Genomic DNA, 69,829 nt, shown 5'->3' with positions numbered 1-69,829 from the left:
CCATGAATTCTTTGTTTACCTCGAATTCTTTATCGAGCTTTTAAATATTCCCTTTAAAGTTGTTTCAACCGTAATTTACATTGAATTTGCATTGAGTTGTTTTAGTTCCCTTAAATTATACACATTTTACTTCAATGCTTACTTTTAAAAGGATAATTTGTTTCTGGATAATTATACAGCTTAAATTAGTCACTGAATAACTGGATCTTTCGCCTGTTCAATTACCAACTGTTCGTAGTTTTTAGTTGACATTTTAGGGAATCCTGAGCAAAGGAAACTCGAATTCTTTCACACAGCTTTCTTTGTAGGTTTCCTAAATTCACTTGCTTGACAGACATTTAATTTTGAGTTATTTAGTTTAACACATGAACTTTAAAACTGAATTTATCCAGATTTGTTGTCGCTGGTCAGCTGATTTTATTTAGCCTTCTTTCCATTTGTTTTGTGATGTTGTAATAAGTTGATCGGTTAGTAAAAATAGAGCACTGTTATTCGTGTTTTTCGATTTACATTGCGGATTTACTTGACTGTATGATTTACGTTCACGAGCTGAAGATTAAACTGTTGTCCTGTTTCCAGTAGTAGCAGATCCCAGTTACCTTGGAATAGTGACGAGTTCCTTTCGCGCCAAGGCTAACCAAGCGAGTTGCAGAGTTAGTTTTCCCCTTGTTGTTCATACGCCGAAGTCGCTCAAATTCTCTTAACGCTTACTTTCCCGATTTGTGTGCTTGGAAGGGCAAAACCTATCGTCAGAGATCAGTGCTTTATCAATGATCTTCGCGCCAACGACCAAACATGCCATGAGAACCAAGCATATCATAAGAAACAGATTATAGTGATTACAAAATTTTTAATCTTTTCCTTATAGGAACGCTTTAAATGTAGTCAAAAGCGATGTTTTTTTTTCTCATTGTATCATCAGGGGCACCCAACGAGAATATAAGTTCAAAACCACTTAAACATAGCACTGTTAAACGTATTTTAGTATTAAAAGGTAGATATAGGTATATTTTTATCCCGTCCTGAAAAATTTTTCATCTGTTCGGATTTCCTAGCTGAAAGTCTAGCCATCCAAAAAAGGGATCAAAACTTATCTTTTCGAAAACTTCAGCCAGATAAAGGCTCCCGGAAATTCTGGGTGACCTTTTTAGGGTAAAAATCCGTTAAAAATGGGTAATTATACCATTTTTTAGATTTTTCGAAAATCCTAGGAGAGGCAGGCAAGCAAGAAATTTTACAACAAATGTTCCGAAAATTCTAGATCTCAAATCGTCTTCCGAACAGATATTTTCCGAAAATTGACGTTGGGTGCCCCTGTATCATTTTGCAATTGTGATAACTATTTCAAAGCTTCTCCGCGGCTCATAGATATTAACCAAGCATTTTAAACATGATTTTCTTCACCAACAACCATGGTAGACATATAGCCATGATGACTATCTGCCTTTGTCTTTTTGAGCAGCGAGAAAGCCGCTGGCAAACTTCGCACGTCCAAAGTCGCCAATGGAAGCGAATCTAAAGAAAGAAAAGCTGTAATAAATCTTCATGAATTAAATTTCCATTCTCGCCTCAGCTTTGGATATGTTGCTTGTGTGATGCATGGCGGGTCAGAAATGCCTTCAGTTAAGGGGAATAGAGCGACACTATATTGTGTGATTCTAACCTACTCTGGGCCTCAGCTAGTTTCTTAAGCAAATAACTGTTTCGTAGACTACTAATTAGCCCGGCCGTAAGATTTCGCGTAGGCCAAGCACGTTTAGGCGGTCTAATGAAAGATCTGAAGTGGGGGCGTGTGAAGGTTTCCCGCCTTGAAAAACCGATTCTGAAGAATACAATAAAGACTGCTTTGTAATGTAACTGTTTCGTGACTGCTAAATTAACGAAAATAAGTGCATTGTGTGTGTTTTTTGTTAATGCAGTTATTATTACTATACCTTTGCTGCCTTCAGCTGGCCAATATTTGAACGCGTCTTCTGGGATTTCTGTGGTTTCTGTCTGGAAAACAACCTGCATAGAAAGAGAAATGGTACAGGGAGCCGAAAGCGGGAATGTTCGAGCAAGGAAGGATTTCAAAATCTTGAGTGGATGGACTCTCTTGGTGCTATCATGTTACTTAATATTTCGCGCAGAGCTTGAAAATAAAATTGATAGATCTTGTGTTCCCACAGGGAGCCCACACAATCTGTTTGTGTAGCCGATTGTTATTTTATAGTAAATGTACTGAATTTACCGTTTGCTTCACCTATAGCGATATATCGCTAACTATGTATATAAATCAATGATAAATAAACGTTGAATTACCTTACCTGTGGTATATAATCGTCCTTTTACCTCAAAAGCGTTTTTTTGAGCGATTTTGAATAAATTTGAGTTCGCCGTTGACAAAATCGCTCAAAAAACCGCTTTTGAGGTAAAAGGACGACTATATACCACAGGTAAGGTAATTCAACGTTTATTTATCATTGATTTATATACATAGTTAGCGATATATCGCTATAGGTGAACCAAACGGTAAATCCAGTACATTTACTATAAAATAACAATCGGCTACACAAACAGATTTTGTGGGCTCCCTGTGGTGTTCCTATCCGCTTTCCCCACACAGGGAAACGCTTCGACACGACTTACCTCTTCTGACAAAGACATTTTCAATCAGCCAGTCGAAGAAGTGAAACAACTTATTAATAAAATTTCAGCTCCACAATGTTGAGAAGAGAACAATGTCACCACGAAAGGTTCCAAAATGTTTATGACAGCGCAAAGGATTTCCTCCTTTAATATTGTAATCTCCTCAATCTTGAGATTGTCACAAGATATACCACCGCATTTAAAACCTTCTCGATCTCCATAATTCGACACATAATACTAAATAATTGCTAAATATAACACAAACAGCGGTGAAACATGTTGTTATATAAGCGTGACGTTGTCTTATGCTAGTCATATGAAAGTAATGGTGACTCTCATCTAAATTTCTCTTCAGTGAGCTTTTACTTACTTCATCTACTCAGATTATAAGAGGGTTATACAAAGAAATGACAAGATCACCAAAATCGTGAATCAGTCCCTTTCTTACTCACCTGAAAGGCGAACACATCCATTCTTAGCAAACCGAAAGTTGCCTAAATCATTTGATTAAAACACAGGCAGACCACCCTCTGTTAGTGGGGGCCGTTGTTGATTGAAATCTGAGCAACGATCTTTTGTTATTTATAGAAGAAATACATATGAACAATACGGTGACTATAATTTGTTCCAAAATGCAGAATTTAAAGCGAATTTTTCAATAAACGTTTGAAGAAAATGCTAACTGAGCCATGTGTCATTTTTTTTCGCCGTCCCGTGCTGTTTTAAGAGCCAATGTCTGTAATTTTCGAGAATCGGTTGACAGTCGTGAATTTTTGAATTTCTTCATATTTTGCCTAAATAATCTCTATAGTACACTAATTTCAAAAATCACGTTAAAACTTGTAAGAGCTTTTTATTTTTTCAGGAATCATGCAAAGTTTGAAAAACTCTAAATCGGCGCTCTTTCGAGTATGAAATTAGCGAAAATTGAGCATTTTCTTCGCGCTCGTACATAAAAACGGAATAATATCTCTAAATGAAATCAAGTCACAACACAGACACACATTTTTACTTTATAATTCAGCAGTTAACTTTAAATAAACCGTTTAAATGTGACTGTACCGGCCGTAAGAAGAAACATGGTTTCAGCACTTTTCAAAAATGGCAAATTTGACCTAACTTCACCATCGTAAAAACCCAGTTGGTACAAGGAATTTAAATATGAAACACCAACCATATTGAAGCATATCCTCTGCTGTTGTTTGTGTTAAAATATTTCTGGCGGCATTCCAAATGCACACCGTCGAGAGACCAAAACCTGAAGGGTATTTTGACACTAGCAAAGCGCGTGCAACAAGCAAATTTCCACGCTTGGAATATTAATCCTTCGCAAACGTAAGTTACTTCGACATTTAAACCCTAGTCAGAGTTGTAACGGTTTCAGATTATTTTTCGGCGTTTCTGTTCGGTTTAACATGATTCCTTTCAACTGATTTTTGCGATAAACCATATAAATGAAGAGACGAATCACAGTTAGTAGAGGGGAATATTGTCGAAATACTCGCTTACTATAGTTTTAATCGTATTGAAACGTTAAAATCAGAAAAGTTATTTACTTACCTGAATTTAAATGCTAGACGGGGTCACAGTACCGCTAACTAAATTCTGCATCACGGCAGAATCGAAGTTAAGTTTGTATATGTTTTCAATCTGTCAACACGAGGGAAGATGACATTCCGGAAGTGCGTGACGCGTAACGCGCCGGAAAAGAAATTCCCGGTATAAGTGTCTTACGGTGCAAGTCTTTGTTGTATGTTCCTATAACATCTCGCACATATTCAAACTTGGTTTGTGGCACCTGTTGCCCAAGTAATGCTGAATGTATTGCGATCATAGAAAAGATGTCGTGAGTCACTTGGTGCGGGGGGGGGGTACTTTAGGAATTTCTGGGTGGGGATGTGCCGCTGGGACCCTGGAACCCTTAACCTATACTAGAGCTAGTTCAGCTGAATTTTGCTACCCTATACTAGAGTAAACTCCCCAAATCCCCCCTATCCTAGAGTAGCTGTTTCCCTAATCTAGATAAATCTTCAACCAACTGATCAGTTTCCTGAAAAATGATACCCTATTCTAGACCCAAACGCTCTGATTTATATACCCTATCCTAGAGTAAACTGCTTGAAAACCATACCCTTCACAGCGGCACATACCTATATAGCCCATATGTGGCAGTGCCCCCCCCCCCGGGCACTTGGTATGTTCCTGACTTGTTAGTTATGTACATAGGGCAATAACCAAACATCGACCCTACCATGCTAATGATAAAAGTAAGGTTTTCTGCATTTACGTTAGGTGATCTTTGTTTGATCCACAAAACTGGCGCATGAAAATAAGAGTTTTCCCTCACCACCTCTAAATGTTTGGTTCCAGGTAGCGGTGCAACAAATCACGTGGTACCGTTCTAGATCAACCTACTGGCTGCTTATAGAGGGATCCATAAAGGCGCATTGATTGATGGCTCTGTATGGCCTGAACTGAAAATGATATACGCAGATGTTTTCTGAGCGACGAAGGTGCAGCTTTTACACCTCCTCTTTCGTTTCGAAAATAGACGAGCATGGATGCGAGCAAAGCGAGCGCGCGAGAGAGAGCCCCTTGCTCTAATGGTCAATAAATCCCCCGCGGCTTTTATTTTCATACGCGAAATCGACGATCTCCAAGGAGAAAATAGATCGACGATCTCTAATGAAAAAGTAGAGGGTCTGTGAACAGGTTACGAAGGTGCTTGCTTTATTTTAGTGAACTCTTTACAAGAGGTCTCAGGTGATTATGCTAACGTCGTGAAAAGTCTACTTTAGGGAAGGAGGAGGAGATGGGTGGGTTGGTTGGCATTGGGTTCTGCATTAGGATCAACCCTACACATACAACAATTCATGTCTTTATCACTACATTTAGAGCTAGCAGACTTTGTTTGATCCACAAAATTGGCACATGAAAATAAAAGTTTTTCCTCACCACCGCTAAATGTTTGGCCTCCGGGTGGCGGAGAACAAATCACGTTGTACCGTTCCAGAACAGCCTACTGGCCATGCTCGCTGCTCATTTAAAAGGGGTCCGTAAAGGCACATTAATTGATGACTCTGTGTCGCCTGAAGAAAATTATATAAGCAGACGTTTCAGAGCGACGAAGGTGCTCCCTTTACACTTCTTTTTCTTTTCGAAAATGGCCACGGACTTCTCTCCTCGCTCCTCGCCGCTAGGCGGTCGTTTTTACCTGAAAGATACCACCACGAAGGAGTTTTAGCACACAAGTCACTGCAGGTGCAGGCCTAGGAAAAGGGTGGTATTCTCCATCTGAAATTTTAAATCGAAATGAAAGGCTATTTTCAGCCTTTTCTCTCTTTTCTCCGCAACGTATTTGGTTAAAAGATAGTAAGTAAAATGGCTGAGGTATTTTAAAGCATTTCTTCATTTACGCGACGGATTTTGACGTTATGAAAAAGAACTTGTCAGTGAATTGGTTTATATTCTAGCCTGCAAACAAGTGCCGGGGGTGGTGGCGGACAGAGCCAGGTGACTATTCCTTTTTTCAGGCTGGAGCTAGCAGTACGTGCATTCTGGTCTAACCCCATACTTTAAGGGCCTCTGTTCGGGGGGCGAGGGATCAGATAATGTACAATTCGTCAACAGCAGGTTGAGGTCTCGCCAGAAGATGTCCTTGCTGCAGAGGAGCAAAGCAATACTACTTTCAGTAATTTAAACATGTTAAATACTTGTATTTCGCTCATCAAATGTGTCCACTGTCCATTGTCGATTTGTGGTTTTTTCAGGAATGTTCTTTTCCGGAGCATTGGCCAATTTTCTTTTAACAGTTTTACTTGTTTCCATTTCCCTGCTCTACCTTCATGTTGCATATGGCGTACGTGTGTACCTAAATCCCTCAATTTATACTGAGGTGATCGATAAAGAAGTCTATACGCCAAGCAGGGTTAAGATTAGTTTATTACAAGCAAGGGCTCAGAAGGCTAAGTGCAAATAAAAGAAAACTAGTGTGAAAAGTTTTGCAGACTCGGCTTACTCTATTTGTTGTCTTTCTCTATTTGAGTTTCGGCTGGTGACATCCTAAAATCAAGTTCAGTTCCACATGTTTTGGGAATATAAAATATAAAACTAAAAAAAACAGCGTTAATTGTCATTATATTTTTTCTTGTACACTCGTGCGATGATTTATCCTTGTCTGTACAGTTGCGTGACCAGACTCAAATTACACACGGGCTTTCATCACGCATCACAGCGTTTAGTCCGAGGCTAAACGACGGTAGATCTCAGTAAACTGCGGCCACTTGCAGTTGAAACGACTGTGGTAAGTAATTCTTAGAGATCTCAAATCCCATTTAGAGCTAGCAGAGCTAGCACGTCGTTTCTAGCGGCTTTATTTTAGGTGCAGAAACTGGAGGTCAATATTTACACTGAATGAGAACTTAACAGCAGCTGACAGCGTTGTCTTTTTCAGCTACTTGCGTGCAATCAAATGCAGTGTTAATGTACTTAACTCTTTTTTATAACCACCAAATTGAAAGGCGTTTTTCAAAAGATTTTAAGAGCTTCCCGTAATGTGCCCCTTGTAAAAGAAGCTAAGTTAGCAAAAACTTTTGTGTGCCTACACTCACGGCTAGCTTGTTTCAGGGTTCCAACGTGCGAAACTACCCTGCACGTTTCGGTGTCTCAGCGACGCACTTTTGTAATGCCGCCAAAAATTTTTTAACACAAGAAACGGCAAAGGATGTGCTTTAAAATAGTTTTTGTTTCATGTTGAAATTCCATGTATCAATTGTTTTTTTCGATGGTGGAGTTAGGTCAAATTTGCCAGTTTTGAAAAGAGCCGAAATCGTGTTTCTTCTTGCGGCCAACACAGTCACATTTAAACAGCTTATCTAAAGATAATTGCTGAATTATAAAGTACAAGTCTGTGTTTTCCTTGTGACTTGATTTCATTTAGAGATATCATCCCGGTTTTATGTACGAGCGCGAAGAAAATGCTTAATTTTCGCTAATTTCATACTCGAAAGAGCGCCGATTTGGAGTTTTTCAAACTTTGCCCGATTCAGGAAAAAATAAAAACCCGTTAGAAGTTTTAATGTGATTTTTGAAATAAGTGTACTATAGAGATTATGTGGGCAAAATATGAACAAATTCAAAAATTCACGCCTGTCAACCGATTCTCGAAAATTACAGACATTGGCTCTTAAGCGCTATTTTGCGGGATGAATATTTGACCTCGTCGGTTAGAACAGCACCTTAGAAACACGTAGAATACAAGACAGGTTATTGACCATAAACATGCAGTTGTTTTTCTTGATGTTAGAACAAACAATTACAATCTGCGGGGAGTCAATGTATTGATAAAATACACAGGCTGAATAGTACCAAATATAGCCTAAATGATTTTAGCTTAGTTTTACTGCGAAACACTGGAACGCTTTACCAGACAATTTGCATGATATGCTTTAGCTGGGACTGGGGAATAGGCCATTTTACAATTGTGTGCTCAGTGCCCTGGCCTTTGAATAGAAGCCAGGCTGGGTGACCTTGTTTTGTTAACACCCCCCCGGGGGGGGGGGTACTTTCTTATACACGTTCATAAGAGGCTAATGGGGATGTGCCACTGGATAGGGTCCCACTTTCACGACTGGATGGACTATAATGGGGTCGCATTTTTAATAGAGTTACTAGAATAGGGTCGCACATTTTCGGATTTTTGGGGTAAGAAACTTCTTCATATTTACGATTAGCAAACGGATACGAATGTTTGTACTGTAGATGAAAAGTAAAGTGTTCTTCATTCAATTCATTTTAGGATGACCTATTTAAAGGATCGATAAGGTAGACACATAAATAGAAAGTGACTAAGTTGGGATCGCGAAAATTACATATTTGCCCAAAAGTGACTAAGATGGGGTCTATAATTGGCCACAAAATAGACCAAATGGGGTAGGGGCTCTTAGAGGCCAGCGGCACATACCCAGTAAAAAGTAATTCAAGTACCTCCCCCCCCCACCCTCGCCGCCAACCTTCCGGTTACAAATCTTCCTGCTTTTCATTGCAAATCGTGGTATTCTCAAGCTAACAAGCCCGTGAACATGATCATTTACATATGAGAAACAAGAAGGTTTGTAACAAAACAAGGTCACCGCTATCCTTGCTTCTATCCAACTGAGCACACTACTGTAAAATGGCCTATTTGCCGTGCAAGGTTCGTGTTTTAAAGTTTAAGATTTTTAGAATGTTTACAACTTTTGCCATTAAATCATAATTTTTGAGGTTCAGGTATTTTAAATTGTATAATAGCTAAGTCGTAAACTTAGCAATTAGTAATTTAATTTTTTCTGCCTTAATTTTTTGCGTGGGATATCTGTTAGCTAGCCCGGGTAGCTAGCCTTACGGCTAAGCATATTTACCACGTAAAATAAGTGTCTATGTCTATGTCTAACTCAGCCACGAGTCTTTACAGATTTCTCATGATTGTGCCCCGAAAAGAAGCACCTTCCTTTCACTCGTCCTAAGGTCTCCTAAGCCTAATCGCGCCGAAGACCTAGAAAGGAGTATTTGTGAAAATTGGTCAGCGGACTCTGACCATGGAATATATGTCCCCATACATGAAGTACTTACCCATGGAACTGAGGAACTGGAACGAGATAAAAAGAACACCGATCCAGTCCTTTCCGGTCAAAAGCAATATGGCTGCCAAAAGCCTGCACATGGCGATTGACTTCAGAAACATTTTGGACTTGAAAATACCTTGTGCTATTTATTGAGCCAGTCATCATGGTGAAGAGAAAAGAGACAAATACGCACAGGTTCAAGGGATTTTCTGAGCGCATTGCAGGCATCAAGATCGACGTGACCCACAGAATTCAAAGAAGCACTGAAACGCCAGAGGACGCAGACACGTTCTTTGATGAAGCGCTTTTAAAATGGACAGAGTTAAACTGCACGTTACACTATCAAGAATTCTCGTCCAAAATCAAGGAGTACGTGCAAAGTCTTGCTTTGCTTGTTCACCACAAGGAACGAGTCATAGAATTGTTAAAAGAACATTTACAAATTCGTGGAAGCCTCGCTTTAGAACCACTGTTGGATCTTGTTGTGCAGTTAGCCAAGGATTTGCAAGTTGACTTTTATCCTCACTTTGGCAGCTTCTTTGGCATATTTGTGTCTTTACTGAACCACTGTTGGCAAGACGTACATGTGTTAGAATGTATTTTTACAACTCTCAGTTACTTATTCAAGTTTCTCTGGAGACACATGGTGAAAGATATATCGAATGTATTCAGGTAGGTTAAAAGGTTGTTGTGAGGTAAAAATTCATGTATTTTGTGTTTTCGATCCATTATCCCTGGATTAAACACTGTCTAATGTGAAATCTTAGGGGACTGGAAATGTGTACCTAAGAACTGCTGTTATTTTAAGCATGCTTAATTTTGGACACATTCTCTGTCCACTCACTACATGAAAAAACAGAACAAACAAAGTTTAGTCACTTTACATTACATGTACTTGATACAGACTGTTAGGGCATAAAGATGTCTGCATTATAGACATACAAAAGGGATTTATGAGGTTTGGTACCTTGCAAATCAAACAAACAAACAAAAAAAAAAAAGAAAAATAATGAACTGTCTGTGACAGAAATTTTTTAGTTTCAGAGTACAGTGTCACTTTTAATATTTAAGAATCATTTCACAAGTGTCTGCCTGATGAAAGTGTCTCCTAAACACAGGTCTATTTTACAGAAATTATTTTCCAGGTACAGAGGTCTTACATAGCCCACTGGGTTATTTACAATTGTTCACCTTGTATCTGTTATGACCAATATTAAATCCAGGTTAAATTTTTTAACCAAGGTTGATTCTCAATTTGCTTTGTCTCCTCGCCCTTATTATCCACGACTTAGGGTTAGCAGACAAAGGAAATAACCTAAAAATTTTTAACCTGAATTTAATTTTTACCTGTAACATATCCATCAAATTTTCTTTTTAGTTTGTACAGTCCACTGCTCATCAGTGAACAAAAATACTACATCCAGCAATTTGCAGCAGAGAGTTTCTCCTTCCTCATGCGAAAAATGAAAGACCCAAGTGAGCTCTTTGATATTCTTTTCTCTGAACTTGAAACCCAACTGGATTTATGTCAGGGACTTGGCTTCTTGTGCTTTGAAATGATCAAAGGAGTCAAACATCAGTTCCACTCCATGACAGACTCTGTTCTGCCCATTTTGTTCTCGAAACTTGGATGTTATCAAGGAAATTCTAATGAAATGACACGGGGGTTATGCTGGAACTTGGTATGTACAGTTGTATTAGTCTATCATAAGTATTACCTTGTGGCACAAAATTTTTGTCGGAGTTTATTTTTGGGGATTGGCGATTTTTTGTGTTTTGCGGGAACTAATTTTTGTGATTAGGACAGATTGGTTTTTCTTGCTGGGAATTAATTTTTGCAGTTTTCAGTACCCAGTACCCAGCGTTGATAATATTTCCATTTTTATTGAGTATGTGTAATAGAAATACATATTTTCAAACAATAAACCAGTATTTTATTGTATACCATTTTGTTTCTGAATGAAAGAGAGAAGTTGTGATTGAACAGACATGATTTCTTAGTACTGTATTTTTGTGTGGCGAATTTAAGTTAGAGAATATTTACTCTGGAGGAAATTTTTGCAGGAAAAATGTTTGCGTTAATTGTTATTTGCGACACATTCTTCACGAGCAATAATAAGGAATATTGCTGTCTTATTTTTGGTCCATGCTGTAAGTGCAGAAATAGAAGAAGTACATGTATGAAAAATGTCTTATGGAAAATACATTGCTGACAAGCTTGCATCTTGTAGTTTAACCTTTAATGGTGAAGAGGGAGCAAAAATTTGCTTTATAGACAATTTGTTAGAGGAAAATTTGTCAAAGCTTTAGCTCCTGGATCTTCAGCCAGAGAATGGAATTCCACCGATACGTCCTAGTACACAATGTGGCTCCTTTTAGCAAATTTGGTGGTACAGTTGGTGGCAGTTTGCCCTGTGGGTGTAAGTGAATTTATAATATGGTTTCTTAAGAGGTCAGATTTGATTTCAATTACCTTTGTCACCTAGAGTGAGAAGGGAGACAAAAGAAAATCAAGTAAGGTAGTATCCAAGAGTAACCTGACATCAAATTTGACCTGTAACATCCAATATTAATTTTTTTTTAGTTTTTTTTATGCATTCAAGTGAGAGTTGAATCAAATACTTATTTGTTTGTTGTAGTTACAGTCACTGTTAATTTAAGATTATTACATCTAATGTATTATTTAATCCTTTATTTCTGTTGTAAAAGGTTTTTGAGTCTCTTGTTCACATGCTGGAGAGAGCAGCTAAGCATACTGTCAAGGAGCATTGTCAAGTCATTGAAAGGACTTTAGTTCAAGAACTAGAAAGGTTATTTACACTCTTCAACGAGAAACAGTTCAGTGACAATGAAGAAGATTCTCTAAAGAGTCAGATGTCTCTTGTGTTAAGGTTGACTGATAAATGGATTTCTTGGAAATCTGGCTGTCTTATTTCTGACCCAATCAAGATATTCAATGTAAGTATGATATCATACTAGGGCCTGGAAGAAAAAACAAACAAACCAACCTGAATTCCAGCACTGGAATTGTAATCCAGAGGCCCCAAACACTAGCTGGATTTGTTGTTGGTAGTCCCAAGTTCAACTCCTCGGTCACACTTGTAAACCTAGCCAACTGGTTTGCCTCCAGCCAGTTGGGCACAATGTAAACTACTGGTTTACCAGTACTTGTGTTACCCCTAGATGATAGTGTATAATAGTGCCTAGTTGTTTTCAGGGTTGAAGGCATGTTACTCTTTCTTGCACGGCACCTAATGTGCTTTGAAGAGGAGAGACTGTTGGGTGGGTTAAGTAGACACCACTTTAGGCCACAAACTAAATCTTTAAATATAGTGATTTTATAGTACTTTTGGTGGTTTTTATCCAGGACTGTCACTAAGGGCCATGGACTGAGTATTTCCCCTAGCTACCATTGGCGTGACCCCTATTTATCATCATAGGAAACAAAAACAAAAAAAATGCAAAGGAACTACTAAGCTGGTCAATTCAGTGTCAGGATGTTTAACCGGAAGGTCAATTTGCCCAAGGACAATTTGCTTGACCTGAACTTGATTCACCAGATGTGTTTGTTGTTTTTCAAGCCTGAAAAAAGGGATAAGCGTTGAGACAGGGACTGCATATATGGAATCTAAGCTTACTAACATCTCCGATAAGAGTGTTTACTGTGTTGTACAGTGTTGCATGTCATTGGGCAGATTGACTTCCACACAAAATGGCTGCAATTCAGACAATTTCCCTCCTACATCTGTACTAATTGCATATACTCAGAAACTTGACATCTTGTTAGCAACAGCTCTGACTGCCGTTCTTCTCATTGTGTTTTTGCAGGTTGTACAGATGTTCTTTGGTAGTGATTTCAATTCAGATCCCATGACAGCCCCACTGCTTCAACTTACATCAACTCTTGTGCTTGGATCATTCACTGAAATCTCAAGAGACCGCCACCAGAAACTTATAATATCAACAGTCTTCGCCACAGTCAATGATATTAAATATATTTTTACATTCTGCAGACATCTTTTACAATGGGTGCACTTCCAGAAAGAGGTTTTACCTTTATTGTTAAACTGTTGCCAATCAGAGCTTCTAAAAACCTCCTGTGACATTCAGGAAGTTGGTCTTATGTTGACGGAAGTCATCGTTAGCCCCTCTACAGCTAATACTAGCGTCCTTGATTTGGAAGGATCAAAGGGCTTGCTTTTCTTTCCCAAGTGTGGCACTAAGAAAGGCGGGCAGATTCTAAAAGCTTTCCTTGATAATCTGGAAGTAGATGAAGATGTATTGGTGGAAAAGGAGAGGCTTTCCTTGATATGGGTCTGTCTTGTGTGTATCCCCTGTATCAGGTGGGTGGTACTTGTAACAATGATACAGTGTATTGTTCTTTTGTTTATGAGGTGAGGATAGATTGATGTAAGGGGGGAGAGATACATGTAGACAGCAATAGAAATTTTATAATTAACATGAAAAACGAAAAGAAACTTGCCTTAATTTACACTTAAACTTTCCTTAATTGTTCTTATTGTTTATGAGGTGAGGATAGATTGATGTTAGGGGGGAGAGATACATGTGGACAGCAATAGAAATTTTATAATTAACATGAGGAATGAAAAGAAACTTGCCTTAATTTATGCCGTTTTAATCAGACAAAATTTTAGGAGTACACTTATATTAGGAGCAAGGGTAGTACAATCAGAGCTGTGATCAAGGGCCACAATCTGTAACACCTGTTACGGCTGAGCTCACTTGATGTTACAGGTGATCAAAGTGAAAAGCTAATGGTGGCACTATAAATTTTTGTGGAATGTTACGGGTGAATCTTCATTTGCCACGGCTGCTTTAAAAAGTTAATGACAGCCCTGGCAGTGGTGAGAGCACTCGCCTCCTACCATTGTGGCCTGGGTTCAAATCCAGGCGTCAATGCCATCTGTGGGTTGAGTTTGATGTTGGTTCTCTCCCTTGCTACAAGAAGTTTTTCCCCAGCTTCTCCAGTTTTCCCCTCTTCTCAATAACAAACACTTCAAATTAATTCGAATTCGATCTAAAACGCATGGAAACGTTTAAATGAGCACTTTAAGTGCAAGAACTCCTAAGTGCTTCGTAGGTAAACAAATTACAGTATGACTTATATTTTTTCTGACAACGTAGCTGTATTCAGACTGGACCAGGGGGTGAAGGGGTGGCAATGTAGTGAGAGCACTTGCATCCTATCAGTGTATCACAGACGACACCATAATTTATGTGGGTTTACGTTCTGTTGTTGATTCTCGTCCTTGTTCCAAGATGTTTTTCTCCGAGTATTACGTTTTTTCATTTGGAGGAAATGGAACGCACAGGTGCACTTAATAAGTTTCTAGGATGTTTCGTAGACAAATAATTGAAGTTGTATTATGGGTAAAGAAAATTCATTTACGTTCTGACATTCACAGCATTAGATGGTAACGGTTATAACTGTGACTCAGTGACGTTGGTTCCTTTCTTCTGTTGCCTTCGTTTTCGTCGGCTTTGCCTCTTTAAACCATGTGAAAAGGGGCACAGAACTGACCTTCTTTGTCAAAGCAAAAGGGATGCATCTCAAGCCGAAAAGCCCTTTAGTACAGTGTATAAGAGGAGGGGGAATTAATCATTTTTCTCCTATAGAAGATTGAGGGGCTGTTGTTAGAGGAGGGGCCCATTTAAAGGGGCTACATGTATGTCACGAAGATTATTAGAGACCTTTAGATTCAAGGACGAGAACGACTACAAGTACGAGATTTGACGTGAAGTTTTTTCGCGTATTCTCAAAATATAGACTCCCCGGAAAGCTTCATTTTGCTATTTTTCACTAGAAAAGTTAGCACTGTTACCTTTAGTGAAAGAGGTTGCACCCTCTCCTGATCGCAAAATAGGTACTTTAAGATCCAACGACGCGGACGACAACGAGAACGTCATAAAAACAATTCTCTATTTTCGAATTCCCCATAATACACTCTGTTTGCCCCCCAAATTTTGCATAAACCATTGTTTTTAAATGCTCCTGGGAGTATTGCATTTTCCCAAGAGCATTTTAAGACAATAAGTTATGCAAAATTTGGGGGGCAAACAGAGTGTATTATGGGGAATTCGAAAATAGTCAATTGGTTCAAGTAGCAAAACAACAACTTCGCACGTGCATCACACTTTTTTGTACATTTATTTCCCGTTTTTGCACGACTACGACGTGAAAATGTCTAATTTCGCGTTTTATGGAGGACGTAAACAAGCAACGACGAAATTTTATTTCTCTTTCCGAGCTTGAATTTGGTCCCTTAAAATTCAGTTTCAGGAGGGTTCGCCTACAATTGACAAAGTAAGTGGGTAGGAATAATCGCTATAAAGACGGAAATAACGCAAATTCAGCTTTTAAGGTGACTCGACCCAGTTTTTTCTTTTTTTTTTGGGGGGGGGGGGGGGGGGTTAACATCCAGTTTTTTTGGGGGGGTACCATCCTACTTTGAAGCTCTCTGGTATCCCCACCTTTACTTTTATCGTAAGTCTAACACATAGAATGGATAACATATAGATCAATCTACAATATAACATAAAATTTTTGGCGATCGGAGTAAATGTCACGTGGTTATAATGCCACGCTCCTTTGAGGTCTGAGTCGAAAATCTGCTGTTGCCGGCATTTTTTCGTGAAAATCTCTCGGCTACACATAGTGCGCATTAGTGCCTTGCGCTGAACAGAGTTTCACCAAAATCGCAAAGACCCAATTCGAGAAATTCAGCGGTTTCCAAATTTAGGTCATAATTTATGCGAAAATGATAAGCAAACTTTACACGGATTATATCTAATAAAGTATGAGATTGATCTCTGTATTTTGGGCATCCTTATAACAGATCTGTCCTTGCAAGTCAGCAAAACAATTTAGGGCCTTGTAAATGCGCGCGATTTCGAGCAAAGCAAACATTTAGAAATTATAGTTTTCGCTATTTGTTGACGATAAAATGACAAGAAAAAAAAGACAAGCGCTGTTAGCATTTACACTTTACAAGTAAAAAGTCTTTTCCCTTTAATTTACAGACCACTGGACACTGCTCAATGTTGCAGTCAGTTCATCAGATTAATCCAGAACCTCTGTAAACACCTTTTATCAGCAAATATTGCTGGAGACCATTCAGTTTACCTGACTGTGCTGAGTCAGGCTATTCAGTCGTACAGTTTGATTGTGCCCAGCGCAGAAGAGCTCACCAAACATCTAGACTACAGCTTCGTTTTGTCATTGATCAAGTAAGTTAAATTTCCCCTTAGTGTTAGGCTGTGTCCACACGTATCCGGATATTTTTGAATCCGAAACTTTTTCTTTCCGGATTCAACAATTTCCACTTTGTGAGTCACTTTGTCACTCATTGTGAGTTCGTAAAATACCCATCGCGGTGGTAGAAACGCCGTGAATTGAAATATCTGAAATGCACCATATTTTTCCAAACTTCAATCCCGTGTAGTTTTCTTGTCTTATTGTTTTACAGATCCTGGCCTAGCAATGCTCACATTCTTCAAGCCTGTGTCAAACTAATGACAGTGGCACGAGCTCATGGAATCCAGAGCTTTTTAGCCGCGGAAAACCTGCAGGGGATCTATCCTTACGTTAGCCACAATCTGTGCTCCGCAAGCCATACCACACGTCTTCTTACTCTGAAGATGCTGAATTGTTTTGATCATCCGAACAAAGGCGTATCGGACGACAAGGTAAATACTGACCTAACTGTGTTACACAACGCTTTTTACTAAATAATTTTGATCTATATAAAAATCCCAAGCTTGCGGCAACCACAAGCTCATTTTAGAGTTTATAAGTAGTAGTGACTATAAGGCAACACTTAAGATCTGAAACGCGACATTTTTTTGCAGCGAAGGGACAATTCATGACACCCTCCGTATAATTTATACCGAAATGTTTTTTTGGCTCCTCATTTATTTCAGTATTCTAATTCGCATTTCATGTACGTTGCAAGTGAAAATCTTTCAAATTATGTACATTACTGAACAATAAATGAACTTTTTGCCACCTCTTTATTTTATTTCATTCATATTTGCATAATAATTTCTTTTTCAGGCTCTGGCAAAAGAGAATTCAGCCTCAGTATTTCAGCTATGCCTCGCAGCTGAAGAAATTCCCGCTCGCTTAGAAACTTATAGGGACCGGTTAGTGTGTCTGCAGAAACTCCGCTTCTCCACCCAGTTTTACGACTCTCTGCCAGCGTACTGCCGAGAAGCCGCACTTCTTTATCTGTCTGGCATGCTGTATGTTAACTTTAGTCCTCTGTGGGATCCTGTCATTGAAATAATCGCGAGTTTTTCGCAAAGTTCCAATGTGAAACACTTTTGGAAAACCTTAAACAAGCTTTTGAATGAAGCAGCAGAAAGTGCAGGTAAATGAATGAGTCAGTCTGGCCCCAGTTGTTCAAAAGGAGGATAACATTATTTACTAGATAAATCTCTATCCAGTAAATGACGCATTTGGCTACTCTAATGCTTATTCGCTTGGTAGTGATTTATCCGGTGGATAGCGCTATTCGACGTTTGAACAACGGGGACCTAATCTCTTGCTTGTTTGTACAAGGATTGTAACAATATTCTTAAGAATACCTCAAAGATAAATATAGTAAGCAGCGTTTAAATTCAGTTAATTCGGGTTGGAAGGCTAGATAATACAATTTTAAGTAGGCGGAGCAAAGTGCGCTGGCTTTTGAATTGAAACTGTATGACAATTTTATACACATGTACATGTACTTTGTGATTTTCACAGTAAATGTATTTTTATCGTTACTTTTACTCTTGTGACCTTGTCACTCGTGTTTCTGAGGTGAAAATGCCATTGGAAGCAAAAGTTTTGAAATCTATGTAAGCTGTAGCCTGCGAACAGCAGACGCACTCCCGGTCGTCGCTTCTCTCCCTGCCTCCTATTTTTCGGAGGGAGAGAAGCGACGACCGGAAATGCGTCTGCTGTTCGCAGGCTATGTAAGCTGCCGGCTAAAACTTGTTCACTTTTTTGTAATTCTCAGAAAAAGAACTCAGTGAAGAAATGGATACAGGTTCCTGCAAACAATCATTGATTGAAATAAATGGGCCTTTGGGCAGCAAACTAGTTGGGAGTCTTGATGAAATATTTGACAGGCATAACGTTTCTTCTCTTGGTTCACGACAAGACAACAGAGCAGATCACACTAACTACCGATATCTATTGTGGAAAGCACTGGCGTCCTTTCCGGGAGTTGCCGAACAGAAATCACGGGACTTAGTGCCTTTGTTCCTTAGGTTTGTAAGGTAAGACAAGTTCCTTTTTCTCGGTGCCTTCAAAATACATGATGCTACATTTGCTCGACGTTACTTCTATGCCATTTGCACTATTTTTGTTTTACCCAAACTCAAAAAAGAAGGCTTTTATACTCTGTAAATAATCACGGGGAAAACGTGGAATTTGAATTAATCGATTTGAATTACTAAATACATTGTTACAAGATCGTAGCTCCTGTTTTTTAACAGCTTTACGCGACACAAATATTCACAGCGTACACACTGTATGTTGTAAAGAACTTTTCATTTGGCAATTTTTTCTGAAGAGTGCCGCACACTTTGCAATGCGTTACGAAACTAAGTTAGTAATAAAATGCCAAGTCGGATCTTACATTGATCAGATCACCAAGATTAAATACTGACAAGTATAATTTAAGCTTTCTTTATCGTTTCTATCGTTTCTCCTTGCTTGGTCATAGCAAAGGCCGGTTTGATGGTCCTGTGTTGTGACAAAAATGCTTTTCAAATCCTTAACTTCAGTGGTAAATCTTATATCCCGTTTCTTATCTGATACATAACAAAAAAAACCAGTTTCACTGGTAGTGGTGAATTCTCTTTGAAGTTTACCTATACTTTTTTGTTTTGTCACAGTAATGAATACTTTGTAGCAATGGAAAACGTAGCGCCTTCACAAGACATTCTCATCAAAAAACGTGCTGAATCCCATGGGACAACAACTATAGATACATCCGACCAATCAGAGTCTAAAGAAATTGACACAGACAGCTCTGTTGTCGAACAAGAAACCAATGCTCATAAAAAGAGACACAAATCAGCTACAAAGTCCCTCTGCATTCACCTGGCACTTTTTGCGGCATTTAAAAATCCGAAAGCACTGTATAAAGAATCAGAAGTGAGACAGCTTTTCTTGAGATTTCTAGCTCACAGAGAGGGAGAAGTTCAGAAGCTTGCTGTTAAATGTCTAATGACTTACAAGTTTGGTTATCTGGAGCCGTATAAGGAGAATATCGAGCGTCTGTTGGACGATGAGAACTTTCGGGATGAGTTGGCGCATTTTTCAGTTGACGAAGAAAGTGGTTTTGTAGACACAAGTCATCGGGAGGGACTTATGCCTGTCCTTATAAGGTCAGTGATGACACGTGATATTTTGTTACAGGTCGCATCGGGTGGCCTTTCACTTTTCCGGCCATGTACTTTTGTTTTTGGAAAGCTAACGTTGGTAGCAATCATATCTTTTGGTCATTTGAAATGGCGGGGTGTTTAAAATTCATGAGAATTTATATACTTTGGCAACAAAAATGGGTCTTTTCTTACTGGAAATCTTTCAGTCCAATTTTGATGAAAAGGGTTGTTGCATGCTTGGCAGTTGGCACTGAACGAATGTCTTATATTTCATTTTCTCATGTTCGATGTAAGTGCTGAAGTAAGATGTTCGAATGGGTCGTTATCATCGTAAACCTTCTCTTGACATTTCAAATAATCGTTCCGTGTTAATAAAATTCATCACTTCTATCTTTATCAGGTTATTGTACGGCAAAATGCAGAGGTGGACTGGGACCGGCACTGGTGGAAAGGCTGGCATTGGAGTGAGGCGAGCGGTTGTGCTGAGGTTCCTGGCCTCCTGTCCCCAGCGAGAAATACAAATCTTTATGGATCTGATTTTGGCGCCATTTAAACACCTGTGCACAGGTACGTGTCTCGAATGCGGTAAAATCCGCCTCATGATTATCCTTTTTCCAGCTTTCAAACCTGTATTATAAAATTCCTTGTTGCTGGGTAGTTTTCTTCGTTTTGTTGAATTTATTTTTTATTTGTTTAAAGGACAGCAGCCTCTTTATCTTGTTCATTGTATATGCCGTAGCTCAATTTTTTACGTAGTTCAAATGTTATTTCCCCGTGTTTTTGGGTATGGTAATATCATGATGAAGACTTTAAAAAGAAGGAAAGTAAGATTTATAATAAACGAAGGATGAAATTGAACCTCAACATGTACATTTTTCCTGTGTTTATATTTTTTGCTATATGTGCTGTACATAATATGTATTTTGCATGGCAATTGTATTTTTACTAATTTCAGTTTTTTTTTTCTGACATCTTGGATCAGATACTTGTGAGGTCTGCAAGTTTGTAAGCTTTTGGTCAAAAAGGTAAAGAAATTTGGCTCCCAAAAATAGTTGGTAATCGTTAATCATATTTTTTGCTTGCCTACTTACTCAACAGCGGACAACCCAGGCCTGATCACCACCACCACAGATCTCTCAAATGCTGTTCCCGTAAAGAAGCAGCTTGGTTTCCTGGGAATGGTGTCACAAATCCTGAACAAGATAGGGATCATTGCCGTCGCCTTTTATCCTTCAATCCTGCAGATCATCCTCTCGCTGTTATCAACATGCGTGCTGGCTCTGAATCAGCGACAAAAGGTACGATGATCGGCTAGTCTGATTGAGATGATTGTGAAAGGGGATATGTCTCGAGGATATTTCTCTATCAGGTCAATTTCTTTGGTAAAACTACCCACCTACCCCTCCCCTAAGCCAACATGACCACTTGCTTCTCACTTAGAGCAAAATGTTTGCTTATGGGAGGGGTAGGTTGGCAGTTATTACTTAGTGCCTTGACCCATTCACAAAATGCACCTGTTACGAAGTTACGAAGAAGATGTCAAAGAAATGTGTGCTGGCTCTGAATCAGCGCGAAAAGGTACGCTGATCGGCTAGTCCGATTAAGATGAGTGTGAAAGGAGATCTTGTCTCAAGGATATTGCTGTTTCAGGTCAATTTTTTTGGTAAAGTCATGTTACTTCTCACTTAGGGCAAAATGTTGGGTTAGGGGAGGGGTAGGTGGGCATTTTCTCGGAAAGGTATAATGACTCGTTATCTCACTTCTTTTACCCTTTCACAAAATACATCTGCTACGAAGTTACGAAGAGGATATCAAAGAAATCCTATCAGGGAGCACTAACTATGGTAATATTGTTTTCGTGATTTCGCAAGTGCGTTAACCCTTGCCATCCGTCGAAACAGACGACATGAAACATGAAACAGGGCACTGATAGAAAAGTACACGTTATTAACACTTTCAAAACACCTTAAAACAAAACAAAGGCAATTAATCCTCGTGGGGCACTCGTTTATGAAAGTGCAGGGTGTCCGTAAAGCAAGGTTTGACTGTTATCACTCGTTTTTTCTTATTTGAGCGAGGTGTAGTGGAAGGTATTACCTAATGAAGTAATTACAGTTTTTACTGTAGTGGTGATAGGGTAAAAATGGCTTCTGTGTTCATTTTTAATAAAGTCGTAGTGGTAAATTATATTTGATGTTGTTGCTGTTCCAGATCCAGCCGTCTTTAATCTCTCAGCTGAAGACGGTTCGTCAGTTGGCCATATCTCGCATGATGGAGTTCTTTGAACAGATGACGGATTATGATTTTAAGCCTATTTGTGAAGCCGTTTTCTCGTCAGCTGTGTGGCCTCAGGTGAACTGCACCTCATCTTACCATCTAAGGATGTTTGGCGAAATTATCTGGGGTCAACTTAATAAAACGTTTACAAGTGTAATTTACAAGTGTAGCTATTGTTTTTGGAATCTAAAACAATAGCTTCACTTGTAAATTACACTTGTAAAAGTTTTATTAGATTGACCCTTGAAGCGCCGTGAACATTAATAACATGAAACCCCGCCATACGATCTTCTTGTTATAGCGACCACTTTTTTACCGGCCGAAACAAAGCATAGGACCAAGTTTCCACGGCCAAACGTTGGTCGTATCAAGGTGATTAGCCTGAGAAGACAACCGACTTTTAGCGACGCCATCACTTGTTTCCCGCAAAATGACGTCTGAGAAACGAGCCCAGAAATTCCGTACTATGACGTGTTTCCAATCTGGGTAGTGTGCTTCTGATTGGTTGAAGCAATAGTGCACGCGTGTGAACCAGCGTCATTCTGGCGGGAAAACGTGATAGCCGTCGTCATTCTACAACTGGTTTTGGCAAGAATGTCTTGGCGGGAACAAGGTATCAAATATAAGAAGTTTTATCTATTTATGTCTATTGTTTTTCTCTTTTCAGGTGGAGAAGCTTACTCAGGAGAGTATTCAACATCCCACGCCACTACTCAAGCTTCTGTTTACCTGGACAAAGAATTCCCGTTATTTTCCATTGCTTTCCAGGAAGCCAGTTGGTAATCCAAACGTGTCAATCATGTCCTGTATATTTCTATGTTTGCGAGTTCCATCAGTGTCAGCAGATGTGGTTGCCATGGTGATGGAAATGACAGACAATCTATTGTCTGGGGATAGGGAAGAAAGTGATTTGATGGAGTGTGGTTCCATGTTAACGTAAGTCATCACTTAAAATTTCAGTTTTTCCCACTGAGGCTCTGGTAAGGGGACATAGGACAGATGCTCTTCTAAGCCAGAAGTTTGGCCAGCCTCACGCATCCTTACTCTAACTCTAAATACAGGGTCAAACAGCACCTCACTGAACGGCTCACACAATTGGCTGTGAAAACAATAGGATAACCACACAAACAATAACCCTAACCCTCAACACAAAAGGCAATATTGTTTTAGACGACCACTTAAGGGCCTGTTTACATGGAGGTGGGGGACCCCAGGTAGGTGATGTAACCCGCTTAGGTGGGGTAACCCGCCTGTCCATTTAATCTCTCATTTTACTTAGATCACATTTACATGATAGGTGGGGTGACCCGCCTAGGAGGGTAGCCCGGTCTGCCAGACCGGGTAACCCTCTCAGCCGGGGTCAAATTTTGCCATGTAAACGTTTCAAGGTGGGGTAACCCGCCTAGCAGGGGTCGGATTCGGAATACATCAAATTCGAGCAAAATTCATTTTGGCGGTGGCTTTGCATCATTAGTAAAGGTAGGAATAGAAAGCCACAGCACTGAAGGTTGCAGCAAGAGCAGCACGTGAGTGTAAAAGAGCATTAATCGCCAAAACACGAGGTTTGCCAGCATTTTTCTTGTTTACGTACTTAGCGACCATTCAATAATCTTGAAAATGTGCACCCCGGGGTGGCGGGGTTGTAGGATTACATGTAAAGGAGGGTTATTTTTTTACCCCACCTAAGCAGGTTACCTCATCTATCTGGGGTCCCCCACTTCCATGTAAACAGGCCCTAAATTAGAGGTTCTTGTGAGGCACTGGACTACTCTAAAGACTACTCTAAATACAGACTCATTCCTGATCTCCAGGGCTCCTTAACTTTTAACCAATGTTGCCGCGGACTTGCGAAAACTGTTTTTGTTATTGACTTGGGTAAAACTCGCTACGAGACAAAAAAAACACTCAAAGGGTTTTTCCGTTGGGTACCTCAGAAGATCCATGAACCAGTGAAGTACGCGATTCATAAGAAAGCGTGCCGTGATTACAATGCATAGCCAAATGACTTCAATTATTATCTAACTTATAAAAACAGCTATTTTAAGAGGAGATAGCGGAAGACTGATTTTTCTTCTTTCATCTCTCTTATCCTTGATTTAGTCTTGCATTTATTCCATGTTCACTTTTTATATTGCAGAATTTTCTCGAATTACAACGAAGAAGACAGACCTAGTTACGGAACTCTGATAGTTCTTCCACACATGTCGGATATCCTTGAATACCTCAGCCGTTCTGTCAAGCAGGCTATAGAGAATTCACGAAAGAACAAAGGAAAGGTCATTTTACCTCAGCGAGAGCTTTCAGTTTTGTCAAAAATCAGTCCATTTGTTAAAGACGCCGAGCAGTCTTCCACTCTCATTAATGTACTGTTGCCTTTCGTTAATTCGTCTCAAAAGGAGGAGACTGCGAACAATATTCTATCTACTATTAAGGGTCTGTTACCTAATGTTGATGCGCCGAGAGAATTTGCCACATCTTTGTCGAAGCTTTTCTCGCAGTTGACATCGCGCAGTACCAGGCAGTCTCTGTGTGATGTTTTTTTGGAGCTTTCAAATGTGGATTCTAGTTTTTCTCCTAAGACGTGCGAACTTCTATCTCAAGTGAACGCGTGGAACCGCAAACGTTTAGATGAACCTGATTATGACACTCGATTGGCAGGCTTTACGAATGCTAAGGTTCTTATCCAACAAAGTGCACTCAAGACAGACGAGATTTTGCCTTTGCTACACAACTGTATTCACTTCGTTTTATGCAGCGATGACCTGTCTATCAGAGATAGTGCTGGAAGTTGTATGAGTTGCATAGTGCGATATGTTGTTCAGCAGAGTGACGAAAAGGACGAGCCATTTCATGTTCTCATCATGAAGTGTCTTCTTCCGGCCTGTAAGAAAGCACTGTCTTCTAAAAAGGAGGTAAGCTGTTGAAACTTTGGGGATTTCGTGAAAAGTTATAATAATAATAATTACTTTGATCTGTTTGAGATGTGGAAATAGGCTAAGTCGTTTAAAACTAATTGGTATCGACTATAACATTTCGCTTCATAAACTATCATAATTTTGAAGAAAAAACAAAATCAAGACTAAAGCGTGAAAAAAATTGAATCAGCACTAATCCGTACAAGGCTATTGAGGTTTTTCGTTATCTATGAAATAATTTATTTGAAAGAAAGAGCTTGTAGAACAAAAGGTATTGTGAGTATTAAAAAGCAAGAAATACTTTGGAAGTCTACAACAGGTTTCTCAAGTGGTACGAATTCTAAGTACTTTGACTCCCAAAAAATTTCTCCTTCAGTCTAGACTACATTTCCTGGGTATGAGTTAAATGTTGTTGTGTCTTGTTACTTTGCTCAACACAATTTTGGTCAATTTTTACTCGTAGATTGCCAGAAATGAATTTCTAGGTGTCCTCTCCACGATGGCTCGTGAGTTTCAACATGATTCCTTGTCAGACTTGAAGGTTCTCTTGGACGAAGACCCCGAGAAAGACTTTTTTGAGAACATCAAGCACATTCAGGTGAGGACATGATTATTTTTTCTGACAAACCCAAATTGTTATTTTCGCACATAGTGACAGCCTTTGCTATGGTAAGAATTTCCCTTCAAAACCCTAGAGAGATGTCACATGAAAATAATGTGCATAATAATGTGCAGACCGAATCTTCTACATACATACAGCATGTACGTGTGAAGGTTGAATCCTTATGAACCTTGGTTAACTAGCCTCGTTTGAGTACTTGTGGCTTTTTTTGAGTTGATTTAAAATTTATGAAGTTAGTTTTGTTTGATTTGTTTTCAAATCAGCTCCATCGCCGCATTCGTGCACTTCGTCGCCTGCAGTCCCATTGTCAGCAGCAGAGCCTTAGAACCACAACGCTTACTGCCTTCTTGCTGCCATTGGTGACACATTGTTTATTTGATCACACGGCTGCTAAAGAGCACAACCTTGTCACTGAGGCTGTAACCACTATTGGAACAATATCGGCAAGCCTCCCCTGGTCTAAGTACTGCTCATTGTTGAGACACTATTTAAAACTATTGCCTGTGGAGAGGACTTTTCAAAAGATCATCGTTAGGTAGGAAGTTTGTTGCAAATTCACTTACAACATCATTTTGTCTGTTGTTTGCCAAAACAGATGGTTTTTCAGCTAAAGACTTACGTTTCTGGGATAACATTATTATAGTTTAGAGTGTAACCAGAAGTAAAAGATGTTGGGCGATTCCTACACTAATAAGCGCCAAGTTAGGTTGTTTCAGTCCCCCTTATTCCGTAAGCAAGTTACATCGGTACATTTGAATCAAGGTGGCTGCCCATAGTCACCGCTGAAAAATAGAGATCCGTAAACAGCCTAATGCTGCGCAAACAGGACAATTTTCTTTTAATCATTGGGCAGTGTTCGCGGGCCACGTTTGTTACATAAGGCTTAAAAACTGTTTTCTGTTGCCAGATAGCTTTATGAGAAAATCTTCTAACACTGCAATAGGTAGCCTGCACCACAGACGAAACTAAACTACTGGTTAAATCCGTCTGCGAAACAACACCAAAATCCCTTTTCTGGGCCCTTACTGTGTAGCATGATTAGAGTCCCGCTATGGTTGGCTTTTTAAAAAATCTATTGTTCAAGTGGCCAATCAGGTTGAGGGGAAGTTCGAAACGCACTACCGATAATTCTTTAAGTCCGTTGGGGCCCATAAAAAGGATCTCGTTGCTAGTTGGCAGACGTTATTGGCTGGGGTTAGATTACGCTTGCCGCCAGGCAGCTGATTAGCTAAAGCCACTTTGCTTAAGTTTTGACCGTCACATCACGGGTCAGTTACGTAAAACCAAACCTCAGAGGACACCACCTGAAGTCAAAATCAGTTTTAAGGAAGAACTGTAATCAATACTTCCAAGAGAAAGTAATGGACGGAGAGGGAATATTAGGGCGTCGACCGGGATGTGTGAATTTCACTTAAGTTGTTTTTAGAGGTCTTAATTAACTGAGGGAAGTCAAATTCCTGAGGCGTCCTCACATTTAAATCCATTGTTTAAAACGTCACCCTTCAAGTGCACGCGCGACTGCCTCAAAGCAAACAACGCAGACTATTGTAATACGAGTTTGACTAATAGTCGCGGGTCGCGGGTCGCGGGTCCAAAGTCGCGGTCGCGGGTCCAATGTCGCGGTCGCGGGTCCAAAGTCGCGGTCGCGGGTCCAAAGTCGCGGTCGCGGGTCCATTGTCGCGGTCGCGGGTTCAATGTCGCGGTAGGGGAAAATGATTTGGGGTTCGAGGTAACAGCCGAGTGAAAACTACTGATATGAATACAATATATAGGGAAAAAATCTTTTTTATGCACGATACTCTATGGTAGCCAATTTACCGGTTACGGATGTCAGAGTCAACAAAATAATGTCTTAAGAAAAGACCTAAAAGAAAAAGCTGGCCGACTTCTGTGTTCACCGCAAGTTTATTTTGTTTTTCTTTCTATCGGGCCCAGTTATGTGTAAATTCAGCTTTGAATATACTTATGCATAACAGTATCTGATAAAAAAGTTACCATAAGTTACCATTGCTTTCTTCTTGTCGATGAATTGCTCACAAATGCTTAGGGGTTCATTTACTGAAAAATATGCGATACACTTCATAGACTACAGATTATAAACGTTACAACAACTTAAAGCCTTTTTTTAAAAAAAGGCGAACTTGGGCTCAAAAAGCTACGAGTCTGTCGGTAGAAGAAACGAGAACTCTTATATTTAACAAATGTTTTCGGCAAAACTGAAAGAAAATGTAAATAGGCGCATGAACTTCATTCAAGCGGTATTCAAGGCATGAATTTAATATGGAAACAAGTAATAATCCACAGAAAGGAGTCTGTTCCGCGAAGCAAGATTTTCGCTTAATGCTTTTCTTTTTACATCTGAGACGGCAACCCAGAGTGTTCAATATAACTTCTTGTTCTCTTCACCTAAATGACAACCAGGACAACCTGACAATAGGAAGCCATTCAAAGTGCGTCTCAGTCAAATCTTGAAAACATGCATCGTAAATAACTAAGTGAGTAAGTAGGTGAGGAAATAATAACGCCCGATATCATGAACCTAAAAAAGAAAGTAAACCAGTCACTGAAAACGGTAAGTTATCAACTCCACCAGAGCTAAGAAAAGACAATAAATTAGGTAAGTAATTCCAGATTCCAGGTACTGGATTCAAGTCTTTGTCAGTAGAACCAAGAGACTATGGGCGCGATCCATTCAACCAAAATTCCAACCGGTCCGACCGGGAAAAGTGGTCCACCTCAAAAGGTGGACCCGTTTTTTCGAAAATTTTCCGGTTGGACCGAACTGATCCATTGAGTTTTGGACCGAAATTTCCGGAAATTTTGGTTGAATGGATCGCGCCCTGTGATCTATTCTCTCTTGGTAGAACTTGGATTCCGTATTTCAATCGTTAGTGGGAACAAACTCCTATCTGTGGACAAGAGAGGATAAAGCTCGAGCTTTATTCCCTCTTTCTGTGGATTATTACTTGTTTCTATATTAAATTCATGCTTTGAATACCCACTTGAATGTACTTTACTGGCACTTCAAGCCCAACGTCTCTCCTCCTCTTTCCAGTTACTTGTGCAAAGAGTGTATTTTGGGAGTTTGCGACCAGGAAGTTTTTCAACAAGCGTTTTCTTTTTTTTTGACGAAAATATTTGTTAAAATTGAAACAGTTCTCGTTTCTTCTACCGACAGACTAGTAGCTTTTCGAGCCCGAGTTAGCCTTTTTTAAAAAAGGTTTTAAGTCGTTGTAACGTTTATAATTTATAGTCTATGAAGTGTATCGCACATTTTTCAGTGAATGCACCCCTAAGAATTTGTGAGCAATTCATAGACAAGAAGAAAACAATGGTAACTCATGGTAACATTTTTATCAGATACTGTTATGCATAAGTACATTCAAAGCTGAATTTATACATAACTGGGCCCGATAGAAAGAAAACAAAATGAACTTGCGGTGAACACAAAAGTCGGCCAGCTTTTTCTTTTAGGTCTTTTCTTGAGACATTATTTTGTTGACTCTAACATCCGTAACCTGTAAATTGGCTACCGTAGAGTATCATGCATAAAAACGATTTTTTGCCTTTTATATTTTTTTCATATCACTCTTTTTCACTCAAGTACCTCGAACTCCAAATCATTTTCCCCTGCCGCGACATTGGACCCGCGACCGCGACTTTGGACCCGCGACCGCGACTTTGGACCCGCGACCGCGACATTGGACCCGCGACCGCGACTTTGGACCCGCGACCCGCGACCCGCGACTATTAGTCAAACTCTTGTAATGGCGACTGTTGAATACTCTTTTGACAACACTGAATAGACGTTGGAGGACTTCTCCGGAAACAAACTTCTGATTAATTTCAAACGTTTAATTGTTCTAAAAATAGCTTTGGTGAAATTCACACATCCCAAGGAATAGATGGGCCTGTCCCTTTCTGTACGATTATTCTCTCTTGATCCTGCCTATCAAATTTTTTGGATCAATTTGGGTTCCTGGTAAACTGGACCCTGGCCTTGGTACGGGATCAGTACTGATCAACAATTAAGATGTAGTAACTTGATTTTTGTTTTTCTTTTGTAGAGTTGTTGTGATTATTCTCAGCAATTTTCACTTTGACCTGAGCGCTGTTCCCAAGCAAACAGAAAACCTGCCAGGTACGTAACGGTAACGTATTTTCACTTTACCAAACAACTGCGGAGCTTCTTAGAGGCCTTTCTCAAGTTTTTCTCAGCTTAAAAGATATGCTTTGGTCTTAACAGGTGGCGAAAAGAGAGTTGAAAACCCTATTAATACTCAAAAAGAAGATGAAAAACAACATGATCGGGATGATGATACTGATGAGGTTAAAGACGACGACAATGACGATGATGTCGATGAAACGAACCCAGCTGTTAATGGTAACGTTTCTAAAGAGGAGCTTGCAGTACGTATCTACAACACCATCACCTCAACTATCCTGCCTCAGTTACAAAAATGCGTCACTAAAAAGGTGAGTTTGTACTATGAACCAAGCGAGGAAGCTATTTGTTAATATTGTTGTTGTTTTCTTGTTATTTATTATGTCTTGGAGATATGTCCAGGGTTAAACTCTTTAACGAAATTTACAAAAATCACAAAATTTTGCAGGAGTGCTTCGAAAATTGTGAAGATAACGAAAATAACGAAATTTTTTACTACCGAAAAGACTGTAACGTTTTTTACTTAGCGCTCAGTAAGTCAATCAGTCATTCTGTCAGTCAGAGTCAGTCAGTCAGTCAGTCAGAGTCAGTCAGTCAATCATTCAGTCAGTCGGTCAATCATTTAGTCAGTCAGAGTCAGTCAGTCAGTCAGAGTCAGTCAGTCAGTCAATCATTCAGTCAGTCAGAGTCAGTCAGTCAGTCAATCATTCAGTCAGTCAGTCAGTCAGTCAGTCAGTCAATCATTTAGTCAGTCAGAGTAAGTCAGTCAGTCAATCATTTAGTCAGTCAGAGTCAGTCAGTCAGTCAATCATTTAGTCAGTCAGTCAGTCAGAGTCAGTCAGTCAATCAATCATTCAGTCAGTCAGAGTCAGTCAGTCAATTAGTAAGTCATTAACGTAGTTACATGATATTTATCATAGTTTAGGCATCTAGTTGATATGTCTGGTCTAAACTTGTTGTGTTTGTTATTTTGTAGAGCAAATCGGATGACTTTCACCGCTTGAGCCAACAAAAAGCCGAAGACGAGGAGGAAGTGTTGCGTGTGCCCATTATTCTTGCTATAATCAAGCTTCTTCAAGCACTGCCGGAACATGCGCTACACTCACATTTACCGGGGTAAAAAGGATTGTTTGTTTAATGTTTGTTTTCACTTGCTTGTTTCTCGTTTCTAGCAAACGCTAGCAATAACCCTTCCAAAAATGTAAAACACTTGTCTTGAAAAAAGCGAAAGTCATTTTGGACGTTTATAGTCCTCTAGAAAATGTAAGTAAAAATTTTTGAAAAATTGGCAGGTTTTATCTTGTGCCCCCTAAATAATGACATCAATGAAATACAAGGTGAGCTTTCGCGCAAAAAACATGATGTCCTCACACGTGAAAAGATCACTGTTGCTATGGGTACATGAAGAATCACCGCTTTCGCAGCAAACAATATTATAGTGAAATGGTTTGGTATTTCATTAATGTTTTTTAAATAAATATTTCACTCGTTCGCTGCACTCACTCGAAGAGAAATTTCGTATCCTCGCGCGGCCATGTAATATCCTCTACTGTTGTTGTTGTTTGTTTGTTTGTTTTTGTTGTTGTTTACTGCCTGTTGATATAAGTGTAACATTAATTACCTGCCCAGCGTTTTTATCTAAATATTCCTAGTTGTTACTGAGCACCTTTAGTGGTGTTTTTTTTCTTAATTTCTCTGTAGCCTTCTTTTGCGTATCTGTCACACCCTAAGGAGCAGAGCCCGAGAGGTGCGCGATGTAGCACGCGATACCCTGGCAAAAATAACCGTTTCTCTCGGAAGTCGGTACCTCTTGTTCGTACTGAAGGAACTAAGAAGCTCACTTACAAGAGGATATCAGGTGAATAGTAATTACAGTAAACTGCCCCCTTTCGCTGCCAGTTTATTGTACGAACGAAAATACAAATACGAATATCTGAACGACAGCTACGACAGAGACAACGTTAAAAGAGCAACGGGTTTAATGAGCAAAACATCGCCAGACTCTACACGTGCCTTTCTTTGCCGTCAGTGCACGACTTCAGGGGAGGAAAACTTATCGTCGATCGATTATGTCTGTGTAGGCCCTCCTAGGTCCTGTTTGTTGGCTGAATCATATTATTAACAGTGCGCATACAAGTGAAATGTTATTTGTTTTTTTATGCACCTTCCTAATTCGCGCAAGCGACTAATTTTGATCTATCTTCAGCTTCATGTCCTTAGTTACACATTGCATACATTATTAGACAAAATGAGTGAAAGCCTCTTGCCAGGGGACCTGGATTCAAGTCTGCAGGGATTGGTGGAGGTGAGTTGCTTGTTTATTTTTTTCCTTTTTATGAATTTCTTCGCCGTCGCTTGTGTGTCCTCGCTATGTGGTAGATAAATTTCCGTAAAGCCTCATCATTGACAAGGTCGATAGCTTCCTGATGTTCGGCCGCGAAATGCAATGTTTGCACTCAGGTTAGATTCTGTTCACACTTAGAAAGTTATGCATATGAAAGATAAGCCCCATTGGGCCTCTTCAATCACGTTATCCCGAACGAACATTTTTCTTTATCGCGTTATCCCGCCTGTTTTTAACGGCTAATCGCGATCACGAACATACGCGTTAAAAGGTGCCTTACTTAGATTTGTTACTAAGATATAAAAACGTTGTACGCTTACGTAATCACGTGACAGGGTCAAGCTGAATGTGGGCAACTTTTTTTGAGTCTATTATATGTGGGATTTTTCAAAAATGCAGCTCACTTTTCTCGCCGGACATTCAAACTTCTTTAAAGCAACAATTTCTGAATCATGATCCGTAGGATCCCTGTTCGTATGCAGTTTACAAACCGAATCTTTTCTAGCCTGTTCCAGGCTCTCAGATAGTAGGGATGACACGTAAGTGAAAGGCGCGAGAAAATATGAGCGCGTGATCTGGGAAAAGGGTGCCTAGTTTCCTTCCGTATCATTTTCGTGTTCGCGCTTTCTCAATTTCGCGGACCTGACTATCTGGGAGCCTGGAACACGCTAAATCATTTCCCATCGCAGTTCTAAAAAGCTTTATTCCAGATCCCACCAATTAAACTTTTCTAAATTACCCCGCTTGTGAAACCTTCGTATTTGAACCTGTTATTATTGGAAAAAATTTACTTTTACTTTTCCCATGATAACGCTGAAAATCCAATGCGGCCAATGAAAGTCTTTCATTTTTGCTGTCCTTCGACAGTCCTTCTACGTACAGTTGAAATATCCTGAGGCTTAATTTTATTGTTCGAAGACAGCGTCTTCATGCACCGCCTGTAGAGTGAGCGCCAAATCTCACGGAAACTACAGCGGTAATTTTTTATATAAAGAAGGTAGATACAAGGATTTATTGCACTGGTGCTTTGATTAAGAAAGAGAGCTGGCAAAGCTAAGTTACATACTTTGGGTCCAAAGCGAAGAAGTAGAAGAGGCAAAAAGAAGTGCAAGCACCAACCCAGAGTTAAAACAAACATGATTGTAAGCAACATCCTCATCACTTTGCGAGTTCTCCTTGTACGATCTTTGTATCTTTGTTGTTTGCTTGTTAAATTCTCGCCAACTGATTTTCGTTTCTTGAGTAAAAGCATCACAATGCCGAAAAGGATGAGAATACAGGTCAAAGGGATTGAGTAAAAGGTCGCAAATGCATACTTCAAGTAAAAATAAAACGCCAGCTCGGAGTCGAATTGGAGGAAACAGTATGTTTGTCCGTCTTCTCCAAGGATAAACCTTTGGTCGTTGAATATTGGTGATCGGAGAGCTATGGCGACAATCCATACGAAGAAAATAGAAACGTACGCTACACGGTTGGTGATAAAACGTTTTAAGGGAAATAGGACGGCGATGAGACGGTCCACTGCTATGAGTAGAAGAGTCAGTACAAACACGAAAGAGGAAAGCTCTTTGGTAAATGGGAAGGCCTTGCAGAGGATGTAACCGAATTCTCCGCGTATTGCCCAGTCTGTGCCCAGAATAGCCCTAGATATAAGGCGCGGCGAATTAAACACAGTAATGATAATGTCTGCCATACTCATGTTAACCACGAGCAAATTAATGGCTGCTCTTCGCAGTCGACGATGCTGGCAAACCACGGTAACAATATGGGCGTTCCCGATCAAAGCTATCAGTATTACAATGGCACAAAACAACATACTCATCACTTGTATTGCTACAGAGGATTCTTGAGGACAAAACTGATCCACGAAATTCGTTGTTTCATTTGACAAGCGCATTGCTCATGAGAGCCAAAACAAGCGGTATCGCCTTACTACTTGTATCCAGTGTTGATGCTCTCGTTCGAAACCGCAGAAATCACTTTTAACTTCTCGTCAAGTTTTTGTCATTAAACGATACACAAGAAAGAACTGAAAAGAGTGCTTAGGAAAAAAAACACGCGGTCTTGGATGTAGTATTGTAATGTAATGTAATCGTTTGTATTACAGGTGCATGTCTAACTGCTACTGCAATTTACATGTTCAAGTTGCTTGAATATTTTCATCTTTCTATTTTAATTTTGATTGGAGTTGCGATCTTACCCCATGAGAGGTAGTTAGTACATGGCGACCGTTATTTGGTGTTACGATATTGTCTTACACGGTTGGAGACTTATTAGTTTTTGAACAAAGCAATAAAACAGTGACCGCAATTACAGGCTACACATGATCGATCTGAGACACTCTACCTAATACCCTTTACCCACGCGATGATTTGTTGGCACTGTTTTGTTTTTTTTTTCTTTCTTTTTTTCCTTTTATTTCCAATTTATTTTTTTATTATTATGTGTTATTTTTTTATTACTTTCTGTATTTTATGTACGATATTTAAAACTATCGTTTTCGCACCTTATGGGCGCCTTTTAATTTAAGTATGCTCTCGGTAAAGAGCCCTTCAGGAAAATAATTTTCGGTAGAATTCTATGTTCAATACTTTACGAGATATATACTTTTCCTGTTTTTCGGAAAGTTGTAATAGGTTATGAACCGGTTTTCTACTTCTCTACAAGAAGAAGGTTGTTGTAATTTTTGGTCCCTTTGGGGATAAGAGGCTTCCTTTTTCTGAAACAGTAACTTTTGATCAAATAACCACTTTAATGACAAGAACCTCGTTTTCCTCATAAAAGACAGACTGGAGGACGCCTTCTGCATCAGAATTAATATAATTTGTCTGAGTAATACTTAGTAATTATTAGATGCTGCTGAGTATATGAATAATTGTGAAAATCGCGGAGGATGCAAGGTTGACCTCGGTAGAAGACATCGTCCGAAATCTGCATAATTTTTCATAAAATGTGAATTCCGAATGCAGTTATTGTCAGACTTTATTACTCATTCAAAATATTTCCCGCCCCGAAACAGGTTTACCTTTATAAAATGTTCTCGTCTTCAAAACTTTTGTCTGTTAGATGTTCGTGTGACACAAATGTTCGTTCGTCTTGTGCGTCGTTGGCGTTTTTGTGAGAGGCAAAAATTAGCTGTTAAGCTACAGTGAAGGTTACCAAAAAGCTGGTTTATTCATCGCAAAAAGATACATCCAGTCGGTGAATTTTATTAATCGTGCCTTAAAAAGCCAAAAACAGAAATAAAAGAATAGCATTGTTTTGAATTTGGTTTCGGCAAATGAGTTGGTAAGGGTGCTTTGATCACCGTAAGGGGATTTCTCAATGCCCTTACGGTGATCACAATATTCCTCATCAACTCAGTTGATGTCATGAACCCAAACGAGGGAGGAGCGTTGCGTGACGACTCAAAGAATGACTGTGTAGCCGACTAAAAATAACGCAGTACCACTGAGCCCTTCATTCATCTGTTGCTGTCTCCTCCGCAGAGGCTCACGCAGCGCTGGGTATCCCTATAAAAATAGCAATAATCGAAAAAATAGAAAGCGCGCGGGGGACGATGGGAAGAGGGAAAAGGCGTTCCCCGCGCGCGCGCGTTCTTTTTCTTTCTCCCCAGCCCCCCCCCCCCCCTCCCACAACACAAAAAGAGGCCTCAGTAACGCAGATATCCTTAGTCCTTTTTTTTCAGCCCCCTAATTTGCCGTTTGTTTTCTCGACACGCGGTAGCTGCTCTTAAAACTTTAGCGTACGTTGTAAAGGCCAGCTTACTTTGTTACAGTCCTTAAAAAGCTTCTTATTTGGATAAATGGGCTTCTTAGAAAAGTATCCATTGTCCTATTAGAAATTCAGTGATAATGAGCAAGGAAACAACTATGAATCGAGGCGTGAGGCTTTAGCATCAATGTTTAATTTAAAAGCAGTTAAAGTGACCCAAGAATTCACCTCCTTTGGTTATGTTTGGATTAAACATAGCAGTTTTTAGTTTTCTAAAAGTGTTTTGGGCAGATAATTTTTCTTTTTCAAGACTTATTACAAAATACTCCATTGTATTACAATTTACGACAGCTCTGCTCAGTGCAATTTGCGACAACGTGTTATTACAATTTACGTCAGCCTGGTTATTACACTTCTCGACAACTGTTTTTACATTTTACGACAGGTATTACAATTTACGACATTATTACAATCCACGACTGCCTAGTTCTCATGAGCACGGAATCATAAGTTTCCCTCCCCAATGCGAAAAATCTTCGCGAGGTTTGTTGGTTAATAATGGCCTCCCACGCAGACGTTCTTAGGGGTTCGTCACGCGTTCCTGCCCCACAAATCAGGAACGCGTGACGAACTCCTAAGAACGTCTGCGTAGGATGGTCCCCAGTTTCCTCTCACGCCGGGGTCGGGATTGATTCGTGGTAGAGCCATGTTCAACACTATCTCGAACGCGCTCGTGCAATGGCCTACCGTTGTGCAATCTGCCATCTGGTCACCCTCTGATCTAACAAGTCCAATAAACAGCACCACAAATTATGCTTCTAAATAGCTTTTATTTTAAGTTGCACTTTTGTATTGCATTCACAATAAACAAGGCAGGCAGATCCATTAACAAACTTCAAGGAACATACTATTAACTCGTGTTCTCACTAGTATTGATGGTACAGCATATGGCCGGAAGGTACACGGTTTCGAATGATCCTCCTAAATCTTATTATTTCAGAACTTCGCCTTACTGGGATAATGTATCTTGATGAAAGATTTTAAACAACATGATTGTACCATTTTAAGAATGGGTTGTACTCATGGATGTTTTTATTGAAAAGACTTTATTTTTGGATGTACTGGCAGTTCGCTGGAAATCCAGCGTGGCGAACGTCAGACTGGCATTGATGCGCTTCTGTCGTCCGTTTAAAGCAGCTGAGGGATCCTCAGGTTCGACTCTCGTGTTAGCATTGACGCACCGGTTGTAAAGCGGGTGTAATATCTGGCGAAAACCCCGGCGGTAGTTTTCGATAAAAATCAGGTAAATACAGGGATTTATTGCACTGTTGACGTGACCAAGGAAGAGGGCTGGGAAGGCTAGCGTGCACACCCTGGTTCGAAAACGAAAAAACAGAATTGGAAAAAAGAAGTACAAACACCAACACACTGCAAAATTGAACACGATAACAAACAACATATTCATCACTTTGCGGGTTCGTTTCAAACGATTGTTGAATTTGCGTCGAGTGTTTGTGAAAACTTCGCCAATTGGCTTTCTGTTCTTGAGGGAGACCAGGACGGCGCCGTACAGGACAACAGTGAAGAACAAAGGGATGACATAAAACATTACAAAAGCGAATCTTACGTAAAAGTTGTTTGCCATTTCGGAGTCAAATTCCAGAGCACAGTGGGTTTTCTCCTCTTCATCAATGATGAACCGAAGGCCATGGAACATTGGCGCTCGAGCAGCAAAGGCGGAAAGCCACACGAAGGCGATTGCAGCGTACGCAACGCGGTTTGTGAAGACGCGTTTAAATGGGAACAAGACAGCGAAGAAACGGTCCACAGCTATGAGTATAAGGGTCAGTACTGACACTGAAGCGGAGAGCTCTTGGGCAAACGGTACTATCTTGCAGGATATGGCGCCAAGATTTCCGTCAACTCCCCAGTTCATTCCTAAGAACGTCCTTGCGATCATTCGCGGCATGTAGAACACGGTGATGAGAATATCTGCGGCGCTCATGTTGACCACAAAAAAATTCACAGGGGTTCGCATTCGGCGGTTCTTGTAGACTACGGCAATAATGAGTGTGTTGCCGATCAAAGACACAAGTATTAAGATAACATACGCAAAGACCTTAATCGTTTGGACTGCTACGGTGGAATTTGGACGGCAAAACTGGTCAGCGATTCTTGTTTCGTTTGATGTGTTCATATTGGTCTTTTTCTCTGTTCTAGAGTCAAAGAGCGGAAGTGCCAGTGTTTTCTTTACCTGACCGACTTTAGGAAAACACTTGCCAACAGGAACTTTCCTTGTTGCTTGTATTACGTCCACTGTACACAGCTTTCAAAAGTCTTTAATATTAGGATGTACTTTGTGAACGATTCTTTTGACGGAATATTACTCGTTAATTTACCTTCACTTCAAATTTTTCTTTTGAAGTCTTCGAAGGTTGCTTGTATGTGACGCTTTAACACAGCATAATCATTAACACGGACGGAACCTGACACTGTATTCTCTGCTAGAAACAAGTTTCCTGTACGAGAAAAAAGTTGTTGCCGTTTTGCAGCCCAGCCTAGCCTTTTGGTTTAGCAGTTTAGGTCGGAGAAAATTTGATGTATAAAAACGACTGAAGCACAACGTGCTGCTTTAACCAGTTGCTAGTCCGTCTTCCCTCAGTATTACCGCGGTTTTAGCAGTTTGTGAGGTGGAAGATGTCGCTGATAGTCACTGATATTTACTTTATGTGACGTTTTTGAATAAGCACTTAAAGGTGGGCAAACTACCTGCAGGCAAAGAAAAAGTTGCTGCTGTTTTCTGTTGTAACTCAGTGTACCCCAGTTTTATGTCGGCCTGAAGCGTTTTGTGTAGAAAGCTGAAAGCTGTACAAGAACAGTGGCGTACTGTTTGCCGCCCCAGTCTTAAGATTGACAGACGGATGTCGCAGATGGAAAATTCCGTCAAGAGGAATGGCGTGTAAAAACATCGATGATCATCAAACGAGAGGCTGGTGAAAACAAGTCAACTGGAAACGTAGACTTGCCCAAAAGTGGACTTATACGAGCGACGAAATCAAGAGAAGCTTTCTCACCGGAGCAAGGACCAACCAAAGCGGAGTTTTTGAAAGTCTACTTCAAACGCAGCTGTTGGCTTTATCATATTACTTTAAGTATCGCAACATATACATCTGAGGCTTCCTAGTTCAAACCAGCCAATTTTTTTCATAACCTTCTTTTGCGTTTCCTTTTCGAAAAAACGACGCTTATTTCTTCATAGAAATAAAATAACCTTTCATTTGCGTTAAATTGAAACACAAACTAACGGAAAAGCATAAATTTCATTACCCTTCCCTTTCCCCGATGCACCTGTCGACTATTTAAACAAGCGAGCTTTGACTTAAAACAAAAAAAAGAAAGAAGAGACCTTCCAAAACACGTTATTTCTTTCTTTCTTTCTCGTTTTTTTTGTTTTGTTTTTTGTTTTGCAGGAAAAAACAAAGTACGAGGCATTCGGTCAATTTCACAAAGAGTTGCATAAAATTAAGAAACACAGTTTTCGGTTCTTTGAACTGTGTCCACGAAGCCAACACCCGTACAAAAGAACACATTTTGACAGTAAAACCAGGAAACGAAAAAACAAATGTTTGTATGTCAGCGGCACGTTAAGTTGTTAAATCAATACGTAAGAACACGAACTTAAAGCCTCACTTTTTAGTTTTCACGATTTTTCTGTACTTGTAATTAATCGTTCGTGCAAAGGTAAACATGTACTAAGGGTTTTTTTAAAACCCTTTCATTTATTGGATGGCGTAACTCGTTATCTTTAAGTGGAAAGGACACCAAACACAATATATAAACAAAAAAATTTAAAAAATATAGTAGTGGAAATCGAATACGTGTTTTTTTTTAGTTGGATACATCCTCTGCCCGTCGAATCTAAATAAATAAAGCACATGATTTGATTTTAAAATTTTGGACTTTCTCAAACTTGACAGATGTCTAAACTTAATGTGAAACTTGTTTAGAATCGAGTAACGCCATAGTAATCTTCTTTATTACAGTTTGTTCTTAAATTAATTCTGAACATCCAGAGTTGCGCGCTCTGTAGAGAAGCGGACCGAGTTTCCTACCGTTCTATATGTTATGGCGTTCTTCAACAGTTTTCTCTTTGTTAAAGTTACTTATTTAACTGCACAGCTGAGCGATCAGTTCTATTTTCAGAAGGATCCAAATGTACGTAATTTCGATATAGTTTAAAAGTTTCAAAATTCTTGACAGTTTGATTCGCTTTGTGTAAACGTTTCCTCTTCCTCGACGCACGCAAAACTCAAGGAAAAAAAGGAAAATCTGCAATTTTTTCTTTCGCCAATTGTAAAAGAAAATGCCTTAAACTCGGAAGTAAGAGAAAGAACACTTTGATCATCCGCTGCCTTTATCAGTCTTTGTCAGGCCACAGTTCCCAACGTATTTCTGGTTTATTTACGGTAATGTTCCCATTCCCCCCCCTTCCCTCCCTCCCCTCCCCCCCCCTCCCTCCCTCTCTCCCTCAAAAACGTAAATCGCCTTAAAAAAAAGGTTTTGACTAAGCGCAAAATTACAAAATATGCTCCGCAACATTACAACCTTAACCCTTTAAGCCCTAAGAGAGACCAGCATCAAATTTATTCTTGCCATATTGAACAAATTTTCCCTACTACTCCTACAGGAAATGTTTGAGGACGACAAATAAGAATTTCAATTTTGATTTGAGAGTTTAAAGGGTTTAGCCGCATGATCCAAGGCCAAGTTGCCTTTCCAGCGGGTTATATAGGGACGATGCCCTCCTTTTCGTCATATTTTTTTTTGAGAATAGCCTATGTTTTTTTTCAGTGGGTGAAGTTCCATACCTTTTGAACAGTGCTAAAATAATATTATTTATCTTTTTTGTAGATGCTGGTAGAAGACCTGTTTGGCGAGGTAGCCACGGAGCGCGAGGTAGAAAAGATTGCCAACAAAATCCCAGAGGCTAAAACGTGCAAGAGCTTTGACACTTTTGAGATTCTTGGTAAATTTGTTGGGACGCAGTCATTAACTGTTCTGGTTTCTCCTTTGAAAGAGGTTTGTCTTAGCTACCATAACACCGTTCAGATCGAGATATTACTTCACGTTAACTGCAGATCAAGTTCTCAGTTATAGATGAAATTTTAGGATTAATATGGGCAATTAAGCGGAAACGATGTCTAAGACAAAGACTTGTGATTTCTCCTGTGATAGAAGTAATGTTTAAGATAAAAAAAAAAAGCACCAGCCATTATTTGGACAAAGGGTTAAATGTGCATAAATTACATAAGAGATTGTTATTGGGGAGCAAGTGTGGGGCAGTGGTGAGAGCAACCGCCTCCCAGTAATATGACCTGGGTTCGAGTCCTGGAATCGATGCCATATATGGGTTGAGTTTGTTGTTGGTTCTCTCCTTTGCTCCGAGAGGTTTTTCTCCGAGTACTCCAGTTTTCTTCCTCTCGTCAAAAACTAACACTTCCAAATCCATTTCGATCTGGAACGCACAAGCCTGCGTCGCAGACTTAGTTTAACCTTAATTAAGTCTGCGAAGCAGCGCTTAGATCCTTGTTCTGGGCCTCCATCTAACTCAACGAAATACCGGAAGTGCATTGTCGAATTCCCTTTCATCCTGATTGGTAAATCCACAATGGCTTTTTTAACAGACCAATCATGGCGCGTACTCAAATCCTGGTACACAGGTGAGGGCCCAGAACAAGGATTTTGACGCTGTTTCGCAGACGGACTTAAGGTGGCTGAACACAGTTTTGCGGGCGGTCAGCGGTAGCGCGTGTTCTAAATTAGACAAACAAACATGGTGGCGAAAAAAGCAATGGTACACAGACGACGATTTCTCAAAATCTACTCTATAAAATTTTGTGATATTTGGCAAAATTTTTACTTTTATCGTATTTTAAATGATGAGAACTTTAAAATGGAAGTTGAACAGACGAATTTTGTAACACATTTAGTAATTACGGTAGAATTATATTATTGATTACCTAAAAACCCCTCTGTTAAAATTTGGTCAAATAAGTTTCAAATGGTAATGATTAAATATAGTAAGCTGTGTGCGAGTTTATGGGAAAATCTAATGAGCGAATTTTATGTAAACTGAGTAACGGTGAAATTTTAAGGTTGTATTTAATCGTTCACGTTGCCATAGAAACTACGAAAACGTCAAATTTTACCTGTCAGTCAAACTTTTTAATCAGTATATTTTTCATTTGCCAAGTTTCAGCTTGTGAGCTGCAACCTTTCTCTTGCCACAATTTGGCAAATGACCTATACTCAGAAACTGCCAAAACTGTGTTCAGCCACCTTAACAGAGTTAAGTTTCGTCTGTATCGCAGGCTAGACCGCCCGTCACGTTTAAACGAGTTCGTAAGAACTCCTAAGTGCTTCGTGGGTAATTTACAAGTTTTACAATGCCATAATCTTGAGAACTCCAGGTCACCCATCCGAAACATAACCATCAGGACACCATCACTTCGTTAACATTTCGTTTTTATTGTTTTTCTTTCTTGGGATATCACTTGCAAAAGAAAGTCTCCTACTCTCCTTGGCAAACGTCCGTTTCTTCTTTTTGCAGGTTCTTGACTCGACGCAAAGTCACAAAACAGCTCGTAAAGTGGAGGAAGTCTTGAGAAGAATTGGAGTTGGCCTGCAGTCGAACCCGAGCGTCACACCGCAGATAATGCTTATTTTCATCCACGGACTCACTCACGATAACATCCCTCTTTTAAAACCCAAACGTGTGTAAGTAACGCGGCTGTTCAGTAGATTATGTAGTATTTATGTATTACCGGCTTCTTCTCACAAGCCTAAGCATATTCAATTCACTAGCGTAGAAGATATAGGACCAGTAAAGAGTTTAGCGACTGTGAACAGAACCTCGTTCTGAGTCATTTTCAATTTGGATAGTTGTTTACTACAGACAAGGTCAATACGACAAACAGCACCTGATGGCGCATGCTTCAAAACAGTTCTTTCATTATTACTGAAGCTTTGTTAGAAACTGAGAGTAGACTAACACTGAAAACTTAAGCTAATGAGATAGTTAAGCGTTAGACCGGCTCTAAGATTTGAGGGAAAATGCCATTTGAAAAAAATAAGATCTTAAATAATTTTTTTTAAGTCACTTTTTCTCACACGATAAGTCTTTCAGGTTTACTATCCTTAAAAGTGGATTACTTCATCAAACAAGTTTCTGTCTATAAATGTCCTATCTTCAACAACTTTCCTGACGAATGGGGCACCTCCTTAGCCGTCTTCTATCCACGCTCTCTTTTTTGCTTGATGTAACCTTAGTTTATTTTGCCCATTTTTTCTTTTTTTCTTTTTTTCTTTTTGTAACTAAGAGAAAAGAAAGAGACTTCAGTACCACCCGATCCCAGGCTTCACCCCGCCAGCTCGTTACTGCTACCAGCCACCCCTACACGGGGAGGAAATGTGCCAGTGACAAGCACGAAGACGAATCATCACATTTTAGTTGAGTTCGGTCTACAGGTAAAATCACGATACCATTTTGGTCCCGTTACATTTTATTTTGGTTTACTATACTTTACATTACTTCACTTCACTTCACTTCACTTCACTTCACTTCACTTCTCTTCTCTTCTCTTCTCTTCTCTTCTCTTCTCTTCTCTTCTCTTCTCTTCTCTTCTCTTCTCTTCTCTTCTCTTCTCTTCTCTTCTCTTCTCTTCTCTTCTCTTCTCTTCTCTTCTCTTCTCTTCTCTTCTCTTCTCTTCTCTTCTCTTCTCTTCTCTTCTCTTCTCTTCTCTTCTCTTCTCTTCTCTTCTCCTCACTTCACTTCACTTCACTTCTCTTCTCTTCTCCTTACTTCACTTCACTTCTCTTCTCTTCACTTCACTTCACTTAACGTCACGTCACTTCACTTCACTTCTGTTCACTTCACTTCACTTCACTTCACGTCACTTTACTTTACTTCTCTTCGCTTCACTTCAATTCACTTCGCTTCGCTTCACTTAACTTCTTTTCACTTCAATACATTAATTTTTCCTCAGTTTTCTTCGGTGCTCATGGCATAAGCGTTTCGGCATTGGCAGTCGGTCAATTTCCAGTCGCTGATCATTAAAATTGTTCTGTTCACAGTTGCTGCAAACGGTGCTGAAGCACGGTAAAATCTCCTCGTCAGACCAGGACCATCAGCGGATGTTGGATCCTTTTGTTGAATTGCTTACTGGCTGTCTTAAGTCAAAATACAACAAGGTATTGTAGTAAAATCTTATACAGCTGCCTCGAACTCGTCCACTAGCGTCTTTCCTTGCTCCTGCTTGGCGCGTAGTTTTGTGAGAAGGTGTACCTTGCGTATTGTATTCTTCCCATGAGACCGAACGCTGTTTTCGCTGCACTTGATGACCAGGAAGTTTACACAGACAATAGCTAATTTCGATTTTATGATAACAGAAATTTATCTTGAATCCAAGTGGGCTCAAAGAAAGCGGATATTTGAGAATCCCGATTTTACAAACCTTTCGGCGAAAAGGAAATTGCCCCGAATTATCGGGAAGTTTTAAAAAAGAGGTAAAACTACTGCTTTGACTGCGGAACAGGAAGGGAATTTAATCTTGGTTTGAACCATCGGAGATTCGAGGGTATAAGTAATCGGAATTTTTTTTTCTTTTTATCCAGTTTTACTCATCCACTCTTTCTTGGCCTCCACAGGTGGTAACAATCTCTCTTCGTTGCGTTAGCTGGTTAGTTAAGTTTCCCTTGCCTTCTTTAACACGCTGTGTTCCAACAATGGGAAAGCTACTCTTCAAATTACTTAAGAATTACGCTAAAGCTGGAGCCAAAGTTGGGGAGAACTTTGAAATGGTTCTCTCCGCCTTTAAGGTACGTTTCCTTTCTCACATTAAAACTTTTTTGGTACCTCTCTTTGCAAACGTAGCTCTTTATAACCGACGTTTTAACCATATCGAGCCTTGCCGTGACTTGAAGAAAGAAAACCTTTTTTTTTTAGCAAAGTTTTGATCGATTTTGGGGTTGTTATATTGCCGGTGTAGAGGATGTGGCAGTTTTCTTCTATTTCAATCAGACGCAGATAGTCTCATTGCTAAGTTTAATCACAGTCATTTTAAGTATTATATAACGTTAAAAGTAAAAGATGAAAATTTGTTGAATATATCGTCTGTTGCTGCTTGTGTTTTGTCGTGATATAGTTGACCCTGTAATTGACTTTTTTCATTTACTCTTTGAAGCTTTAATTGTGACACTTCAAGGAAGTTTTTTTTTTCAAAGAAATAATAGAGGCTATCTTCTTATCTAATAGTTTTATCAAATTGTTTTATAATTTACTGTTTTGTCGTCCTCAGGCCATGACCGTGATTATACGGGACTTCAAACAATATACAGTGACTGAGAAGCATCTGCAAGCATTGTTAGGTTTTGTAGAGGAAGACATTCACGATCACACTAAGCAGGGCACAGCTTTTCCTCTTCTGAAGGTACGTTCAATGATATATGCTTCTGAAAAGTGCTCTTAGTCCTGATTAAAAACAAGCCGCTGCTGCTGCTGCATCCCCGGTTAAAACTCGGGCTGCAGCGACGGGAAGATATAAGCTTAAAGAAAGAGCCATTCTTCCCTTATAAGGCCTGTTTCCTTTGGGTATTTATTTGTTCACCATAGGGGCTATTTTTCTGGTGTAAAATTTACTTTCATCTTTAAGATATTAGGGAGGTTAAGCAACCACGACGAAGACGATGACGTTAAAGTCAAAAAAACTAATTAGTTTTATGAGCAAAACAACAGCTCTGCATGCTTATCACGCTTTTTAGTCAATTTCGTAAAAGTCCACTACACGACTGGGACGTGAAACCTCCCAAAGCCACGTTTTATGAAGGACTTGAACATACGACGACGAATTTTCCGTTCTATTTTTTAACCTGGGTTAATTCGTTAAGAATTCAACTCCAGGAAAAATTGCCTACATTTGACAAATTAAGCGGGTCCAAATAGAGGTGAAAAAGGTTGAAAGGACGCAAATTCATTTTTAGCGACGTTTTCACTGCCGTCGTCGTCGTCGTCGTTGCTTAAGCTCAACTTAAGCTCTCGAGCGTTGAGAACTATGACTTAACTTGCTAGTTATAACTCCACAGGCAATTCTCTCAAGGAAGCTTGTAGTACCAGAAATCCATGACGTCATGTGGAAGGTTGGACAGCTGTCAATCACGGGTAGCTCACCTTCAGTCCAGCTTCAGAGCAGGCAGGTGAGAATACGGAACGTTGATTAAAACCAGACCCCTGTCACCGTTGTTATCTTTGTTTTAGTCGAGAAAATAGACCCCTCCAAGGTTTATTTCAACTTTTGACATGGAAAAGTTAGGGAAAATTCGCCGACACCACTGGAAAGAGCGCCTTAATGTTAGTAAACTTGCCAAATTTGAAAGTAATGCATCTTAAACGAGCCAAGATATAACTCCGCTAAGTTGCGAATATTTACACGTCTGTAAAATTTCTAGCCTGAGAAAACAGCCGACATTTTGCGACGCTACCACTGGTTTCCCCGCCAAATGACGTCTGAGAAACGAGCTCTGAAATTCCATACTGAAACTAGATCTGGTTAGTGGTTCTGATTGGTTGAAACAAATTTCTCACGCAGCACGACCAATCAGAAGCATTACCCAGATCTTGGTAGTGACGCGTCATCAGTATGGAATTTCTGCGCTCGTTTCTCAGACGTCATTTCGCGGGAAACCAGTGGTGGCGTCGCCAAATGTTGGCTGTTTTCTCAGGCTATAAAATTTCGCGTCTTTGAGGAACAATATCTACGATAGTTTTCGACAAATCACCTTCAAACTTGACAATTTTTCTAATTTTCCAGTGGAGTCGACGGATTTTCCCTAACTTGTCCATGTCAAATTAAAGTTGGAAAAAAAAGAAAACGTGGAAAGGTCTATTAACCCTTTTCCTGTCGCCAGGTTTGCGGCGGTTATTGAAAATTCCTTTCCAGTACAAAGGCCTTTGTCACCTGGACTAGCACTGCAAAACTGCTAACCAGTTATAGCAGTCTTGCACTTTTGTCAGCTTGCCTAGATACTAACCTACAAAGAGTAGGTTCCGAAATTAAACGAGGGAGAAATGTATGTGTCACACTGTACACGTTCAGAAAAGGCATGCTTTCTTTTCAACAACTTACATTTTGTTTACAGTGTATGCTCCAATTCTTGCTGGACTATCCACTTAGGAAAAAGCTTCAAAGATATCTGGAGTTTTACGTTTCTCAGTTGAGGTAAGGGTTCTTTGTTATAGATATTGTAAATGCTTGTCTTTTGTCAGCGGCTAAAAGTGGAAAAAGGAGAAGGCCGAGATAAAGCAAACTAAAGATTAACAACAATTAAATTGCGAAATCATAAACAGAGATAGCTGCTGTATATGACTGAGGTGCTCTGTTCTCGTGATAACTCATTTCTGACCGTTTATTTTTTTGATATCTAAAAACTGAAACGAAAAATACGTAACTGTTCTTAACTCAACGTTAGCAGTTCCAACTTATTCTTTGCTGTTTCATTGAAGCTATGAACATGAGACAGGCCGTGAATCAGCGCTGGAAATGCTGGCATCTATGTTTTCTTCATTTCCCGAGGTAAGAAACCATTTTCACTGATGTTACAAAGCAAGTAAACCAACTTGAAACTGCTAAGATGGCGTTGCTTTACCCAGCTTAGACATACAGAGTTGGGTGGGACTCGCGTGGAGAAACGTCATGAAACAGCCCAAAAAGGATATTTCTTTCCTCTTTATATCATTATGACATTTTATTTTCTTTCAGGTGAGACTTCAAACCTCACTATTTTCTTGTCTAACTAGATTTAGGCCACGGCCACACGAATCTGGACGATTTAAAACAACACATTATTTTTTACCCACACTGTAAATCAGAAAGATCTGTTTTCGCCCTAAAAATGGGACCGTTTCTGTGAGTAAAATACAGTCCTATTTTTGAGTCTAATTTGGCTCCCTTAAATCAGGGCCAATGCAGTCTAATTAGCTAGCCAAAGGGCTGATTTGGACCCAATGGCTGAAATGGGCTCCAGCGTAGGCTGGAATAGCCTTTTGGTTGAGCTGTTTTGGCCAAAAATGTGCTCAAATGGCTCCAGAAGGGGCTGAATCAGACTTTGGCCTGCAGGGCTGAATTGGTACTTTGGGGCTGAAACAGAACTTTTTAATTTTCAGTGCAAATTCGTGTTGACGGGTCCTTAAACCACTCTGGAGTTCGGCTTCAAAACGATGCTGATTGGGTGACCAAATTCACTGGTTTCGTGTGGACGGAAGGCCGTTTCGTGTCCAAAAAAATATGCAGTTTCAAAAATGTCCGCGGATTCTTGTGGACGGAGCCTTAGTAAAATAGCTGTGTGGTGTAAGCAACCTTTTGTTTGTTGCGTCAGCTCGTTTGCATTTTCAAGTGAACCCTTTGATAGTAAAAATTGGTTCATGTTCTTCGGCGACTTGTAACTCCAAACTGAAATGATAACTGTTTCTGATCACTATTAATTTTTCTTCTCAGGATTTACTGTTTGACTATGCTGGTTTCTTCTTTATACCGTTGACTTCTCGCTTGGTGAACGATGACTCCGCTGGTTGTCGTAAGCTGACAGCACTTGCTATCAAGTCACTTCTAGAGAAGGTGGAAATCTTTTTAAAAATATTTACGATTTCCAGACGCAGTTAATATAATTGGTGGTCTTCACTATGGCTAAAAAAGAGGGCTTAAAAATATCGCGGACAATATTACACCCGATTAGAGAAATTCATGATTTCACAACTCCTAACAGAGAGCATAAAAAAGGGAGGAACCCATCCATTAACTTTCCTTCCCTGCCATCCTTTCCTGTTCAATGATAACACAACCGCGATAGTGCCAGGGGTAGAGAGGGTGAAGTAAAGTAGGGTTCTTACCATTTACACAAACCACCCGAGTGGAAATATTGTGCATAAACTTTATACTATAAAATTTGACGTGATGGAAGAAATTTCCACTACAAGGTATATCCAAATAAGCTGAACCGTCTAAAAAGAGTAGAATAGTTGCTTTGTCTCATATCACATCCCATGTTTTCTGAAGCTTCCCAAACGGGATGGCGAAAACCATTTGATTACCGGTATCTAACCAGAATTTCCGGTTTTCCCACGTAAATGTTAAGTAACCTAGGCCGAACCCATTATAGTTTTGTTGTAATGGCACATAGTATCTTTCTACCTTAGTTATTTTTTCGTCAAACGCTTTCCTGGTAGTTTTAGAGTAAAGCTTTTCCTTCTTTTCCTTCTTCCTTTAAGGTAATATTTTTAATTCTCTTCTTTTGCTTTTATCCTTAGCTTGATGCGGATCAAAGACAGAAGTTATTTTCCATCGTTCTGTTATGGTTCAAAGATGAAAAGGTAAAAAGATAAGGTTTACTTAGATTAGTTTTTCTTCTCTGTGGCCTTTTGAGGTCAAAGAGATCCAAATATATTTCCTTAAATAGAGCACGCATCTAAATATGGGGCAGCTTCGGTTTGACAATACCGTCAATAAACAGGACCAAGGCACATTTACATGGGACAAAGCCCCTTGTGAACGCTGTGCCCGCTTTGAGTGTAATTAAAAGTTTCTTTAAAGAACTTCCTCAAGTGTGGAAAGCACTGTTTCGTCGTAATGTGGCAATTTGGTCGTGACGTGGATTACGAATGGGAGGTAGAAAAATCAAATCTGACAATCCTAGTACAGTTACTTAATCGCCTGATGGGGACTATCAAAAAGTAGTCAACGTCGCGGTGAACGTCAGAGACGCTTAGTAATTATTATGTTTTCCAGAATTAGCAGGCTACTGTTTTTATGTTATTTCTCTTCACTTTGTTTTCATAAACTTCTATGGGACGTTTATTACCATACACTGTTGACGTCTTTTTTCTTTTCAATTTTGTTTTGTTCTCTCGCAGATCAGTCTACGGCGTCTTGCTGCCCAAGTCTCTGGCTTATTCGTCGAAGTTGAAGGAAGGAATTTTGAGAGAAGACTTGGTAGTGTACTACCAGTTGTTTCAGGTCTCATAGCCCCGGAAGAGTACGAAACGGTACGTAGGTAGCTCTTCAGCGCACTGGCTTTAGCTTCTGATTACTTTATTTTAAAAGACATATGAGTTTTCATTTCACTTTATTTGCTTAATTTAACTGTATGAAAGTTATAGCTCGCGAGTTTAGCCGCCAGGCAGGAAATGAAGTTCTTCTCCGTCATCATTCGTTAATACTTCAGAATTTGGGAAAGTCTAACCTTACAAGTTTCTCAAACTTGTTAGTAAATCCAAATATAAAAGAAGAAAGGGGGTCATGCGTTTTAGCTTGGCGAGGTATTCGATAAAAAATCTCCTTTTGCCGCCTATATCTCTCTTTCAAAATCATTTTGTTTGTGAATGATAGCGACCTGGGACACAGTGTCAAACGCGTCGTATTTTCAGTTGTCCTCTCGACTCAGTGTTTGATATGTTATGAAACACTCTTTACCGTTTCTGATACTTTACGGGAAATTTGTTGGTACAGGAAGAAATCGTGGAAGAAGAAGCAGACGTTAAAGGATCCGGAAACATTCAGCGCATCAAAGATCACCTGCTTTTTAATACGCTTTCTCTTCTGGCCAAAATAATTAAAGAATGTCAAGTTATCAAGAACCCAAGCAGGCAACAGGATATGACTAAAATTTGGGGTAAGGTTTTGACAAGTGACAACTACTATAAAGTAACATCTAAAATTGCGTCTCGCGAGCTCCTTGAAATGATTGTCGGTATGTATGTTAACTGAATCACACACGAATAAAGAGGCTGGGAAAACATATAAAATTGATTACTGTCAAACCCCGTTAATACGGTGGACACTGAAGGGATCACAGAAAGTGTCCGTATTAACGGGTCATGTTATTTAAGTCAAAAAACACCTTTTGTTAGAAAAAAAATAATAAAAGAAATAAAAGAGGACATTAGCACCGTCTAATTAAGGTGTTTCGACATAGTTGATCAGAGGCCATACCGATATTTTTCAATCGCTTTAAAAGTGGTTTTATCCTTGACTGATCGCTATAACATTTTCACCCATGATTGACGATAGATTGAAATTTGTCAAAATGTAGATTTTAGTAAAATCGATATTACTATGACAATAATAAACAAAAAACTTTCAAATTGATAAACGCCTAATTTTGCGCGATCTAGACCAGCTGGTGAAAATCCAACACTAGGAACTTAAAGTTTGGTGTTTAGCAAATAACCTCCGTAAGAAGTAAAAAATTCTGTATGCTTGAATTCGACTAAAACGAAAATATATTTCAAACCTTAAATTTTCAATAGCTGTGATAGATTATTTAATAAAAACGTTAACTATATCGAAATACCTTAAACATTTAAAACTGTTTTTGTAACAGAATCTGTAGAAGCGCACCTACTGCATCCACATTCCTGGGTAAGACTAATTTCCAGTCGACTGCTCGGTTTGCTGTTTGCTGCGTGGAAACCCGAGGAACTGGTGACTAGTTTCCAGAAGAGAAGTGCGGCAGTGAAATATCTACAGGACGGTTTACCTGGAAAGGTATGACCACTTGTATAACAAGCGATTAAAAAAAACCGTGGTCTTAAATTATAATTAGTTATGTGCCCCTTAAAAAGCATTGTCATGGTTTCAAAGCCGGGCCTGAATGCTCATCACAGCGTACTATGAAGCATTTTTTGACCGCGCAGCTTCTGAAACGTTTCAAGACGTTCAGCTAAATAGTCACACTGAGTAGTCAACAGTCAACAGATGACAGTTTACTAGAAGAAGTTGATTTTGGTACAAGGTACACAAGCCTATTTTCTTTGCCGTCCGACCCATGTTTCTATACTAAGCTTCCTAATTTAGTGTCGGCAGTACAACTGATAAAACGGATAGAATAGTGAACAGGTGAAATGAAAAGTCCGGATCTATGGCTGCGTTCTAAGCGTATTACAATGTAAGTTGTAGTCAGACATTGGCTGCATGTGATGGCTAATATATTTTAATGTCAGGAGTTCTTGTGTGAAATGTTTTGGTTCAACAGCCTAACTCCTTTGTTTTCACCTGTATAGGTAGCTAAACTGTGTGGAGATATGTGTTCGCAGCTTCGTTCGCCACTTTTGGAAAACGAATTGGGAGAACAGGTGAGAAAGAGCATATCCACTCTCAACGATACTGACATGGTGAGAATGAAACAATGAAAGGAGCTGTATCTAACAGAAGGAACTGCCACTAAATTGGGTGAAACATAAAAATAATCGCTCAAAACACTAAAAGAAGATATTAATAACACCCAAATAAAAACGTAGGCAGGGATGGACAAACTTGAAGAAGATTAAAATGGATTGAAATGGTTGGTTTTTGAAACGTTCTCAGCCTAGCAGTTTTTCAAACTTCATTTTTGTTGTTTGTAACGTTCGATATATGCTGGGGAAGTATATATTTGTTGGACATGAAGCCGTTGTTTTGTCGTTTTCAAGTAATTTCTTCTTTAACGTTAAGTTCCAAGGTGCATAAGAAAGCGTAATTGGTAATATTAACAAAATGAACTAGACAGCCGTGAAACAGCGCCTTTAAGAATTGTATCAATTCGATTTACTCATTTTTCAAACATGTGATTTTAGGCTTAAAGCGCCCAATCAGGTAATCACTGTACTCTTCGCTATACTTAAGGACGCCAGTCATGGAGCAACCTTCCTTACCAATAAGACAAGCTAAAAACATTGATTCTTTTAAACGTTCACTTAAGACTTATCTTTTTTCTTAGGCATTTTGTTAAGATTTTAGGTACATTTTTTTAGAACACCTGTATATATTTTACCGAACAGATAATCTTATATATAGATATATTTTTATCCTTAAAGACCAGTTATCATTGTAATACGCTTTTGATTATGATTTATATAGAAAGGGAACCCTATAAAAAATAAATGTTGTTGTTGTTACACTGTAGAAAACCTCGCTGAAATGCATTTTCCTTCTTGTTTAGATTGTAAAAAATTTGGTTTTCTTGGCCAAGACACTGCAGCTTTTAGAAAGTGAATCGAGAGCTAAAAATCGGCAAAAGGAGTTGGCTTCTAATGGTGAAAATGAGGGTACTAAAGAAGCAGAAAATTTCACTCTAAAGAACCTCTTGGATAATATGAATAAAATGGCAACACTGGAAGCGTCACAAACTCCGAAACACACTCAAAAGGTTAGTCAAGAATTGAAGCAGACAACCTTTTGCTAACCCTAAATATAACTACAATTTTACCATAGTATTGCGTTGATATGTAAATTGTGCGATTTTTTTGGGTATTATTTTTTGATGGTCTGTTGTTCTAGGAACGTATACTGTGGGAAGAATATACAGCTATTTCAATTAACGGTGTCGGAAAGCCCTCATCACAAGACCGCATAACAATTTGGGCTTTTCATAAAATATTTACCAAACTTAAGGTGATGTTACACGGGACGATTCGCAATGACAATCTTTAGCGCAACACAGCTTTGCAATGCTAGAACAATGTTGTAACTTTTCGAAACAATGTCGCACCAATGTTGCAACGCTGTCTTGCCCTAAAAATCGTCGTTGCGAATCGTCTCGTGTAACATCACCCTTAGACCCCTGTTTACGCGGGTCCAGGCTAAGTTTTGAACGGACGAATTTTTTTACCTGTGCAGCCGTTTACATGGAACCGTGCAAATTCTGCTACAGATTGCAGTACTGTTTGCACGAGTCCATACAAAAACTTGCAAGGTTCCGCGCGTCCCGTGTAAACGAAAGGCGGATCCGCGCAAGTTTTTCAGTGTCCGTTCGAAAATTTGTCTTGACCCGTGTGAACAGAATCTTAGCCTAGCTTGCGTCGTAGACGTTATCAAATAATCAGAAGTTTACTTGCGTCTGCTGCGCAAGCTAAACTCAGCCTTATATCAATCCAGGCCGGGGTGGCATTAACATCTGCGAAGTCATGACCGAATTGCAAAGGATTTGTAGCTACTTTGCGGTCTTTTCGCTTAGGGTTGAGGCCTAAAAAGTCTGGGCCCAGTTGTTAGAAGGCCGATTAGCGCCAAGCCGGGATGAACTTTTTATCCAGGTTTCTTTTTCTTTCATTAAAAAGCGCTTTCTCGGATAATTTTCTCTGTTCTTTTTAGAACATCCAAACATTAAATTGTAGACAAGACGAATTAAAGTGAATTTGCTTTTTAAAATTTCATATCTGAATTCAAATTTCGCACTAACCCTTGGTTATCTTAACCCAGCTTTTAACAACCCGGCTCGATGTTTGTTGAAATCATAACTGTGTATGGAGTTTTTCAGGGTACTGTTTGTCAGTCGCGGGAGTCGCGGGAGTTGTCATTCAATTAAACCAATCTAATTTCCCCATTTGTTGTCTACCTTGTAGAGAGCATGCGTATTAAAATGGCTGGCTGCAGTGTCTATTAGTTTGGGAAAAGACTCCACTGAACTTTATCTTCAGGACATTCTCGGCCCAGTCCACAGAGAGCTAGATATAGTCACAACCTATAAAGGTAATCACTTCTTACGCACTTTCCCTGTAATAACACGTCTTGGTCTGTAAATAGGAAAGGTTTTCCCTTGAGTGAGTACAAACTTGTTTCTTTCTTGTTGTACGTTAGTAGGTAACGCACTAAAAATTTAATCAATTCTGTGATAAGTTAGCTTGAGAAAACAGCCGACATTTCGCAACACCTTCACTGGTTTCCTCGCGTAATGAGGTTTCAGAGACGGGCGCAGAAATTCCATACATATGACGCGTCACCACCCAGATCTGGGTAGAACTTCTGTTTGGATGAAGTAAACTTTCAACCAATCAGAAGCGCTACTCTGAACAGCGTAGTGGCACGCCCTTAGTATGGAATGTCTGCGATCGTTCCTCAGACGCCAATGGAGAGCTTTAGATTCTAAGACGAAGACGACTACGAGAACCAGATTTTCCCAATACTGAGAAGTGCACGCGCGCGAACAAACGTCATTTTGGCGGGAAAATGTGATAGCCATCGTCATTCTACTACGAGTTTTAGCGAGAATGTCGTAGTGGCGGGAACAAGTTATCAAATGTAAGAAATTTTATCATTTAGCGATCGGGAAAGGGCTTTACCTCCTTCAACGGAAATAAGCGTACAAACTTTTATGGTGAAAAAAAGGACAAAGATGCTTTCCGGGGTGCCTATTTTTAGAGAATAGGAAAGTAAACTCAAAATTAAATGTCGTCCGCGTATTTAGAGCTCTCTATTTTGCGAGGAAACCAGTGGTAGTCTTGCAAAATATCGGCTTTTTTCTCAGGATATGATCAGTTCAGTGGTAAGCAATGAAGTTACAAAATAACGCTTGTTATGGAAGGTGGTCCTTGTAGAGACCATTGGACGCTTGAGGGGATCTATGGGGGACCAACACCTCTCAGTTTCTAGTTTGCTGGTCACTGCTATTGGGCAGATAAAGAAATAATCTCATCTCTCATCCTCTGGCGCCCAGTGGGGAGAGTGCATTCAAGTAAACTACCATACCCCGGAGTGAGTGCTAGGGATTCAGGACTTGATATGTCAGAGGGACCTGAGTACAGCGATGGCGAACCGTGATGTTTGGGAGGAGATCCCCGTGAACGTCCTGTCCACACCAGTGGTCGAAGGATGATGATGATGTGAGAGCGATCTAGTTGTTTTATTCTAAACACTCTCTCCCTCTTGCAGATTCGAATCTAAAGGCTCTTGCAGAGGACGTTCTAGATCTCATAAAAGGTCTCGTTGGGCGGGAAGCTTTCTCCCGGGCGTACGCCAACCTACAGCAAACGGCTACAGAGACACGGGAAACAAGGAAGAGAAAGAAAGCATTAGAGGTGAGTCAAGTGATTTTTAAAAATCTTAACTGACAGCGCTGATATGTGTAGGCATGGTAGAGATGGGCGAAATTACCTTGTCAGTCACCATTTTTACATTACTCACAATACACCTTGTTACCCCCTCCCCCTTAAAGAAAATTGCGTCTTAAGCCTTATTTTCAATTTCTCTTGGGACGCATGTACTACCTAGCGAGAAAGCATAAAGAATGATTTTGCCAAAAGAGGGGGGGTGGGGGGGTAGAAGGGTGTATTTTGGGAAATGTGAAATCAGTGAATTTCAACTAACAAATATTTTCCACGCCACCAGCGAATAACTTCAGCTTTGAAGCAAACTTAAATTTAAAAGTTTAGGCTAAACATTTATTACCATTCTTCTCTCAGGCTGTGGCGGATCCGGCAAAGAGTGCTCGTAAGAAGATTAAAAAGAACTTGGCAAAGAAGGAAACCAGGAAAAGGAAACTTGATTCTCGCAAACCAGAAAGAAAGTTGAAAGCACCGCGAATGCAAGAGACGTAAAACACGTTTTGTGCATCAGGATTTGTGGTTTTAACCGAACAATTCTGAGTTTCCTTTCAACCACCTGAGACCCTTGGCAACCACTCTGGCAACAGCCAGAAACTAATGTGAACGTGAATCACGTGATGTCGATATCAGTTCACTCCCCGTAAAGATACTTTATTCCCATGCAATAAAACTCGTTTTACCCTTCCTCACGGTACTGCCGTACCGATCCAAATTGGGTGATTTTCCCTCTTTTTTTTCTCATTATCATAAAAAAAAATGATTAAAAGTCCTAAAAATAGAAGTGGATTGTAGCTACCAATAAGCCATTTCGCCGTTGGGTCAGCTGGGTCAGCTCTTGTACCGATTTGTATTATGGGATTGTTTTGGCACATTACTGCCTCTTTATTGCCTAGTCCCTAAGCATTTTTTGGCCTGGTCAAACCTGGACTCTAGAGCTGAGACGCCACCGAGAGAGAATCACCGAGAGTCACCCTTTTCCAGACTTGGCGCAGACAACCGGGCATGAGAAAATTCCTAGGGACTAGACTGGGCTACTGCGAGGTTGCGCAGGAAATTGGGTGTCAAAAATTGTCCTTCAAAACAGTCACATAAAGCAATTTCTCTGAACACCGACCCAGTCTCTCGCTCGCTCAGCCATGATTTGACCAATTGCAAATTTCGTGACGAACCTACCGGAAATCAAAATTGCCATTCATTGAGCTGTCAACATCTTCGATACGAGGTCTCTTTACTGATGTACTCGTTCATTCACTGTGAAGATATTTGCTCCAATAAAAAGTAGTTATTTTACAAGACTGGAAGTAGTTGTTTTTTTTGCTTGCCTGATATAGTTAACTGGTAGCTCAGATCTACAATGTTTAAAACACTTCGCTAGAATACTGTCAAGGAGAAATAATTGAGCTGTTATGGCCCTGACAGTATGAAAACTGAAGGGACTCTGGTCTGGTATTTTGGACAGTTCTAGTTTAACGGCATTTCATAGCAAGCTTAAACTAAACAGAAAGATACAATCAGGTTCACAGCAAAAGATTCTCCATGATTACTGTTGTATGTCGGAGGTCTCATAAAAGTCTCCTTCACAATGAGGGCGGAAATTGAGATTAAAAATTTAGGATTAATTGTTCAAATTTTTCTCAGAGAATGATGTGTGATTGCACGCAGGCCAAATTTCTGCGTCAACTGATTCGCCGACGTTTTTCTAATGTCGACGCAATTCCTTGCTATAAAATCCCAACGATATTTCTCGTTATACAGTGCTATTTCAGGTACATTATGGCGAATTCACTTTTGAACTCATTTTTCATGTTCACTTAACCTGATATTTGGAAATGTCACTAACGACAAATTGCGGTATAAAGTTGCTGTTAATCAATATGGTTGAGAACGAATTTCGAGATATTGCCAAACATCGAGCACTTGAGATTTATGCTGAAGAAACGGCCGTGGAGGGGACTGGTTTATACCTTCATCAAAATGACCAAGTATACAGTCGTCCTGCTTTTCCAGTTGGCTTCTTCTTTTCTACTGCAATGCTACTGACTTCAAGAGCTAAGGTCGGACCACAATCTCTTGTTACCTTTGCCGAATATAAGGTCACATTTTTTGTCTCAGTAATATCGAAAGAGCATAACATAACCATATCAAAAGTCTCTGAAAGTTTGATTCCGGTCGGGGATATATTCTCGTTTAAAAACTCGATATTTTAAAAACATAGTATGGCTCATTTAACTTTTTTATCATCCAGTAATGGATCAGTCAATTCTAGCTGGCCGCGCCCAGCTGTGTAGTTATGTTCTGATAGGAAACCGCGTGCGTGTCAAAAGTTCAGGGTTGGCAAATGCCCGGCCCCCGGGCAACGCAAAATTTGCAAGCGCCTCACCCCCAGGACTGGTAAGGCGGGAAATGTCCCGCAGTAGCCCAGGGGGGTGGGGGCTGGGCGCAGCTGGAATTGACTGATGCATAATTTCGCAGTTTTTACTGACTGCTATTTCCTATTTCCTTAGATATTGCTTGCTAGAACCTTAAAATTGCACAAAATTGCTCGAGTTAACTTCAGCTATGTCAGCCATAGATCAACTCGTATGCTAATACGCCAAAATGAAAACAAGGGAAGTCAACAAAGATTCATCTATAAAACTCAAATTTATTTTAATGTGTACGTAAGAAGTCTTCTCAACCTTTTTCCCGTGCCTTTTTCCATTTTCTAAAAGAAAAGTACTGGCCGGAGAGTTTGAGTCTTTGTGATTTGCATGAGACATTCGAGACGTTTACTTCGTCGAAATTATTCCCTTCCTAAAATTTCGGTTTAAATCTTGGGTCGTTGAGTCAGTATGAAAAAAGAGAGCGACGGACTCACAGAATTATTCGTACATCTGATTTTTTACAATGACAGTAAGAAAAGTACAGACATGGGAATGTTTCAAGCTTTAGTTTTTCATGATGTAAAACGGCAGAAGGACACCTGTCGAACGAATTAATGCATGACAGGTAAACCATTTCGATAAATCAGCTACAGACGTGTAGAGGACAAATTAAAAATGCAAATTAAAAATGTAGTACGTCGTTACATGTAAGAGGCCAAGCCAGAAGCTCCAACAATAGAGGTTTAACGTAACAGACACCTGAGAATTTTGACTATTATTATTTCCTGACTATTATTATTTAAATATTTTTCTCATTATTTTGAGTATTAATGGACTATTAACTAAATGAATTGAGTTAATAACACGAGAAAATACCGGAAAAATGTTAAAAATGAATATAAGAGTAATTTCCTGGAAATTATTTACCGTCAAATGGTCAAGTTTGAAATATCAAACTACCAATGTTCCTAAATGTAAGCAAAGCTTTGTAAATATTAAACATATTTTTAAGATAAGAGAGGTTGCCTGAGAAACGTATTGAAACGGATCACCTGTTTCACACCCATTCCATGAGAAGTAAATGTTGTTCATGGTACTAAGTTAACAGCTGGAGCAACAAAATCAAGGTATTAAAAAGTTAAAGTAATCTACCTGACAATTAAGGTGTATTGTTGCCATCTCCATACGTGGCAGTACGCAACGAGTTTCTTGAAACTGACTTTTTCTTAATAAATAACTACGAAGTGAACTGGAATACAACTTTCTTTTCAAGTCTTAGGAGGCTATCAATTGATCAGCGCTTTTGAACACCGCAGGCATGAAAAAGAAAGATTGACTTGTTTTGCAATATATTTTTGATTACACACGTAGTATATTTTTCAACTTAACACCAAATCAAACAATTTTTACCCTCAAAATAAAAGCGCTGTGAATATTTTTTTATCGTTGGCGATTTTTATTGTTTAACACTTTTTAACATTTTTATCGTGTGGTAGTTTTGTCATTTTAAAAGTTAACACTGATGTAATTCAATTGGTGAAAAAGATCGAGTCAAGTTTTAATCTCGTACCCAGATCTCCCACGGCCAAGTGTAAAACAGAGTGAGATCTGGGTACGAGATTAACAGAGTGAGATCTGGGTACGAGATTAGTCAAGTTTTTCTCTCCTTGGAAGACCCAGGGGCCGGTTAGTCGGGACGATAGAATGTTCGTGGTGACATTCAGTACTGCTGTACGATCTTGATGAAAGATCTTACAGTAAACTTTCACCACGAACATTCTATCGTCCTTGCGTCTACGAGGGTGAGGGACGCAAGTTGACGTATGTCATCAAATGCCACTTGGTAATAGGCTCTTTGCATCACTTGATCACGTGATCAACTTTCGGTAAACACGAAAACAGTTCACTTTTGAAAAATTTTGATAGCACCACAGGCAGCCCAAGCGCACTATGTGTGGGTTCGGGCTTCAGAGGTCATTTGGTCGGAATATACTAGAATTATTAGTGTATTATCTGATGCCAAATAAACGCAAAAATCTTAAAGATAAGAAGTCTTCTTGTTTGTCTTTCTGTACTAGTAGCCTTTAAGATAACGAAGGTCGATATTTCTTGCATTATTACATGTGATTCGGGCCCTTAATGTTCGAATTTTGTCACATGTATTCGAATCTACAACGCTAAGAAAAAAAAAATCATGATCACGCCAAATATTGATTCAAAAAACTCCCTTACCTTTAGTTCATAGCCACTCTGTGTCCTACGGCCGTTTTAAACGCCGTTTAGTCGATTTTCTTTCCATCGAGTACTGGACACTATAAAAGAAACCCTAACCCCTTCTTTTATAGTGTTCAGTACTCGATGGAAAGAAAGTCGACTAAACGGCGTTTAAACCGGCCGTAGGACACAGAGTGGCTATGAACTAAAGGTAAGGGAGCTTTTTGAATCAATATTTCGCGTGATCATGATTTTTTTCTCTTAGCTAGCGTTGTAGATTCGAATACATGTGACAAAATTCGAACATTAAGGGCCCGAATCACATGTAATAATGCAAGAAATATCGACCTTCGTTATCTTAAAGGCTACTAGTACAGAAAGACAAACAAGAAGACTTCATATCTTTAAGATTTTTGCGTTTATTTGGCATCAGATAATACACTAATAATTCTAGTATATTCCGACCAAATGACCTCTGAAGCCCGAACCCACACATAGTGCGCTTGGGCTGCCTGTGATAGCATAAGCTGAAAGAGCATATTAAAATTAGGTAACCTGAGAATTTTCAGCCTTATATCTCAAAAGTAGCGATTTCAACGGCCGCCGAAAGTTAGAAGCAATTCTATGAGAAAAACAACTTTTGCAATCCGGTCGCGCTTGCATGGTTTTCCATACAAATCCTTGTATTAAAATTCTAATTTTTTAAAAAAAACTGTTGTTAAATCCTTCCCTTGCGTATTTAACGGCTCAAATTGCCTGTTATGAATTAAAAGGAGATTTGAGCCCTGTAATGCTTAAAGTGCTACTACGATCAAATTTTTGACTACCATTTTTTTTCGCTAGATTGGCAGTTTAGTACTTGAAGTACATGGTGTGCAAATTATAGCTTCATGCGATTAAGGAAAGTGGTATTTTTTGGCGGTCAAAAACCATTAATTTTCGTCCGCCATTAAAACGCTATGTTCCTGTGGCCTGGTTACCAAGAACACAAGGCAATTGCTTTGTGACGTCATTTACTTAACGCAGTACACACAGCATGACAATTTTCTTCCAAGAACTTTGCTCAACAATGTTCTCTTTCCTCCCACTTCGATGCGTTCTTGTTTAGGAAGACTCTTTCGATCTTACTACATTAGGCTCCGTATGTGTGCAGCAACCGCTTCAATCGACAGAATTGTGCTGCACGTGAGTCTGACCAACTGAATGTGAGATTCGAGGAATAGGTTTGTTTCCAGCTGACAGTTTCGCTGTTTTCTCGGTTTGATAACTTCGAAGAGTGCTGCAATAGCATTTACGGGGCTTTCAACGCAAACCAGTAGCGGAAAATTAAACTTGGATCATTTGCTAGCATATGGAAGAAAGATCAATCGACAGATCTTGAATCCGGAAAGAAATCTTCGCATAAAGAGGGAGCGCATGGAGGTAAGCTTACAGTTCGCAAAACTTGCTAAGTTTATTTATATCGCCGGTGGTGATTTTTGCTTTTACTACTGGCGAAGTCATCGAAGATAAATTTTCTCTTAGACCTTTCTTCGACTGGAACGCGACGACTACGAAACTTTTTTAGGAAACTTTCAAAAAGATTTGCCCTAAGGCAACAGATCACAGAGAGCCCTCTAGTTTTGTAAACACTATTATTGCTCACACCTTGCTCTTGTAGTGTACTATTTTTTCTGTTATCACTATTAACATTCCTTTGAGCTTTTATAAAAAGTTTTAAAGCTCTTTTTGTAAATTTTTATTATAAAATATTAAAATCTATCAGGATCATGGTGCAATCTGAATGGTATGATATTTTAATATACAGTAAATTCCTTAGTATTTCCAACATTCTGGTCGCCATAACCCTCACTAAACAAAAGGTATGCTTTTTTCAATTTTAGTCTTCCCAAAACTCAGAGCCTGATTAAAACTGCACAGACACATTGTCAGTTCAAACCACAAGCTAAAGCAAGACAGCCCACACAAGTTTATTGCAAAAACTGTTTTTGCAATTTTGTAAAATACAGCAAGAACTATTACCATTTACTGATGTGGTCTTTAAAATAAAATTGTGATCCTATCTTGAATGTTGTGTATTGTTATTCTTTTGAGTGAATAACGAAAAGTTTTGCAATCTCGCATTGAATACTTATAATAATTATAATTATAGTATATCATAATTTGAGATGTAAACTCCAACTCAGGGGCACTCATGCACTGAATCACTGAAGTGATGTGACTGACAGATTGCAAGTTAAAAATGAATAATCACCAAGGCTTGGTCACTGAAATATTTACTGTAACTGAGGGTTATGTACATGTATGAGATAGTTTCATGGCCCCTGCTCATCACTGCTGCTTTGTGTTTGACTACTCAAGGTTGTGCTCTACCAGCACCCAGTTGGCCTGTGGTGCTTAACTATTGTTCCGGGGCAACTAGGAAATTTTCTCATAGAAATCATGTGCTGGGCACCCAGGATTTCACGGATCTGGAGCACTGGGCTCCTTTCAATTTTTCTTAGAACACAGCCTTGCTACTTCAAAAACCTTGGTGTATCTTTTAATATCGGATAGACTAATGTTATTCCTATGAATGAGGAAGCTTCATGGCCCCTTACCAAATACAAAGGCACTGTCCACCTTACTGTAACAATTGATCTGCACACTTGTTGATCACAAGATAAATGTGAGGCCCCAGCTAAGAACCTGGAGGACAAGTTTAGGTCTTACGTAACGTGTGCAATATACAAATCCATTATTTTTTTGTCATACCAGTGATTACGATAAACAAGCCAACGGCCGTAATACTGTTTAAAGGCTGCGATTTATTGTTCTTTGTTGCCTGATTTAGCATAGTCTATTTTGGGGGTATTATATAGCCTAAGCCAAGCTAGGGCAGGGCCCATGCAGGGCAAAGGGGCTTCCCCACTTTTTGAAAAATAAATAAATAAAATTAAGTACAGTGGAACCTTGATATAATGAAGGGCCAAGGGACTGGCAAAATATGTTTATTCTAACGAGGTTTGTTAACTTTTATCAAGGTTCTTTTTCATATTGCCTTACATTTTACTATTACTGGAGTAAAAAAAAATAGTTTGTTAGACCGAGGACTTCGTTATAGAGGTTTCATTGTAATATACATTTTCATATGAATAGTATCTTTGTTGGAATAAGAATCTTCCAGCATCTAAATTTATTATTGGTCCATTTTGATCCCATCAGTCTGATGCGTGGTAAGCCTTAAAAAGTCAATCGTCCTAGACTTCTGCATTTTCAAACCAGCAAAGCTATGTAGCATTTGCAACAATGCAGAATAGTCTTTTTTGATGAAGGTTCTTGATTAAATCTGAAGACTACTCCATGAACTACGGTTTCTTAAAACGAATTATTTCAGGTGATGATGTGGTCTCTGGCACATTTCAATGACATGCTAGACAAATTGAAGGCATTACAGGAACCTACAGTGTAATATCATGATCTGCAAACTTCTAGTGGTGGATTCAGCATGTGCAATCACCCTCAGCAGGAGAAAGGTACTTTTCAGCGGCTTGAAATCTATGAACATGACTGCTCAACAATGACTCAAGAAAGGTTCAGTAATCTGACAGTTCTAAACAGCCACAAAGAGAGAACAGCCAAATTTGCTCTCCCCCCCCCCTCACGTCAATGTAGGTGGTCACCGGCCCGCGCACATTAAAAACTGCTTCCCAGGCCCTCTTAGGGGTTTTAACTCTTAAAAATGCTAGTTTCTAATAATATTTTACAATGGAAAAAACCAGCAAGAAAAACCCACAGAGCACAATCAAGGATGGGCCTCCACGATAAACATAATTTCCACTGTGTAACACTTCTTCCTAGAGGCAGTGAATTTATGGCACACTGTGTTATCAGCAGAATCGTGCAACCTAGTGATGTACTGAGCCATTTAGTTTTTCAATACATAACGTTAGTTGCAAATAATAATTTATTAATGCAGTGATAACCCAGTACTCTATGATCTACAGACACCCACTTAATTGGACACCCATATATAACAGGCAGTTTTGTTTGTCCTGAGGAAAAGCATAGATTTTTTCTTTAAAATTAACCAGCTTAGTACCCACAGTAGTTAGCACAGTAGTTAATGTGGACAACAACCACTTTTCTGTGTTTCAAGTCAGAAATTCCTATATATTCTTAATCCAGCTTTACAGACACTGGTTACCCAGGCACTTTCTATTTTTCTTGTCACAATGATGTGCCAATTGTAGACATTGTACCAAGTTCACGGGTTAATAAGATTTTATTACCAAAACATCTGCAGCCAAATAGCATGACACATTTGATTTTGATACATCTTTCTTTCTTCCCCTGTTTGTAGTCCTTTGATAAATTTTCTGCCTCCTACTCAACAAGTTTCACGTCCTTGGGTTTTTGCTACAGTCACTGTTCCTACCCTTCTTCCTCCTTGTTCCTTTATGCTATATATCAAATAAATCACGTGTCTGTGACTTTTTTCCAGAGAGCTAACTTAATATGGACACCCGGATAATACGGACACCCATATAATATAGACATCATAACATGTCTGTGTTAACTGTTCCACTGTATATATTTTCTTGTCTAGCCAAAGCTTCAAAGCTGGTCCCAGTAAAGAGAGCATCCAAAAAATGCACACCTGGGTTTGAATAATAAATAAATTAAAAAAAAAAACGTCACATACAACAATTTCATAAAGTTATCTATAAAAGTTATGGAAATACAAGGGGATATCATTGACAATAGTTGGATGAGGTGAAATCTCGGAATTTTTATTAGCGTTGCAATTTATAAGTTGCTATATTGATCTGCAGTCAATCGATAGGGAAGGTATAGGCAGACACAGCCTTTTCAAAAAAACATGAGCTACAAAGAATGTGACAGTCTTTAATGTCAGCACTGAAAATTATTAAATTCATATACCAAATCAAGAGCGAGCGATCCCCTTATTTATCTATTTATATTGAAAATGAGTAAATTAACTTTTCTGACAAAGCAAAGAGAACTTAACATTAGATCTAATTTTAAAATCCTCAGCTCAGATACGTAACACTAAAGTAACAATTAAATTTTCAATAATAAAAGACAGCAGTCCGTTTAAGATGGTAAAAAAAAACACATGCATATGACAACGAGCTGGCTGCTTTAGAACTGAAACTTAGCTGAACTGAACTGAAACTGTACCCACTCTGATTCGCTGTGCCTGAAGAGCTATAAAGCAAAACTTTATCTACACTTGGATAAATGAGCACTCGAGAGTGGCTAGAAGGCAGGTGAAATTGGTGCGGACTCTCGATCGTCTTGCCTGTGTATTATTATTATAGCTAGTACGTATACAAATACACCTACCAGTAGTCCGAATCTCTGTCGGCACAAACTGCATAAAATACGACTTGGTAAAGTGTGTTTTTTTCCCTTCTCTGAGGTAAGCTGCCCTTATTATTTTACTTTCTCATATTCAGTCGGTGCTAGTTCTACAGAGTCATCGTAATCTACGATTTCCTCCATCGCAATTCCAGAATCGGGCGAAGACGAGCGAAGCTTTGAGAATCGCTCGGTGTTTTCTCACGGTTCAGGTTTGTTTTCTTGGCGTGTTCTACGACTTGATGAAGTGTGTTTTTTTTCCTTCTCTGAGGCTAGCTGCCCTTAGTATTTGACTTTCTCATATTCAGTCGGTGCTGGTTCTACAGAGTCATCGTAATCTACGATTTCCTCCTTCACAATTCCAGAATCGGGCGAAGACGAGCGAAGCTTTGAGAATCGCTCGCTGTTTTCTCACGGTTCAGGTTTGCTTTCTTGCCGTGTTCAGAAAATGACGTCACAATCAGAGAACAATAGCTTTGTCACTGGAACATAAATTTGTAATGGCGGACGCGAAAAACCTACATTTTCAAGCTCAATATTTTCACTTAGAGGGCGCCAAAGTTCATTTCAATGACCGAAACAGGTACAGCCACTTCTGATAAGCTGAAAAGAAAGCATTTTTGTGAAAAACTTGACATTAAATTTTGATCGTAGTAGCACTTTAAGGAAATATTTCATGACAGTTTTGAAAATCTCGAAATTACAAGGATTTGTATGGAAAAACATGCAATCGCTTCTTTCGAAATATACGGCTGAAAGTTCTCGGGTTGCCTAATTTAAATATGCTCTTTCAGCTTGTACTATTTTAAAACAAAACTGAATTGTTTTCATGTTTACCGAAAGTTGAGCACGTGATCAAGTCATGCAAAGACACTGACCTACTCGACAAAAATATTTGGCTTCCGGATCAAATATACACATATTAGCCCCGATCTGATATTTTCCCCTGAAAGATCCACTTAAAAAAGCTCTTTCAATGCTATTTTGCTCACCCGGTCTCAATTTTGACATTTACCAGCCTTGAGAAGCCGTTTCAAGCGGCTCCAAAAATTAAGCTCGATGGATCACGCGTTCATCACAAACCATGTAACACACACAAGAGAGAGCGTTATTCCCAGGCCTTGACTTCCAAAAGAAAGCTGAAAAGAGCCTCGGGAATACTAAAATGGCGGCCATTAAATGAAATGATGTGGTGAGGGAAATGCCCGCTTGCGTTTGGCGAGTGTTTTAAGGAAATGGCTTGCGTTTGGCGAGTGTTTTACTGGAGCCGTCTTTGAAAAAAGGTATTCAGTCAAGGATGATTAATTTTCCGTGAATTTGGGTGTCGTTGAAAGCAAAAACCACAATACCCAGATCGAAGCAACTCGGCTAGCACGGTAAAACCGCAAAGGATTCAGTTCGTAAAGAGCCAGTAATTATGCAGATATTTGAAAGTACTACACTTGGTCTTCAGTTTGCGAACGGGGTACCGAGCTAGGACCGTAGACTCCGATCTCAGATGGAAATGGGCACTGAACGGGGTCCTGCAGAAAAGATCATGACCTGGAAAGGTCAGTATAGCGGATTCGTGAACTTTTATTTAAGATTTTTGAGACTGAAAACCGCATAGATTACAATTCGCTCAGCTTCAAGACCCTTTCCAATTTAAACCCTTTGTCGCAATCTCAGACCGACGACTGTAAAATTCAACCACCAGATTTTTCTCAGGGATCGATTGAATAATAATTTCCATACATTCTCCTATTAGTAAAACGAGAGCGTGTGACTGCATGATCAGTGGTGCATCGCAGAAGGCAAGGTTCCGAATAGCTTGCCATGACTCTAAGTTTAAATATACTCGACAGACACCTGCTTAATATAACAGCCACTTAGCAATAACCGGCAAGCAAACATTTAAGGACCATCGACTTCAGTGGCAGTCTTAAAATGACAGGAAACAAAGTTACGTTTAATTAGAACAAGCGCACGTTGAAAAACTTGTTTATTCCTATCGGTTACATGGTACCTGCAAACCACCAAACCTTTTGTGTACGCTGAAAAATACAAACAAAAAATACAACTGAATGAAACTCATTTCATTGTTGTAGATATTCAGTTATATAGGACTAATCGCTTTATTATATGGACCAGGCATTACAAAGATGACGTGTTTCATTTCCGTCTTTCAGTTGAATCATCTTACTCAGCAAGCTACCTAAATAATACTCATCGAGAAGCCAGCGAGTCTGCCGAGACAGTCGCGACTGTCTTGAAAATTAGCACGCAACGTGGCAAATATTTAGCCCTTAACACAGAGGGGGCTAAAACAAGAGTAACAAAAAACAGACATTTCAGGCAAGAATCGAAAGGAATCTGATTTGGGTCTCCTAATCTTAACAGTAAAAGTATCACAGTGTTTTTAGACTGACTGATATTGAACACTAAGTGCCCCAATATCATCGCAAACAAAGGCCAACACAAAGATTGAAGTGTTATGACATCACGCGTTCTCGTGTACAATTTTAAAACATAGGTCTCGTGTAATATTCTAAAACCACTGTACTTTAAAAGCCGACCTGCTGAAAACTTAAGGATTCTGTTTGTTCGCATCCGGGCGGGCCAACACAAAGGTGTTGTGACATCACGCGCAGTCGCGTGGCGACGAGTATTGAAATGGACTCTTCGCTTTTAAAATCAAACACTTTCTTATTGGACAGACAGCAGGCTGTGTAATATTCATTGGCTTGGCTTAATTTGCCTACAAAAGCGTCAGTTTTGTGTGGCCTAACTGCACTAATCGTCTTCTCTGACTAGGCGCGCTTCACAATTATGACTACTTGGGGTTACAGAAAGGATAACGGTAAGCGATCGATTTCTAATGAGTTTAGTCAGTGATAGTTTATGTTTTCGTTCTGAAAGGAAAAGCAATGAAGTAAACGCATAATTGTTCCAAAACCTTTTGAAATATGTACATTTTAAGCATTCTGTCTGGAATCGAAACCGACGAATATTTTGAAATATTATTTTTCTCTAGGTCCGGACACCTGGCATAAAAGCTGTCCCGTCGCTACTGGCGAGCGCCAGTCGCCCATCGATTTGAAGGATGACACTGTGAAGGGTGGCAAATTTCCACCATTTTCAGTTTCCTATCCTAAACTGAGCAGCCCTAAGTTTTGTAACAACGGTCATTCGGTGCAGTATCAGGCGGACGACAGCGGCAATTCTACAGGTGCGTAAAAATGATGTTTTGCTTCTAAACTGACTTTGCTTTCGTCCAATCCAGAATTTTACTGAACACGCTGTTTATAAGAAGGAAAAGTGATGGTTTTGAACTTTATATACCTTGAGAAATTTTACTCGGAATCAGTCAATCCCTTATATGGCAAGCCTGGGAGTTTATGGAGGCGTATCAAGGGGCGGCGGCCGAGTACAAAGATTCACTCGGCGGACTGCGAGTGGCACGGAATCGTTCGGTTCATTCTTATGTCCACAGAACTGATTGCACTTTCCACTGATGTAAGCCAGTCACGCTAGATGAAGTACAGGGAGGTAGTGGAGTAACAAAAAGTTGGCAAAATTAAGATGTTACGTAACAAAAACGTGTCTAATTTAAATTTCTTGATGTTAATTTTATGTCCAGAGCTGAACTGCTGCCAAAGATTTCAGTGATGAGAGCTTTTTTTAGAATAAAAAGGGACAGCAAGAGTCTGTCAGCAAATCTTCTATATCGCTCCTCTGTGGATCGTAGCACCACGTTATAATTAACTATCAAAATATTGATCAAACCTACGCTGTCAATCAACAGCGGGGCGTACTGAGGTAGATAAATTATACCAGTAAAAGAAAAAGAAAGATAAAAGGTTACTCGCCCGTGTAAACAATACGTTTGACTAATTCTCGAGCAAAAAAGAATTATCGTAACTTGTATTTGCTGAAGTGCTGCCTCTTATTATATTTATCTGGGAAAATATTAAAATTTTCGTGACGTGAAAGTCAACATTCATTTTTACTTAAATACAATATTCGACTCCGAATGTTTTTAAAAACTCAGTTTTTGGGTCCTTACATGAAAATAAAAATTCCTACGTGACTGGTGATACAAAAGCGCGTCGGTAAACGCTTCACTAGACTAGAGACAAGGGCAAAGTTGTTCAAAGAAGGGTTAAGAGCAGACTGTTTGATTTCAAAACTTAATGCTCACAAGGCAATTCCCTTTGCTTACAATTTGAGGTTTTGACTTTGAATTAAAGGAACAGGAACCCGGATTAAAAACTTGTCGCTGGGGTAGCTTTGTAGCGATAATTGGCCGATTAGCCGTCGAAAAACGCAGCCAAGCTTAAC

At 39.5% G+C, this 69,829-nt stretch overlaps 3 protein-coding genes and 2 long non-coding RNA genes across 6 annotated transcripts in view; 2 read left to right on the top strand and 3 right to left on the bottom strand.

Moving 5' to 3' along the window:
• Nucleotides 1-695: 695 nt before the first annotated feature.
• LOC140935038 (uncharacterized) lies at nucleotides 696-2,778 on the bottom strand. Its single transcript, XR_012165162.1, has 3 exons — nucleotides 2,629-2,778; nucleotides 1,935-2,007; nucleotides 696-1,515 (listed from the first exon to the last, which is right to left on the bottom strand). It is a non-coding gene; the product is annotated as an uncharacterized lncRNA (long non-coding RNA).
• A 6,535-nt stretch (nucleotides 2,779-9,313) lies between these two features.
• LOC140935947 (small subunit processome component 20 homolog) lies at nucleotides 9,314-56,840 on the top strand. Its single transcript, XM_073385522.1, has 40 exons — nucleotides 9,314-9,902; nucleotides 10,609-10,912; nucleotides 11,940-12,188; nucleotides 13,059-13,573; nucleotides 16,272-16,478; nucleotides 16,718-16,937; nucleotides 17,305-17,620; nucleotides 18,254-18,515; nucleotides 19,137-19,631; nucleotides 20,029-20,195; nucleotides 20,727-20,926; nucleotides 21,840-21,980; nucleotides 22,573-22,841; nucleotides 24,043-24,817; nucleotides 25,284-25,418; nucleotides 25,706-25,977; nucleotides 29,510-29,583; nucleotides 29,689-29,918; nucleotides 30,584-30,723; nucleotides 31,309-31,465; nucleotides 31,814-31,912; nucleotides 40,577-40,744; nucleotides 42,276-42,442; nucleotides 43,045-43,192; nucleotides 43,799-43,915; nucleotides 44,372-44,542; nucleotides 45,022-45,153; nucleotides 45,806-45,916; nucleotides 46,859-46,938; nucleotides 47,223-47,292; nucleotides 48,214-48,333; nucleotides 49,023-49,085; nucleotides 49,626-49,757; nucleotides 50,221-50,383; nucleotides 51,095-51,258; nucleotides 51,774-51,845; nucleotides 52,691-52,897; nucleotides 54,090-54,216; nucleotides 55,396-55,541; nucleotides 55,926-56,840. The coding sequence occupies exons 1-40, from the start codon at nucleotides 9,394-9,396 to the stop codon at nucleotides 56,058-56,060; spliced, it is 8,229 nt and encodes a 2,742-aa protein (XP_073241623.1). The 5' UTR covers nucleotides 9,314-9,393; the 3' UTR covers nucleotides 56,061-56,840.
• LOC140934898 (QRFP-like peptide receptor) lies at nucleotides 36,513-38,360 on the bottom strand. Its single transcript, XM_073384460.1, has one exon. The coding sequence runs from the start codon at nucleotides 37,860-37,862 to the stop codon at nucleotides 36,729-36,731; it is 1,134 nt and encodes a 377-aa protein (XP_073240561.1). The 5' UTR covers nucleotides 37,863-38,360; the 3' UTR covers nucleotides 36,513-36,728.
• Nucleotides 56,841-64,390: 7,550 nt separating the features above from the next.
• On the bottom strand, nucleotides 64,391-65,772 carry LOC140935478 (uncharacterized). Its single transcript, XR_012165211.1, has 2 exons — nucleotides 65,495-65,772; nucleotides 64,391-64,784 (listed from the first exon to the last, which is right to left on the bottom strand). It is a non-coding gene; the product is annotated as an uncharacterized lncRNA (long non-coding RNA).
• A 928-nt stretch (nucleotides 65,773-66,700) lies between these two features.
• The window catches only part of LOC140935944 (carbonic anhydrase 2-like), an 11,778-nt gene continuing 8,649 nt past the window's right edge, over nucleotides 66,701-69,829 (top strand). The window contains exons 1-3 of one of the 2 annotated variants that reach the window (XM_073385519.1): nucleotides 66,701-66,792; nucleotides 68,303-68,348; nucleotides 68,523-68,717. In XM_073385519.1, the coding sequence (XP_073241620.1) occupies nucleotides 68,318-68,348; nucleotides 68,523-68,717 (226 nt within the window). In that variant the 5' untranslated portion in view covers nucleotides 66,701-66,792; nucleotides 68,303-68,317. Of the gene's footprint in view, nucleotides 66,793-68,121; nucleotides 68,349-68,522; nucleotides 68,718-69,829 lie in introns of those variants that run through there. The other variant, XM_073385518.1, reaches the window with a different exon arrangement.

The sequence above is a fragment of the Porites lutea genome, chromosome 4, assembly GCF_958299795.1.
Source record: "Porites lutea chromosome 4, jaPorLute2.1, whole genome shotgun sequence".
Lineage (NCBI taxonomy): Eukaryota > Metazoa > Cnidaria > Anthozoa > Scleractinia > Poritidae > Porites > Porites lutea.
This window is presented reverse-complemented; position numbering and strand designations above follow the sequence as displayed.

What these genes read in the sequence shown, in the direction of transcription:
- LOC140934898 (XM_073384460.1), bottom strand. Translation starts at nt 37,862, where the DNA reads ATGAACACATCAAACGAAACAAGAATCGCTGACCAGTTTTGCCGTCCA.
- LOC140935947 (XM_073385522.1), top strand. Translation starts at nt 9,394, where the DNA reads ATGGTGAAGAGAAAAGAGACAAATACGCACAGGTTCAAGGGATTTTCT. An exon ending in TGTTTTCTTCATTTCCCGAG is followed by an intron (nt 47,293 to 48,213) that starts GTAAGAAACCAT and finishes TTTTCTTCTCAG; the next exon opens with GATTTACTGTTTGACTATGC. An exon ending in TCAAGTCACTTCTAGAGAAG is followed by an intron (nt 48,334 to 49,022) that starts GTGGAAATCTTT and finishes TTTTATCCTTAG; the next exon opens with CTTGATGCGGATCAAAGACA.